This window comes from Protopterus annectens, chromosome 5.part0 (assembly GCF_019279795.1).
Source record: "Protopterus annectens isolate FY-2018-M chromosome 5.part0, PAN1.0, whole genome shotgun sequence".
Taxonomy (NCBI): Eukaryota; Metazoa; Chordata; order Ceratodontiformes; family Protopteridae; genus Protopterus; species Protopterus annectens.
Genome location: NC_056735.1, coordinates 670052223 through 670124311, shown reverse-complemented (window position 1 = coordinate 670124311; position 72089 = coordinate 670052223). Strand labels below are relative to the sequence as shown.

The window sequence follows — 72089 nt, the reverse complement described above, 5'->3', positions numbered from 1 at the left end:
CTAGATACAGGCTAATCCCATTCAATATAATCCTAGGAAAGGTGCAAACCACTGTATTATTGCCCGTTTTCCCCTCAGAAATAAATTACAGCTGTAAAATCTATCACAATGCTCTCTCTAGGAAGTAGGGCAGCTTACGTTAATTCCAAGTGGGTTGCACAGATACCATCACTGTTTCTAATACAATATAGCAACACAGGTAAGTAGAACAACCAGGCTGGTTTCTGTTTATATATACCTTATAGTTTATACATACTTTATCAAGCACAGGCTAGTCTAATAACATGTGTGATGACCGTGACCTGGCCCAATAATCGGGGAGCCTCAATCCTCACCACTAACACTAAGGAGGTCGTCTCCTAGAAGAGGAAAGGATAACTAATACACACAGTAAAGTACAATTTCACTTAAGTGCACACAGAGATCACAGTCAGTCTGAGGCTGGTTGCTCCCTTGCTCACCAGGTCCCCAATAAGACTCCCCACTAGCAGAGCTATAGGGTCCAGGTCTCAGCCTAACTGGGCAAGCTAAAATCTCCAGTACCCTTTCTGTCCAACCAGTGCTTCGTGCCCCTGCCAAGTAGCTGGTTGGACAGAGATGGTACTGGAGGTTTTAGCTTGCCCAGTTAGGCTGAGACCTGGACCCTACAGCTGTGCTAGTGGGAAGTCTTACTGGGGACCTAGTGAGCAAGGGAGCAACCAGCCCCAGACTGATTGTGATCTCTGTGTGCACTTAAGGGAAATTGTACTTTACTGTGTGTATTAGTTATCCTTTTCTCTTCTATGAGACGACTTCCCTGGTGTAAATGGTGAGGATAGAGGCTCCTTGATAGCTGGGCAAGGGCATGGTCGTCACAAGTGTTTGGCAGTGATGGGATCTACTTCACATACTAATTGGCTTGTAGTGGTGTGGGGTAGAGCGAATTCCTGTAGCTTATGTACAGTGATCTCTAAAAGTGTTTTGTACTCTAAAACACCCACTCAGTGTATACTCAGAGTTCAGATCACAATTATTTTATTTCTTTTGTTAGCTTCAGGGCCGGTGTTGGCATTTTGAGGGCCTCCAGCAGATGTCAAGTTGGGGGCCCCCTGGCGACTTCCAGTCTACATATCACCCTTTCACTGCCACTGCTCCTAAGCAACCTTTTAGTTCATGCTGCAAACTTTAAGGAGTAGTAAGCACAGACTCCCCTGTAGCTACAATGCTCTTAAATTACAACAGGCCTATTTACCACACTATGTTGGCCCATATCACAAAGGGACATTTACAGTTACTGGCATTTAGTTGCAAGAATGATACATTGTAGCAACTGTAGGTCTGGAGTTAGGTGAAATGGCGCCCTAGGCCTGCTGTTTTAGTCACCCCCCCAACACACACACACTCACACTCCAGTCTTCCCCCACCTTGGGCTCCCTATTCTCACAGTTTTCCTTACTCTTCAGCTTTTCAAGAAGGCGTAACTTTCTGTATTATGCTCTGAAGTACATTTTACCTTTTTTTTTCTTTTTACACAAACCTTTAATCCAATGATTAAGGAAATAAATGATGTTCCTGTTCAGCTTTAGTTTTCCTTGCATCCTTTCAACACACCTTTCCTGACCAAGTAAGCCCAGTAATAACCATTTAGGAAATAACTCAAATACGCCAGGGCCCAAGAAGCCACAGGGTTATAGATGTTCTGGGATGTATTTTAGAACATTTCCCAGCCTTTTAATCCAATGGTGACAAACAAAAAACATGAATAAGAAAAAAAAAATTGGTCTTATTTTCTTTCTTTCAAGGAAGACATAAGTTGTACCCAAAGCTTTATGTTCAAAGATGACACAATAATATCTCACAATAAACTAATAGCCAGTTGTCTGGAAACACAGGTCCTATCTGGGAACTGCCTGTCTTCCTAACTCCTTCCAAAAAAGACTGCCTATGCATCCCTCTGGTGTAAGACTGGGATGAAAGCAGAGGTTCAAATTGCTACAGTGATGTATTTCAAGTGACTGCTGACATACATATACATAGCATTCCTCCTTAGTCCTCTCTCCTAACCCTCAAAGGCAGCCACCTGTATATGTGTCTGATGTGTTTGTGAGGAAAGTGAAAAAAAAATAATGATTATAGTAATATAATCTTCTTTGTAGCTCCTAGATAGTACACTGCTCCTGTGCAAGCTATAGTAAGCTTCTTAGTACACCACTGAAGTCTGAGAAAAGTGAAAGAAACAATGACCACACTGTCCTCTGCCCAAACACAAGCTATAACAACCTCATGTGCACAGCTCTAAGATTTGACTGTGATGCAAATTAAAGAAGTAATAACCATACATCACCCCTTCACATAACTTACAGCAGCTTTCTGTACACAAACATCAGAGGAGGCTAAACGGTTGTAGATGAGAGCAGAAGCCATTATCAGCTTTATCCTAACAGGGTCATATCATGGCCCTTTTCAAGCTAAAGAGCGGAATCACAAAATAAACACATTTTTCCTTCTCATTTTTCCCCAACCAGCAACAGCTTTTGTGGGACCCCCACACAGTCAAGGATAATTAAGGGAGACCCAGTATCCAGTTATACAGTCTGGGGAGGTTGCCCCCCCAGAGTCTTAGAAGATTTAAGTGTCTGAATGTTCTGTGATATATTTTATGCATTACGTTTGAAATATAATTACTTGTTAGCTACATTTTTTACAGATACGCAGAGGAATAATGTATGTGTTGCGACATTTTGGGTGTGTGCACAGATAAAAGATGTGTTTTATACATACACACATGCCAAAGCAATACTAGTTTTGTACTTATTTCAGCAAATGGCAATACATTGTGCAACAGTGGTACTGGCATACATGATCAGTGTCTGCCGTTTAGCAATTATCAAACAGCAGCAGGGGTAAGTCACTTTTACCTCAATGAGGAGTAATACAAAGCTGTCATTGTTCCTGATTTCACAGACCTTCCTATTTTTTCTCATAATTTTGCACTGTCTTTTGTAAAAAGCTTGATTTGCTTGTAAATCATTCAGGATTACAGTCAATAAATCCAGACATCAGAATTTTATACTTATTTTCCAAAAAAATGTACGTTAATGCATAAGATATTATACTATTAAATTTTAATCGAATTAGAGTAATATGTAAAACGCATTCATGGTTTTGAGCCTTTATGCTGCTATCACTGGTATTTTTCTGAATTCTTCTTCAAAGAAGTTATGTTATAGTATCTGGTATTCTGCCAGTGTTTATAAAACTCCCTGAAAGAGAGAACCATCCCTGAAAATCAGAAGTAGAAGCTTTTAACCCTGAGATCAGTTACTAGGCTGCTGATCTCTATGTTTACCTTGCTTATGTTCAATATCAGCTTTATCCTAATACAGTCATATCACAGACCTGTTCAGGTTAAAGAGCATAATCAGGAAATTAATAAAATGTTTTCTCCTTATTTTTCCCAAACCAGCAACAGCTTTTGTGGGGCCCTCACACAGTCAAGGATGATTAAGGGAGCCCCCTTGCAGCCATGGGTATTGCAAATACCTAAAGCTAGCTATGTTGTTATTTTAGTGGAGTGAATATCCACTACCAAGGTTTAACTAAGCCAAGGGCACTATGTCAGTGGTAACATTTTTAATGGAATTTATTATAACCAGAGATATTTTTGAATTTTAAAGGAAATTGTAATACGAGTTATTATTCAGCTGATTTATTAAGTACATAATATTGCTGTGCTAGCTTTAGTTGGTTCGACAGATATGTTACAATATATCAAGGTAAGATAACTTGCTGTGGTTGGGGGCCCCCAAGAACAGGGGGCCCCCAGTGACCGCAGGGTTTGCTGGTGCCTAAAGCTGGCTATGGTTAGCTTAGTGTTAGTCAGGATGAGCAGGCAGAATGTCAGCAGAAGAGTATGGAAAGTTGACAAGGAGCCAGCTGGCTGAGATGTGCCAGGCTAGTGGACTGGTGCATGGAAACCTGACTAAAGCAGACCTGATTGCAGCCTTGGTTACAGCTGCATCAGAAAACAGCAGCCTGGAGGACAACCAGATTGACGGTGAAGATACAATATCCTCGGAGAATGGACAGCTCAACCTTTTTACAGTGGACTTAAAAATCCAGCTGGAGCTAAAGAGACTTGAGTTGGAGGCCAGGCATATGGAACTAGAAGCAGCCGAGAGAATGAGGAGCCTAGAAGCTGAAGAAAATGAACAGCAGAGGAGGCATGAGAAGGAAATGCTGACTCTTTGCCAGAGTCATGGGGGTAATGGGGAATGGAGTAACCGGACCCCAGAAGCACAAAAGGTCAGTACATTTCTTCCACGGTTTAAAGAGGGGGATAATTTTGATAGCTTCATTCATATGTTTGAGTGGGTATGTAAACAGTATGAAGTTGACCAAGGGCTCTGGGCATGGTTCCTGACCCCCTTACTCCATGGTAAAGCTGTAACTTCTTTAGCAAAAATGCATGACACTGACTGTTTTGATTATACTGCTGTAAAAAGACATTTGTTAGAATCTTTTAAGCTAACACCTGAAATGTATAGGAAAAAGTTTTGTGAGCATAGACACAAGGCAGATGAAAATATATGTGAATATCTTGTTGAACTGAGCACTTATTTTCATAGCTGGGTGAGTGGATGTCAGGTCACCACTTTTGAAGGGCTAGCAGACCTTTTGGTAAGGGAACAAGCCCTTAGCACTTTGCCTGAGGACATGAGGATCTGGTTAGCTGATAGACAGTGTGCTACTTCATAGGAGTTGGGGAAGAAGGGATACCTATACCTAGCAAGCAGGGCAGCCCTGCACAGGAAAGGGACCCCCCAGTACTGCTCTTGGGACTAAAGGAACCCATGGTGGGCAGCACAGACAGCCCCAACAGAATCTGCCAGTAGCAGGGGAAGCTACTAGTCCAGGTACATGTCCAGGAGCTAGGGTTAAATGTTCTGAATGCAACCAGTGGGGCCATGTGGCATACAGATGTCCACAGAGGCAAGGTGGGGAACCAAAGGTGAGGGAGCCAGTAAGTGGGAAAGTCAAAATGCCAACAGTGTGTTGTCTTGAGACAACAGAGGTATGGAACTACCATCCTGCAGATGTTCTGAGAGGGAAGGATTTGGATGAGGCAGTACCATGTACTTATGCAGTTAAAAGCAGTGAGGCTAAGAGACAAGCGTGTGGGTCTGGTAGCCTGGGGGGAGTCCGAGACAGACTGCATACTTGCAGCCAGGACTGCTGAGGCGGTTACTTCAGGGAGTGAGCTACACTGTAGCAGTGAGACTGAATGTGAGCCTCAGCTGCTTGTGGGTACTAATGTTCCCTTGGACAGGGTAACTGCAAAGGTAGAGGTGAGTAGTAGTACCCAGGCTGACAGTGAGGCAACGCTGTCAGAGGATGCCAGACTTCCAGTGGGAGGGAAGCTGGGAAGGGTTACAAGGAGAGACTTGAGACAGGCTCAGCCCTCAGACCGTACATTGCAAGGCCTGAGGCAGGAAGCTAAGGAGGCACCTGATTCTCAAGAGAAGGGGGAATCTGTATATTGGGATAAAGGGTTATTATACAGAGAGTGGACCCCTGAGGGAGGGCTAGAAGGAGAGAGAGTACAGCAGTTGGTAGTGCCTAGAGCTTACCTTCTGGCACTTCTAGCCATAGCCCATGATATTCCCTTTGCAGGTCATATGGGCATAAAACATACAAAGAGGCATACTATGCAAAACTTCTATTGGCCTGGAATTTCCAGAGATGTAACAGGGTACTGCAGGATCTGTGAACAGTGCCAAAAGGTAGGCATGGCAGGAGACAAGGTGAGTGTTCCTTTGATGCCTTTGCCTGTGATTATGGAGCCATTTCAGAGGGTAGCTATGGATATTGTGGATCCTCTGAGTACACTAAGTTCCAGAGGGAAAAAGTATATTCTAGTGGTTGTAGATTATGCCACACTATACCCTGAAGCAGTGGCTTTGTCCTCCATTGAGACCGAGAAGATGGCAAATGCTTTGCTAGAGATTTTCAGCAGGGTAGGTTTCCCAAAGGAAATACTGCCTGACAGCGGTGCCAATTTTATGTCAGACTTGCTGGTTTGTCTGTGAAAGTCCTGTGGGGCGAAGCACATGAAGACCACCCCCTACCATCCCCAGACTAATGTTCTTGTTGAGAGGTTAAACTCTACAATCAAGTCCATGCTACGGTTATTCGCAGATCAGTTTAAGAGGGAGTGGGACAAATGTTTGCCCCTTCTGTTGTTTGCTTACAGAGAGGTTCCCCAGGAATCCACAGGTTTTTCACCCTTTGAGTTGCTGTATGGGCATAGGGTGAGGGGACCTCTAGATTTAATTTGAGATGAGTGAGAAGGTGAGTGTGAGTCTCACAAGGAGTCTGTTGCAGCATATGTCCTGAACGTCAGGTTAAGGCTCAGGGAACTCATGGGCCTGGCCCAGGAGAACCTGGCAGAAGCCCAACAACAGAAAAAGGTGTGGTATGACAGGAATGCTCAAGCTAGAGAGTATGCTGTAGGGCAGCAGGTGATGGTTCTCATTCCTGTCAGACACAACAAGTTGCAAGCAGCTTGGGAGGGACCCTACAAGGTGGTAAGGAAGGTAAGTGATGTTAACTACATGGTGGAAGTGCTAGGCAGATGGCAGGAGCACAAACTGTACCATGTTAACATGATGAAACCTTACCATGATAGGGAGGCCCTTGTGCTGAGCATTGGCGGTGGATTGCAGGAGGAGTCTGAGGGAGATCTAGGGACTGATCTCAGTGAGGCTCAGGATGACACCTCGGTGGAAGGGGTAGCAATGTCCCAGCAGCTATCTCCTACCCAGGTTCAATAAATCCAAGCAGTGTTGCAGGAGTTTGGGGGCATGTTCACCGGGAAACCAGGGATCGCCCACCTGGTGCAGCACCAGGTGGATACAGGATCCCAATGGCCTATCAGGCAGGCCCCTTATAGGGTGTCTTGAGAGAGTCAAACAGACTCTGAAGGAAGAGGTATAGGAGATGCTGGAACTAGGGGTGATTCAAGAGTCCAACAGTCCCTGGGCCTCACCAGTGGTGTTGGTGCCAAAAAAGGATGGCAGCAACATGTTCTGTGTGGATTACAGGAAATTAAATAGTCATACAGAGTCGGATGCTTACCCCATGCCTAAGACAGATGAGGCCCTAGAGCAGCTGGGTGGGGCTAAGTATGTTTCAACCATTGATCTTACCAACGGTTACTGGCAGGTGCCCTTGACTCCCAGTGCTAGAGAGAAGTCAGCCTTTGTGACTCCTTTTTGCTCATATGAGTTCACAAAGATGCCCTTTGGGATGAAGAATGCCCCAGCGACTTTCCAGAGGCTGGTAGATCATATCTTCACAGGAGCAGGAGGGTTTGCTCTTGCTTACATGGATGATATTGCTATCTACAGCCATTCCTGGCAATAGCACCTTTAGCATATCAGGGAGGTGCTGGGCAGACTACAGTGGACAGATCTGACAATTAAGCCGAGCAAATGTCAGGTGGGAATGGCAGAGGTCTCCTACCTAGGACATAGAGTGGGGAGTGGTAAGATAAGGCCAGAACCTGCCAAAGTGGAAGCTATTCAGGCATGGCCTGCACCTGTTATCAAAAAGCAGGTGAGGGCATTCTTAGGGACAGCAGGGTACTACAGAAAGTTTGTTCACAATTATAGTACCATAGCTGCTCCCCTCACAAATCTGACAAGGAAGAGCAGGCCAGATAAGGTAGTGTGGACCCCAGCATGTGAGCAGGCATTTCAGAAGCTTAAGGAAGCTTTGGGAGGACCCCCTGTGTTAGCCAGTCCAGACTGCAGCACAGACTTTGTTGTGCAGATGGATGCCTCAAACTATGGGATGGGGGCTGTACTTAGCCAGATTTCTTCAGAGGAAGAAGAGCACCCAATGGTTTATCTCAGTCATAGGCTCCAAAACAGGGAGGAATGCTATGCAGTGGTAGAAAAGGAATGTCTAGCCATAATGTGGACACTACAAAAACTTCAGCCTTATCTGTATGGAAGAAAATTCACTGTGATGATGGGTCACAACTCTCTAACATAGTTAAGCAGAACCAGTAAGCAAAATGCCAAGTTGCTAAGATGGAGTCTGGGGTTGCAAGCATATATGTCAGTGCAGCACCATAGTGGGAGTAGCAATGCCAATGCAGATGGGCTATTAAGACAGGGAATGGGATGAGATACACCCAGATAGACCTGGCACTCTTAAGCGATGTTTCTCAAGGGGCACTTGAAAAACCTGCTTGAGTTCCCCAGGGGGAAGACATGTGATGATTGGGGAGAGATGGGCAAAGGCTGCCAGCCTCAGTCAAATAGAATTTGATATCTAATTCTGGCCTTTGTAAATAAATGCAAAATACAGGCATGTTTCTTGAGTGTAAAGAAAACACTGTAAAATGTGAACTTCAAGATTGTTGCAACATTGCCATCTGCTGTAAGGAAAACCAAGCCAAGCATTTCAAATGTTTTTGAAAGTACAATTATCTAAAAATTTGGTGCCAGACCAGCTAGCTGGACACATTCTTCCTATTGTCTTAACTTAAGGAATAATTGTTAGAGTGTACATGTGGAAGGTGCTTTATTGCTTTGGTTTCTGCTAGAGTGTATATGTGAAATGCCTTTTATTGTTGTATTCTCCTGTGCAGGTGTTAGCTTGCTAAATAATGTAAATGGACTTTCTATTAGTCTGGGAACTCAGAGCAGGTGTCAAGATGATGCAATATGAATACTGGGAAAACCTAAGTGTCAAAAATTATGCAATCTGGGGAGGACACAGAGACATGTTTGTTAGTGATGTTTTATAAACTGTGTCTCGGAGAGAGATAGTAAGCATTTTGATCTCGATATCCAACTTACCAGCACTGCTTATGCTCTTTAGGTATGTAAGTAGGATTATAGCACTGTGTTTTCTCTTAAGATTAGCTAAAGCTAGACAAGATTAGATTAAGTATTATTCTTTGAAATCAGATCTTTCCTACAATATTGTTTTAGGTTTCTGTGTGACCTCTGAACTTTAGTAACATTGTACTGTAGTAGTTTTGCCTTGTGTTTTAATTATTTATTATTAAACAATAATAAAAAATAATTATTTATTATTAAATATTTTAAAACCTTTACCTGTGGCTGGTTTATGTAGAGATAATTTAGCCTCTAAAGTACATAACATATTTGTAGAGTTTATTGTCTAAGTCACTCCAAATTAAGCCTTGAGGCTGTTTAGTCATACTACCACTGGATATTAATATTGCACAGTAATAATACTACCACTGGATATTAATATTGCACAGTAGTAATTGGACACCCTTCTAAGGGCCTTTTAGTAGCTGATATTAACTGGGTGGTGGCAGTAATTACTACCGTATAGTCTGGGTAAAGGGGCACAGATGAAGAATCTGTGTTAGCCTTTCCTAGGAGTGTCTGTGAAGTTGTATAAATATTTATCTCAAAGTGAGTGTGTGATGTGTCAGCTACTTGGCAGGGACACAAAGCACTGGTTGGACAGAGAAGGTACTGGAGGTTCTAGCTTGCCTAGTTAGGCTGAGACCTGGACCCTATAGCTGTGCCAGTGGGGAGTCTTACTGGGGTCTGGTGAGCAAGGGAGCAGCCAGCCCCAGACTGACTGTGATCCCTGTGTGCAATTAAGGGAAATTGTACTTTACTGTGTGTATTAGTTATCCTTTCCTCTTCTAGGAGACGACCTCCCTGGTGTTAGTGGTGGGGATTGAGGCTCATTGATTGCTGGGCCAAGGCAAGGTCATCACAACATTTACCAGCTAACATACCTTCATTAAGCCATTGAACAACAGCAGATCTACAGCTAGGTACTTACAGGGCTATAGACACTCGGGCCGGGAAAACACAGCAAACAGTGGGTCTTCAGTAATAAAGATGGTGCCTCGCAGGGCTGCCCTAATTTATGGATTTGGAAAGGCTGTCAGGTGGGAAGGGCAGGGAAGTGAAAGGAGTGGGCAGATAATACAAAGAGGGGCTAAAGCACTAGATAGGATAGCGAGAAATAGGGTGGGATATCTTAAGGAGGTATTCTGTGAAGGGAGAGAAAGAACAACTGAGCTGGGAAAGGACAGAGTATAGGACTAAAAGTGAGTAAGAAAGAAGGTAAATGGGGACAAAAGCAAGTTAAAGGGGAGTATATAGCATACTTAAGAGGCAAGTCATGTCAGAAATATCAGAAAGAACAGTCAGTGAGCTTCAGAGGTGCTTTTGGTAAGAAGGGTAAGTGTAGAGTGAAACAGTCAGTGGGAAAGATAGTATGAGAAGAAATTGGATAGAATTAAAGAGGGATTTAGTAGCATTGTATTACACAAGAGAGGGGATAGAAGTGTGTAAAAACAAGCCAAGTAGAGGGTGCCACCTAGTAGACAATAAATAAACTGCAGCAGACACTAGAGGTAGACGATAGTTAAACGAAATTAGGGTAGACTCTGATACACGTTAGCAGTGATTGTGCAAGGAGAGAAAAGGACTGTTTGTTAAAGGAGGTAGAGAAGGGTATGGCTGTTGGGTGTCCTGGATGGGTAGCGTGTTTAAGTGCACATAAAATTCACTAGGTAAAATATAAGCTTTACTACTAGGTTGTGCAACATGTACTTTCCAGTTTCCTTTGATACCAGGGTTCTGGGTTAGGATGGGTAGTTTATTTTGCTTTAGGAAGAGGTGACTGGTATAGCTTATGAGGGGTCCTTATTCACCAGGCACGTACTTTGTAAAGTATTAGTGCAGGTAGGCAGGTTAAAGAGCTAGAAACATTAGAGAGAGAGAAAAAAGTATAGTGAGTTACAGAAAAAAAAAAAACAATGTTTCAAAACACAGGGTAAAGGCACAAGCAATTCAGTCAATTAAAAACACAAAAACATTCAGCAGTAAATATTGCAAACTACCAGCATAGTAGTACTAAAGTAGCAGGAATATACAAGCTAAAAATAGGCTGGTCCACCCACTAATATGTCACAGATATAAGCTTAGCAGAGAGTGAGGCCTCAAGCTCCAAGCGGCTTATCACAATCTGGCTGGGTAAGCTAAACAGTTTAAAGCTTTATTCGTAAGTGTACAAATAGTGTAATAAAGGTGGTTCAGGAAAACTTAGGCTGTATCAGTAAATAAAACCAGAGAAGAACAATACACCATAAGGTATAACTTTCCATTCTAGTGCATCATATGTTAACACAACAATGCAGGACTAGGCTATCAGGCATTAAATCACATCTGACACTTTCACATAGCATAAAGGCAATCATACAACATCAACACAGTAATTTAAGTCACAGCTCAATTGCAAAAACTAGAGACGGCTAGATGTATAGCTGGCACACAGAGAAATAGGCTGTAAGTTGCTCTACCAGATCGATGTAATCCATGCCATTTTTAAAGTTCGATAATGTGAGGCTAAGGGATGATTCAGCCCACTGACAGTATTTAAGTTACAGGATTTCTCAGTCCTTGTGCGCTTTATACTATTTGCATTGCCACTATTCTGATAGCTAAGTAATTGATAAAGCCTAAGAGTTATTCTGCCCACTCACAGTATTTATGTTAATAGTACTACACAGACCCGAGAACAGTGAGGTATAGCATTTAATCCACGCAACTGATAATGTTCTAAAAGCACTAGGAGCATTAGTTCTTACAAACATGTCTGTTATACCTTAACTAGAATAGCGGAGATCCCCTCAGGCTAAAAACCACGTTTCAGTATGCCTTCATGTCATACGTGACTAAAATCCCTAGACAGACCCTCTAACAATCCTGACTAGCATTAGTTTTACACTGTACAGTTTTAAGAGAAGATGATTAGTGCAGGTAGGCAGGTTAAAGCGTTTCCAGTCTCTTTTGATACCAGGGTTCTGGGTTAGGATATGTAGTTTTTTTTTGCTTTAAGAAGAGGTGACTGGTATAGCTTATGAGGGGTCCTTATTCACCAAGCACATACTTTGTAAGGTATTAGTGCAGGTTGGAAGGTTAAAGAGTTTCCAGTTTCCTTTGATACCAGGGTTCTGGGTTATGATGGGTAGTTTATTTTGCTTTAGGAAGAGGTGACTGGTCTAGCTTATCAGGGGTCCTTATTCACCAAGCACGTACTTTGTAAAGTATTAGTGCAGGTAGGCAGGTTAAAGAGAGGGCTATTGATGCTCGGGCCGGGAACACACAGCAGCCAGTGGGTCTTTACTCAAATGGTAAATGCTTTCGTATGATGGACATCACCAGACTTCATCAGACAAATCAATGAACACATCCAGGTATTTTATATGTCAGACTCTACCTGAAATCAATTAAAACCAGCTAATAAGACATGACAATAAAATTTGTTGAAAAAGCTATTAAATGTTAACTCTTATAAAAAATAATATATATATATATATATATATATATATATATATATATATATTTAAATGACAGTGTCTAAGGTATATGATAGATGAGATTTTCCTTTTTGTCACTGCATTGACTTTAGAAGTAAATTGTCACAGCATGCAATTTATGTGTTTTTACATTTATTTTTATATTTTATTATGTTCATACTTTAATGATATGTAGGTTGTGTTTTGATTCAAATGTTGATGTTAGAGTACATATTTACATATATATTGTTAGAGATTATGAATACAAGGCTGAAATTAATTATGTTGTAAATATGCTGAAAGAAAGCATAGAATAAAATGTTTTAATATATGTATAGAGTTTAGCAATGTAAAATGTGCATTCATACTATATGTATAACAGGCTTCTCTTCACAGCATCAGAAAAAAGCCTAACAAAGCAATATTGGAAAGCAAGTGTTACATGATTTTCTCATGTTTGCAGAACAAATATCTATTAACAGACATCATTGTTTATAAACTCAGCAATACGTGATGTTTTTTCAATAACAACAGACCAGATGTTTCCTATTCTGATTGTGTGCATTTGTGCATTTTCACATCAGCAGAACTGCTGACAGGACAATAGAAAAGTCTAAAAACAGACATTATGTGACTTCCCACAGAAGGCCAAAAAAGATACCAAGAGGAAATAAAATCTATGTGCGTGACTAGCACTCTATATAACAACTGTAAGTATTTCAGTTATGTGAGAGAGGGACAGAGAGAGGTATTTTGTAGAAGTCATTATTCATATCTGCAATGAAGGAAAACTTTGTAAATATATGCTACAAACTGACAAGAGTATGTGTCGTTTTTTATAAAAATAAGTTATCTGTAACTATGCTTATAATGAAATACCTGCAAAATATATTTCTTTATCAGTGTGCAATTTGAAAGGCTTGGTGCTTTAAACAGACAACAGATGGAGTCATGCAAAGTGCTGTGTCTCTGGTTCAGCAGTAAACAGCCAGCAAGACTGTGTGTCTCAAGAAGACTTTGGATCCAGCACAGCATAGAAGCAGAGCACAAATTAAAATACATTTTTCATATATAGATATATTATATATTATTTTTTATAAGTGTTAACATTTAATAGCTTTTTCAACAAATTTTGTTTCATTGATTGTCTGATGAAGTCTGCTGATGTCTACCAGACGAAAGTGCTTACCATTTCATTGATTTGTCTTATGAAGTCTGGTGATGTCCACCAGATGAAAGCGCTTACCATTTGTGTCATTTGGAATAAAAATTCTGCATTTTATTTGTGGATTCCAGCTTGTGTGATTCAGTTTTTGGTACCTATCTGATTATCTACAATCTGCCAAATGGATCTCTGATACCACCCTATTCCTCTTCATTCAAAGTGGGTTCCCCAAGGATCTATCCTGGGGTCTCTCTTATTCAATATCTTACCAATAACTTCTACCAGTCCTGGCCACACTCCTCACTGATACAATATACTGACGACGCAAGTATCATCTCCACATCTGATAATCTACCTCACCTACTCACCCTAACTCAAGAATCTCTGCACTCTGTTGAAAAATGTCTTACTACCAGTCATATAAGAACTTGTTTTTAGTTAGACAGGTAAGCGACTTAACCCTATCAAAAGTAAACTCCTACTCTTTCTTCCTAAATCTCTCCAACACCTCAAACACTCCTTCTCCATATATTCCCTGAATAATACTACTATCAAAGTCAAATCTCACACTAAACCCCTTGGGGTTTAGATAGATGATGAACTCAAATTTGACATCCACATCAATAACATCATTAAAAAGACACATCAAAAACTTGGTCTTCTGTATAGGAACAAAAAATATCTAACTCCAGAATCTAAATTGTCCCTAGCTCAAGCTTATCTACCCTCCACCCTGTTATACGCCACCCCAAATAACCTGTCTACCAAACTTGAACTCACATACAATAAAATAGCCATGTGAGAGCTATAAAACCCAACAAGGGTGGGGGGCTCACCCTATTTGACAACAATGATTATATTGACAGGGTTTTGTCTTTATTAGACAAAGACACCTACCATAGGGTGAGTCAAAATGAAGTAAACATAGCTTATAGTCGCATTAAATCTTACTTTAGTGACCTGTTTATAGAAGGTTATATTGATATTGATATGTATAATTACATTAAGATTGAGTGGCCAAAAATACCTATTTTGTTTGCTACACTAAAGTTCATAAAAATTATCTAATCCACCATTCAGACCACTCATCGATGGGCGGAATTCCATTACATACGCAAGTGCTAAACTTGTTGACAATATACTAAAAAAATATTTAACATCAGAATTACAAGTGTGTAAGGATTCATGGGCATTCCTCAAGAGAATTGATGAACTTGAATACAGTGAAGAGTGTAACTTCCTTACTATTGATGTAATGGATTTATATACATCAATCCCACACGATGAGGGACTTGAATGGGTGAACATTTTTTTGGTTAAAAAAGGAGCACCTAGTAATGAAGTATATCTAGTTACATCTTTGTTAGATATAATCTTGACTAACAACTTTTTTCTATTTAACAAAGAACTATATTTACAAAAATGTGGAGTTGCCATGGGATCCCCAGTAGGGGCTAGTTTCGCGAATATGGTTATGGCCTACTGGGAGGGATGTTTTTTACTCAACAAAGAAGAATATATACCTAATATTAAATTCTATACACGCTTCTTGGATGATATCTTCATCCTGTTCCATGGCAACAAAGATACAGCAAGTAAATTGATGAATTACTTGAATAACACCACTAATTTCCTTAAATTTACTTTTGACTTTCAAGAGACTTGTATTAACTACTTAGATATTTGCTTAGTTAAAGACAAAAATAGTAAACAGTTTCTTGCAAAAATATACAGAAAAAGTACCTTTTGTAATTCTTACTTGCATTATACTAGTCTACATCCACACTCACAGAAAAAAGCTATAGTAAAGGGTCAAGTTATTAGAGCAGCACGTATGGTTACCCGAGATAGCGATTTCTTCAGTGAATGTAAACTATTGGAAGATATGTTCAAGTTTAGAGGTTACCCTAAGAAGTTTTTAACTACTATATTTGATGAAATCTATAGGAAAAGAAATAGTGGGGTTATTACACCCATTTTGAGAGATAGAACTTGTTTTGCCACCACTGAAGTTGATGAGTTAGATATGGTTGAACTCTATCTTCCAGACACTAGTTGTAACAACAGGTCACCTAATATGAACGTGCTAGTTCACAATACTGATGACTCAATTGGTTATAGTAATTCTGCTTCTAATAACAGCTTTTGCAGTAGTTACATTATGACATTTAGTCTTGAAAGTCACATCATAAGGGAAATCTTGTATAAGAATTGGTCTATTCTAAGTTTGGATAAAAAATGTGCTTATATGTTCTGTGATAGACCTAAAATTATTTATAGAAAAGGGAAAAACCTAAAGACATTACTTGAAAATAAAACCATCAAAGACAAAGGTAAAGAAAAGGGCACTTTCAAGTGTGGAAACTGTAACATGTGTAAATATATCAAAAGCGGCAATAAACATATTAATAAAACATTATACAAACTCAATCATAGACTGAATTGTAACACTAAACTTGTTGTTTATGCTGCATTATGTACTGATTGTTCATGTTTCTACATAGGAAAAACGGAAAGACATTTTCGAGAGAGAATTTACGAACATGTGAATGCTATTTCCAAACTGAAAACTGAAAATTCTCTGGCTAGGCATGTCACACTCTTTCCTAACCACCAGTTTAAATTCATTGGACTAGACCAAATAGAATTAGACACTAGAAGAGGCCCGTTCAATTTATTGTTGGAGGAAAGTGAACTTTCATGGCAGTTTAGAACTAATGCCTTTATAGAACCAGGGTTAAATGAGCATTGCAATATAGCATGCCTTTTAAAACTTAAAAGTTTGATTAGATAAAAATTGAATTTTTATTAGCCTTTATTTAGGCTGGATGTTGCTTTTAGACAGGTTATTAGATAAACTATGTAGTGACTATTGTGTTTTTTGCCATATGTTCTATGAGTATCTTTTTGGCTTTAAATACAGGATTTTATAGTTCTACATGAGTAAAATGGAATGTAGATAATAAATTTAAACACAAAAGTCTTTTTAATATGTTTTTTTACAAGTATTTTAAAGTGAACTGTATAGTTATATGTAGTATTTTAAGATATCTCACCATTTGATATCAAATAATAATACTTTTAGGTTTATTAATAGTATTTACATGTTTATTTTAGTTAAGTAGTGAGTTACTCCTTTATTTAATGGATTATTTAATGGATTCATTAACTTAATTGGTTATTTAATTGTTTAATTAATGAGAGTGATGTGTATATATATATATATACTGTGATTCATTTACTATGGTTTGTCTGAAGAAGTCATTCAACTGTGAATGACGAAAAGCCCTTCACAATAAAACTTTTTCGTTTTTTGTATCCTGGTTGCCTTGAAGGATTTGTTTGCTTCGTTGGTTTTCACTAGTTGCTTGTTGGTGTATGAAAATAGCCAGATTTGCCTGTAATCTCCTTTACTGATCGCATCACTGTCTCTCCTTAAAAAAAACGTCACTGGCTCGAACTTCAACATCAACTCCTTCTGCCATAGCTCCACCTGGCCCACTCTTATCCTTCACCACCCCCTAGCTTGTCCAGCTCTAGCTAACATTATCTCCCCCAATATTCTTAATCATGACCTACAGAGCTCTGAGCAGCACTTGCTGCAAATTTTCAAACCCAATAAATCCATTGGAAAAATGCTTTATAGCTACTCAATCTCCTCTGCCTAGAACAAATGCCCTCTCCACGTATGCTCTATTAATAACATAACCAGTTTTAGAAAAACTTTAAAAGAATTTCTGCTTAACTCCAGGATCTGTTCCTGTAAAGACCTCACCTGAAAGTCATCACCTCTAACTTTACCCATTTCTCCCTCTACCTATGTGGTCCCTTCTTCCAAGTCCCCTATTCTTCTGTGTAACAATACCTTTTGCCCACTCAGTTTCCTTTACCACTTATTGTCCCCCAGTATATCACACCTGATCTCATAACACTGCTACTCCTCTAGAACTGAAGTCTTCTTTTCTAGATTAATTACAGTTAGGACTGCTGTGCTGACATGGATATGTTGTTTTTCTTTTTCAGTTTTTGCTATGCATAATAACAAAGCATTCATTCCTCTAAATTTTAATTTTCATTGTATTTTTTAACTTTATGTAATGTGGAGCTTTTCTCCTCGGGTATCTGCTGAAAAAGGGCATGCTGCCCAGCTAGACTAACCTGGTCAACAAATGTGAAATTAATTAATTAAATAATTAATTAATTAATTAATTAATTAATTAATAAAAATAAGTCATTGATTTGTTGGGAGACATGCTGCTTGATTAGAAGCATAACTCTGCCACCACATCTAAAGTCATACAAGATGTTATAGTTGTCTTGGATGTAAGTAAAATAGCAGACAGAATCTTTGTCAGTTCTTATATTATGGCTTTCTGTTGTGAGCCATCATGCTTCCAAAGAGGCCCACTAGCTGTTTATACTACAGAAATTTATGTATGTAATTTGTACTTTTCTGACAGTATTATAGGAGTTTGGTTAGTTTAAGGGATAGTGAATGTTACTGAAAATTGTAGGATTTACTAGTTCATAGTTCATACTAGGCTATCTGCCCTAGGGCATTTATAAGCCTAACCAGAATGTGTTTGGCTTTCGCCACCCATTTTAAATTTATTTTGCTATGCCCTTTTTCGAGGTTAGTATACTGTGCCTCTGTGTGACACAGAAGTGATACCCGGGGTAAACCTACGATCTCCCATCCACTCAAGATTCCTCTTGAAGAGAGTCAATGAGGCACTCTGCCTAACCTGGACTGGGATTTTATTCCAGAGTGAAGGGAGCCTCTGGGTTATGAATCTGTCCCTCCAGCATGTCCTATTTATTTCAGTGCTGAGTTTCAAGTCTCTCGACCGCGTAGCTCGATGGGATTTGGATTTTCTGAGGTGCAGCATGTCCATTAATTCCGAGTTGGACATGGCTTTATACGTCAGGCACAGATCGCCTCTGAACAGGCAACAGTTGGTGAAGAGGTCCAGGATTAGTTCAGATATCTCGGGTTTTCAGTAGTTTCAGCTGAAACTTGAGAAATATATCATAGTGGTATTTCTTAAAACATGAGTGAATTTAGTTTGCATAAGTAGATGTCTTTGTATAAGAACTTGTTTTGGTTAGACAAGTAAGCAACTTATATATGACCAGAGTAAGAAAATAATTTGTATGGGAATGTGATCTGAGTTATGTGACAGAGGTTGACAATTACAGTCGGAGTTTGTGGGAAGGCTGTCATTAGAAGGAAAGAGAGAGGAAGACAGAAGGAGAAGCCTTACAGTCAGGCAGAAGGAGGAGAAAAGTGAGATAGATGGATAGTTAAATCTTTAGTAAACACGTAGAAATTGAAAAAGGTGGTAAGGTGGTGGAAAGAATGGAAGGTGAAGAATATAGCAGTCTGTTGAAAACCTGAAAGAAATTGAGAGCAAGTTAGGAAGAAGAGGGTGAAAACAACCACAATGATCAACTTGACAGCTCCTTTGTATAAGAGGAAGGAGGTGAAACTGGAAGCAGAGTGAGTAAGAGTTAGACAGAGAAGGTAACAAATAGAGGAAGAAGCCTAACCAGCAATAATGCTGAAAGGAGAGACTAGAGATTAACTAAAAAAAACTTTAACTTTGTCCCAATGTTTTGGAAGCAGGGGGTGTGATGGAAGGCAGAAGAAGTGGCCTGTACAGGGAAGCTTTATTACCTGTTTTTTGCATTGTACATTATCTGCACTTAAAGTTACATTTGGTCGAAAGTTTGTTGTTAAATTTAACTGTTGAGGCTACCCACTAAAGTGAGCTAGCCTATGTAAGTGATTTATTACTGTTTTTTCCTGCATTTCTGTGTACTTTTTAACTTAGAAAACAAAAAAAAAAAAAAAAATAGCCTTGTTTTCCCGCCTTTCTCGACTAGTTTAGACCAGTATACAGGCTTTGCTGTATTCTGGACTCTGGTGTAGTTCCTGTGTTGTCCATTGCCTTATTTGGATAGAAGGAAGTTTCTTTGCTCACCAGTGGGAGTGGGGAGCCTTGAGCATCCTATCTGTCCCTGAAGGAGTGACCTCAGCACAAGAGCTTGTAGTAATTGGTCGTTTTGGACCATTTCCAGCTCTTTTGAAGCTCCCTGTTTAAAATCCGCCCCTGAGCATTTTTTCTGGCTATACTACTCAGAAACAGCTCCTTGTGGTACTGTGGAGTGGTGCTAGCAGCAGAGAACTGAGAAAAGTGACTACTTTCCTGATCTAAGTATTTTTTTTTCTGTTTTTACCTGAGAGACCTTTCTTTTCTTACTTTGAACAAGTTTATACTGCTTTATTACCTGTTTTTTGCATTGTACATTATCTGCACTTAAAGTTACATTTGGTTGAAAGTTTGTTGTTAAATTTAACTGTTGAGGCTACCCACTAAAGTGAGCTAGCCTGTGTAAGTGATTTATTACTGTTTTTCCTGCATTTCTGTGTACTTTTTAACTTAAAAAAAAAAAAAAATATCCTTGTTTTCCCGCCTTTCTTGACTAGTTTAGACCAGTATACAGGCTTTGCTGTATTCTGGACTGTGGTGTAGTTCCTGTGTTGTCCATTGCCTTACTTGGATAGAAGGAAGTTTCTTTGCTCACCAGTGGGACTGGGGAACCTTGAGCAGCCTATCTGTCCCTGAAGGAGTGACCTCAGCACAAGAGTTTGTAGTAATTGGTCGTTTTGGACCATTTCCAGCTCTTTTGAAGTTCCCTGTATAAAATCCGCGTTTGCGCGGCTTTGCGCGATTGTGTGCATAGCGCAGCGCTGGTTAAACAGGCTTAAACTATTCCTGGCTCCGCCAAGTCTGCACTTCAATTTTTCCCTTAAGAAAGCTCTACTTTCAACAAAATCAGTCTATTCGCTTTATCATAAGCCTAGCACTTGTTCCTAAAACCTTTCTTTTAAGTGAAGCACCCTTAAATTAACATAAGCACTACATCCACCTACAACCCATGCTAATACCCACTTCCCTTCAAAGTCCTCTCTCTGACCCAGTTACACATCACCCCCTTATACTATTCTGGCATGTCGAGTGGTATATTACTGACGTCCTCTCCAGTTCAGCTGGTTAATCTGGGAATTCTGAGACAATGTTACAATTGTCTCATGTACACAGACAACCCTCTCCTCCTCCCAACAAACACAAACACATGTGAGAGATGCAACTATATAGCCAAACTGGAGGCTCAACTCTCTCAACACAGGACTAGCAAGACCAGACAGGAGGAGAAGGTAACCACACACACAACAAACCCAGTCTCACATAAACAAACCACAACTGCAAACCAAACACATAGTAACACAAAGACATACTCGGAGGCTCTAATAAAAAACTTACCGAAACAGAGGCTCCCAAAGCAGACATCTAAGAAAACACCACCACAAAACTCTGCACAAGCAACACATAGTACACAAAGTCAGTGTGCCAAACAATCACAGCCCTTAAGGCGAAATACCATGCCTGATACACTAGTAATAGGTGACTCTATAGTCAGACACAATGACGTCCCGCTTACCAGGCTGAAAAAAGAGAGGGTAACAGTGAGCTGCCTGTTGGGAGCTAGGATCCGCCACATAACACAAGCACTCAGGTCACTCCAAAGCAAGTACAAATATGACTCCGTCATTGTACATGCCGGCGTGAATGACCTGAGACGTCAAACCAATAACCGAAACAACCAAATATTCCACAGGAAGAAAAAAGGCACAGCGTCACAGTACGAGTGGTTGAAGATGAAAAAGCCACAATAATACGGTATCTCTAAGTAGGTCACAAATCCAAGGCCAATAAACGCTCCAAATATATTTTATTTGTGAATGAAGAACACACAACCTGCGTCGACCTAGGTTTCGTCAGTAACCACTGACTTCATCAGAACACAAGTTAAACCATACACAGAAGCCGCTTAAATACTACCCACAATTATTTAATTATCTAATACAACAATAATAATTAAAAATTAAAAACCTAAATTGCATAACTGATATAACAATAAGTTAACCTTTCCATCCTATTTGTGTAAATAATTTAAATAAATAAATTAGTAAATATATGTACACAATTAAAGTGACCTACAAAAATATAAATGTATAAATGTGAAATATGCGTCAAACTGGCTACATCATTTACATATCAACCAATGTAATTTGATGTAATGTACGTATAAAAATAAGACAATATTAGTAACTAAATATTGTGTGTAAATGTAAATATAATTATAATAAAATAATACAATGTTAAAACTACCTTCTATTAAGCTACCTGCTGTTTAGTATATTGGGATTGTATATAAAGGTGTGTAAACCTTAATCATATATAATTGAAAAAGGAATAGCATAATCATAACAATCATAAACACATGGACACGTGTCTACTGCTAAAATTTAATACAATGTAGTACATATAATTAATAATGTAATTAATATTTACCAATTTTACTTGCCTTTTATGTTATGCATTCTTAAAACAGGCTTTATGCTTACAAATTCATTCAACCCAGGATGCTGATGTGCATTTAACAAAATTTGCATCCTGAGTTCCAATGTGTCCAAATTGTATTTAGTGATCCTTCCTTGTGGATCTTGCATTAAATGGGACACACCAAAAAACTTAAATTGATGATTTGGGTGTTTCACTATATGCCTGGTTAATGCATTAGTAAGCTTAAGATTCTTGATATCCCCCAAATGTTCCTGTATTCGTTTCCTCACTTGTCTACACGTTTTGCCGACATAAAAGGCCTCACATTGCTGACAGACCGCAATGTATATAACGTTAGCAGTATAACAGTTAATGTGTTCATGAATCCTAACAGTATGTCCATTAACCATCATGGTTGGACCCGTATTCAACATGTGTGTGCAAGTAGAGCACCTACCACATTTGAAATTGCCTGGTGTTTTGTTAGAATACTTATCTACATTAAAATTTATACTCTCAAAAATGTCTTTTAGTGACATGTCCTTCCTGTAAATATACGTAATGTCACCATTAAACAAAGTACCCAAACCACTATCTAACTTAATCAATTTCCAGTTTTTCTTTATAATGGTTTTGATGTTATCCGATGTACCATTAAAAGTAGTAATAAAAAAAGGTATTGTATTAAAATTGTACCATTCAGCGTGAGAATTAGTGTCCTCTACATTAATATAATGTTTGCCATTCAATATGGCTTTATACATGCCACTATGCCTTTTATTTACAACCTCCCTCGAGATGTTACTACAAAATTCTTCTGGGTATCCTCTGTTTGTAAATAGGGATGTAATAAATCGTATCTCATTTATAAAATCCACCTCATCACTGACCATTCTAGCCGCCCTCACCATCTGGCCTTTAACCACCGCCTTTTTCTGATGGTGAGGGTGCCAGCTGTAAAAACTGTAAATAAGAATTAGAAAAAGTGGACTTTCTATAAATGTTGGATTTTATCACATTATTAACTTTATCATGTGTTAGCCTTATGTCCAAATAGGTGATACTCTCCATACTAATCTCGTGTGTAAAATTTAAAAACCAAACATTGTTATTCATGTATTCCAAAAAGGCATTTAGTTCTGGTAAATCCCCATTCCATATAATAAATAGGTCGTCCAGAAACCGACCATAAAATTTAACGTGTGTAAAAAATTGTGTATTAAATAAATAATTTAATTCCCAGTATGTCATTATGAAGTTTGCAAACATGGGGGCACATGCCGCCCCCATGGCCACTCCACTCACTTGACGATAATAAGCACCTTCAAAATACAAAAAATTATTCTTCAACACTGTATCCATTAATTTTGTTAAAACGTTAATCTTGTTTTGATCATATAAGTTGGTATAGAACAACTGTTCTTCCAACCACTCTAGCCCCTTGTCGTGTGGAATAACCGTAAAAAGGTTGCAGACGTCCATTGTGACAAACATGTCACCCTGGTTAAACTTAATGGTACTTATCTTGTCTAAAAAGTCCCAAGAATCTTTCAGAATGTGTGTGAATATATTTATACCCTTCTTAAAATGGTAATCCAAAAATTGGCTAATAAAATGGGTTTTACTCCGCTTACCATCTACAATAGGTCTGAATTGTAAATTACTTAATCCTTTGTGAATTTTTGGTATACCAAAAATTCCACTGATGACAGGGTATTCGTTCTGCAAAAATAACCATTCCGATTCATCCACTTCACCTTGATGTAACATATCATTGAGTAATATATCAATTTTCTTATGTGATAAATTTATTTCATTTCTGCTAACCTCCACATATGCATCCCCCAATAACATTGCATTCATGTATGAAATATAATCATTATAATCGACTATAACCACACCATTTCCCTTATCGGGCTTCATAATTCTAATATTCTTAATGGACATAATGTTTTTTAATATTAATTCTTCATTTTCTGTCATGTTTTTATAAAAATTGTTATTGTATTTAGAAAATAAATCCCTTATGTCATTCTCAGTAACTTTTTCAAATACCGCTACTTTTTCATTCATTGGTGGATTATATATACTGGGTTTAGACAATCTCCCTTTTGTTGTATCAATGCTAATTTCACTGGGGTTATTGTGAAATAATATTTTTAAATTTAATTTTCGCGTAAACAATTTCAAATCTAAAATGGTGTTTACCATATTCCCTTTCCTGCACGGCACAAAACTAAAACCCTTAGAAAATAAGTTAACGTGTTCATTATCAAAAACATAATGTGTGTAGTTATATAATTTAAAATCATTCCTATCATTTGTAACAACAGTGGGCTCATTAAATAAATAGCAGTCATTGTTCATGTCCATAGACCTACATTCAAGTTGCTCAGATGTTTGTGAACCAACCGCAGAAATACAATTGGTTTCAAATACTATTAATGAATCTATACACTGTTCAACCTCCATTCTGTTGTTTCCATTAGCGACTTCCGTCAGACCCTCGTAACTATACACAGTCAAATCACATAAAGAGATACTACTGTCCATATTGTTTGTCCGTACTGATGGATCGTAATAATCTGTGAATACCTGGTTATTATCATGATCTATAATAGTTCCGATACCATCAGAAGCTAAAATTGACTCATTTTTGTCGTTTTACAACTATTACAAACCATGTCCATATCACTTGAATTAAATGAAAAACTCTCCTTACAATCTGTCGTTTGAATTGGAATGACTTCCAAAAATGTCCGTTGTGCATCATGACCCGTAACGTTTTCAATATCACCAGATAATCTTGCTGTGTCCCTTGTACTCAAGCTATATAAATTTTCCTGCATATTAGCTTGAATAGAACTGGTTGAAAGCCTATCCTTAGTAGTTAACATGTCAATAACCATATCAGTCATATCAATCGTATTTAAATGATGTTTACCTGGTGTTTTTGTAACAGTCAATTGACCCGATACCTCATGTAGCAGGACGCCATCGGCTACTTGCGCGTCCTCCATCCGTTTTTTGAAAAGTTAACTTTCTTGCTCTCAAAATCCCGCCTAGGGCGTGCACCTGTCCGTTCGTATTCATTCCCTTCATCAAAATTGCTCTGCCCTCTTAAACGCTTGGATCTCCTCGGGTTATCTTCATCAATGGGACTACCATGGTCATGTTGCCTAACTCCCTCGGTTGGTAAAGGGGAAGTGATGTCATCAAGTTCGTCAAGGGAACCTCTCACGTTCTTTGTCCGGATGTTCCCATGGTTACGAGTGGTACACTTAGATTTGGGATATACAAACCCCGTTTCGTAAATCTTGACGTCTCTATGAATCTTGCTGCCTTTCTTCTCATATATAACGTTACAGCTATACTCAACGTCTTTAATTATGTTAACATAATTTGTGTAATATTGATCAAACAGCAAATCACCACTGATGTTCCCGTTTAAAGTATCTAACTCGAGCAATAATGTTTCTATTTTTTTATTATTGTAGGTAATCATTATATCCATCAAAGCCAACCCAGTTTTGTTGAACAGTTCATGTAAGTCATTTAACATGTTTGGTTCACTGTCACATCCATTTGGATACCTCCACAACCTAAGTCCTTTAGGGACTATTCCTAACTCAATATTTCTTTGGAGGTATCCGTTCTCCATTTGCGTACGCTTTAACCTAAACAGTTTATGCTCAAATTGTTTCAACATTTCCTTCATGTTGAGTGACACTCTCGTGTCATTCGATTCTACTGGAGTTTTATCGCTATGAAATGAATATTGATGTTGTTTCCACGTATCGGAACTATAAACTGTGTGGGTATCTTAATGTCTCACAGCATTAGCAAAGTTCAAATCAGCAGTTGCATTACCCGCAATGACTGTTGGTTGGGGTGTTAATTGAGTTAGCGGCAGCCCCAAGCTCCCCGTAGATTCCGTACTTTGAGTGGCCGATACCATAAGCTTGTTGATAAGTAAAGTGTGTAACTTTAATTGTTCGTTCATTTCCTTCAACAAACCACTCACATCGACAACGCCGCCTTCACCTTCCATATTGTACACTGCAAACCAATAACCGAAACAACCAAATATTCCACAGGAAGAAAAAAGGCACAGCGTCACAGTACGAGTGGTTGAAGATGAAAAAGCCACAATAATACGATATCTCTAAGTAGGTCACAAATCCAAGGCCAATAAACGCTCCAAATATATTTTATTTGTGAATGAAGAACACACAACCTGCGTCGACCTAGGTTTCGTCAGTAACCACTGACTTCATCAGAACACAAGTTAAACCATACACAGAAGCCGCTTAAATACTACCCACAATTATTTAATTGTCTAATACAACAATAATAATTAAAAATTAAAAACCTAAATTGCATAATTGATATAACAATAAGTTAACCTTTCCATCCTATTTGTGTAAATAATTTAAATAAATAAATTAGTAAATATATGTACACAATTAAACTGACCTACAAAAATATAAATGTATAAATGTGAAATATGCGTCAAACTGGCTACATCATTTACATATTTCAAATGTAGTAGGTGCTCTACTTGCACACACATGTTGAATACGGGTCCAACCATGATGGTTAATGGACATACTGTTAGGATTCATGAACACATTAACTGTTATACTGCTAACGTTATATACATTGCGGTCTGTCAGCAATGTGAGGCCTTTTATGTCGGCAAAACGTGTAGACAAGTGAGGAAACGAATACAGGAACATTTGGGGGATATCAAGAATCTTAAGCTTACTAATGCATTAACCAGGCATATAGTGAAACACCCAAATCATCAATTTAAGTTTTTTGGTGTGTCCCATTTAATGCAAGATCCACAAGGAAGGATCACTAAATACAATTTGGACACAATGGAACTCAGGATGCAAATTTTGTTAAATGCACATCAGCATCCTGGGTTGAATGAATTTGTAAGCATAAAGCCTGTTTTAAGAATGCATAACATAAAAGGCAAGTAAAATTGGTAAATATTAATTACATTATTAATTATATGTACTACATTGTATTAAATTTTAGCAGTAGACACGTGTCCATGTGTTTATGATTGTTATGATTATGCTATTCCTTTTTCAATTATATATGATTAAGGTTTACACACCTTTATATACAATCCCAATATACTAAACAGCAGGTAGCTTAATAGAAGGTAGTTTTAACATTGTATTATTTTATTATAATTATATTTACATTTACACACAATATTTAGTTACTAATATTGTCTTATTTTTATACGTACATTACATCAAATTACATTGGTTGATATGTAAATGATGTAGCCAGTTTGACGCATATTTCACATTTATACATTTATATTTTTGTAGGTCAGTTTAATTGTGTACATATATTTACTAATTTATTTATTTAAATTATTTACACAAATAGGATGGAAAGGTTAACTTATTGTTATATCAATTATGCAATTTAGGTTTTTAATTTTTAATTATTATTGTTGTATTAGATAATTAAATAATTGTGGGTAGTATTTAAGCGGCTTCTGTGTATGGTTTAACTTGTGTTCTGATGAAGTCAGTGGTTACTGACGAAACCTAGGTCGACGCAGGTTGTGTGTTCTTCATTCACAAATAAAATATATTTGGAGCGTTTATTGGCCTTGGATTTGTGACCTACTTAAAGATATCGTATTATTGTGGCTTTTTCATCTTCAACCACTCGTACTGTGACGCTGTGCCTTTTTTCTTCCTGTGGAATAAATGACCTGAGACGTACCTCCTTGGACTACATGAAAAGAGATATAGAGGAGCTCTCTGATTATGTATCCCAGGCCGGTATGACTCTGACCCTGAGCAGCATCTTGCCCTCACCAAGAATGATGCCACAATACAAAGACAAGATGATCAGCTTTAATAATTGGCTCAATTATTGGTGTCATTCTAGGGGGATCCAATGTCTGCCTGCTTGGGATGACATGCTGGACAAGCCACGCTGCTTCGCAAGGGGCGGCTTGCACCTGTCACCACTGGGCTTCCAGATATTGGCTAAGGCTCTTGCCACCCCCATAGTGTCTTTTTTAGGCAAGGCTCAAAAGACAAACCCACCACCTTAGAAAACAATAAAGGAAAAAAACTAAGGGTAATGCTGCTCAATGCCAGAAGTCTAAATCTCAAAATGCAGGCTCTCGAAGCACTCCTCAGTATGGAGAGCATCGATGTATGTGCAGTAACTGAAACCTGGTTCAAGGCTCCTGAGAGCACCCTAGCCCTACAAGGTTATATCTCGTATCATGCATTTCGGCCCCAAAACCTGGGCCGAACCACAAAAGGAGGGGGAATGTCCATATTCATTAAAGACACCCACACCTCCAGGTTAGTGGCAATGCACGAAGCATCGGAGACCATCCATGTGCAACTAACCGTAGGCAAAACTGCTATACAACTAGTAGCATGCTACAGACCACCCTCGCAATCTCAGGAACTCCAGTCAGCCTTCCTGAAGACACTGGAGGATATGAATGTCTCACCAAATACCATCATATTGGGAGACTTCAACTACCCAAACATAGACTGGGTGAATTACTCAAGACCCAACACCCTAGCCCATAGGTTCCTGGAATTCATCAACTCAAATGCGATGGAACAACTAGTCACCTCCCCCACAAGGGGAAATAATATACTTGACCTGATCATCACAAACATGGGGACAAAATGCTCAACACCAGAAGTATACCCCTCACTAGTGAGATCAGAACATAAACTAATAACCCTAGATATTCATACCCCACCTCCACCCCCAGCACAAAAGACCACAGTGAGAAACTTCTCAAAAGCCGACTTTACACTCCTTAGGACTGAAATGGTATCCTTCAAGCCCCCTGGGCCAGTGGAAACCACATCCCACACTGCTGAATCCTTCACAAATGCTTTCTACGGGCATCTCCAAGAATGCATGGATCATGCAATCCCAAATAAAACCAAGACCCTTTCCACCAAAGGCAGGCATCCTTTCTGGTGGACCCCAGCCATAAACAAACTTTATAACAAGAGAAGGAAGCTACTGCAAAACAGAGCAAAATCCCATAAAGGGAAGGCATCCCTGATCAGCACTAGCAAAAAACTACGTTCGCTAATAAAATCATCAAAGGCCAACTTCGAGAGAAAAATCACTAAGGACAATCACAAGGCCTTCTTCAGTTATGTTAGAAACCTGGGCGGAAACCTTCAGATATGCGCAGAGTTAGTTCATAACGGCAAAAAATACACTGAACCCACAGATATTGCCAACATACTGGCAGACAGGTTCAGTGCAAATGTCTCCCCTCCCTCTCCCCCAAAAGACAAAATAAATATCTCAGCTGAATGCAACCTCCCTGAAATCTCAGATGTCCAGGTGAGAGCTGCCCTCAGCAAAGCTAAAAATACAGCATCCATGGGACCGGACGGTGTCCCGGGTTGCGTGCTACGTGAACTCCTAGAGGAGCTAAACCCGCACATAAGAACGCTGTTTAATCTTAGCCTTGCTACAGGATACGTCCCTGAACACTGGCGTACAGCTACAGTGGTCCCACTCCACAAAGGTGGCACCTCTACAGACCCTGGAAACTACCACCCCATAAGTTTGACCAGCCTGGTCTGCAAAGCTATGGAAAGGATCATTATGGAACTCATAAACAAAGACATCGGGGACCTACAGACAATTGACCCTACCCAGTTCGGCTTTGTAAAAGGCAGATCCTGTCTTTTAAACCTGGTGGACTTTTTTGAAACAGTCACTAGAGCCATCGATAAAGGCAAAGCAATTCATACAGCCTACCTGGATCTGGCAAAAGCCTTCGACACAATACCCCACTCAGGCATCATAGACAAGCTCAACAGCTTAAATGTAAACCCGTTTTTCACAAGATGGGTTGCAAACTGGCTAAAGGACAGAACCCACAAAGTCAGAATAGCTGGAGCTATGTCAGACTCTAAGCCAGTCACAAGTGGAGTCCCCCAGGGCTCTGTCTTGGGACCCCTCTTATTCGGCATTTATTTCTCAGATGTGCAGGGAAACATATGGGGGTTGTGGCTGACAAAGTTTGCAGACAACTGCAAACTAGGCGCCATAGTCGACACACCAGCTGACATATGCATCCTCCAGAATGGCCTCACAGAAACAGATGACTTGTGCCAGAGCCATGGCCTTAAACTAAATGCCAAAAAATGTATAGTCATCCCCTTTGGAAAAAACAAAGTACCCACAAATTACCACATAGGTGGTAATCCATTAAGTACGGAAAAAGTAATCAGAGACCTGGGGACCCAAGTTGACAGTGACCTCTCTTTTGACACCCACGTTGCCAAAGTGGTTAGAAAGACCTTCTACCTTTCCCACCTTATCATGAAGGGATTCACATCCAGATCAAAGGATGTCATTGTACCCTTATATTCCTCCCTTATCAGGCCTATGATTGAGTACAATGCCCCATTTGGTATGTACCTCTCCCAGCACCTGCAGCAGCTGGATAGACCCCAAAAGTACCTTACCAAGAGGATCAAGGGTCTCCAGCATATGTCATATGCTGCCAGACTGAAAAAGCTCCAGCTCTATTCAGTAGCATACCGCCTGCTCAGAGGTGATCTGTGCCTTACGTACAAGGCCATGTCCAATTCAGAATTAATGGACATGCTCCACCTCAAAAAATCCAAATCCATCAGCGTCACGAGAGCTAAAGATCTAAACCTCAGCACAAATATGAATAGGACATGCTGGAGGGACAGATTCATAACCCAGAGGCTTCCCGCACTCTGGAACAGGTTACCTGTCCATGTTAGGCAGAGCCCCTCACTGACTCTCTTCAAGAGAAATCTGGACGAATGGATGGGTGATCGTAGATTTACCCCGGGGGTCATCTCTGTGTCATTGCTAGATAGAGGCACAGTAAACTAAATTTAATTTAAATTGTACACTTTTATATCATTACATGGGGTGGCAAAAGCCACATACAATTTGGCTAGGCTTATAAATGCCCTACAGCAGATAGCCTAGTACTATACTATGAAACTATAAACTATGAAGGAGCAGCCTGTCACTTGGGGTGAAAGGATAGAAAGAAGAAAAGGGAAAACAATGTAGCCTATCTGTCGCTTAGACTGTAAGTTGCATAAGGAAAAAAAAAGGCTACTGCTGCCTAACTACTACTTCGGTTAAAAGGAAAAAATAGTAGCTAAGGGAAAGGGCTACAGAAGCCTAAATGACATAGTAGAATAATTCCCCTGATATCCTCAATGGATTTCTTAATTTCATTATAAATATCTCTTTGAGCCAAAGAAAAGAGTTCTCTCGGACAGAGCTGACCAGCATGGGAGTGGATAGGGTATATTAATAAAAAAGCACAGACAGCTGAGCCCTCAGGATGCGCTTAGGATATACAACCAGTCTCCAGCAAAACTGGAGTACGTCTGGGGTATAGGGTGATTGGCTGGTAAGCCTGGTGTGGATGTGGTCACTGGGAACTAAGCTGGAAGGATGAGGCCTGAGGGGACCAAAAAAATTCCCCTGATATCCTCAATGGATTTCTTAATTTCATTATATATGATTTCACATTTATGAAGATAATAGTTTTCAAAAAAGGAGTGTGGTGTTTGTAGGTTAACATTTCAATGTCAGACCATACTATAAAATAAATTTAATGAAAAACAAATTTGAGTTAAATGCATTTATTTTTCTGAATAAGCACAATAGAATCTGCATTTGCATGTTATGGGCACTGAGCATAGCAAGGATAGCATATAAAATGTGCAGAATGGAAACAAACACATGCCACAGGAGTATGTATTGAATACTTAATATTTTTTTAATGTATTTGATTAAATGTAAATCACTAAATATTTATTGTTATCTTCATAGTTTCATAGTATAGTACTAGGCTATCTGCCCTGGGGCATTTGTAAACCTAGCCATAGTGATGTGGCTTTTGCCACCCCATGAAATGGTACAAAAAATGTACAGAATAAATTTAGAATACTGTGCCTCTGTCTAGTAGTGACACAATGAAGGTTCCCTTCTTGCACATTGAATAATTTTACAGAGATGCGCGTTTGTCTGAGAAGCTTATTAATCATTTGTCCAAACATTTCACAGATTAAAATGACTAGGAGTACAGGCATGCTTCCATTTCATATGCTAACATGACTCCATTTTATTTTGGTTAAAAAATAATAAACTGCTTCTAAGAATGTGATATAACAGATTTTGTATGCAATTGTTCTAGTACAAAAGAAGAAATATATACTAAAACCTCATGAAGGGGAAGGAAATGAACGTACTGAATTTACCCTTCAGCACAGGTGTGGCATGAAATTCAAACTTGTCTTACAGGATCTGATTGAAATTTGCCTTAGCAATGCAATAGCCCTGTAACGGGTCATTGCCTAACAATTTATCTATAAATGCCTGAATGAAAACAGCAAAACAACTTAGTCACAGAAGTGGCAGCGCAACAGAATGATTTTCTTCATTATTTTCCTGGCTGTTCTACTTCTCATCTTTAGCAGACATTTTTTGTTTGGAATATTCCGGCAACAAGGTCCCAATGAACCCCCTCTGGACAAAGGACCACTGCCTTGGCTTGGCCATGCTCTGGAGTTTAAAAAAGACATTCCAAAGTTCCTCCTGCGCATGCAAAGGAAACATGGAGACATTTTTACTGTGCAGTTAGGGGGGTACTATTTTACCTACTTAATGGACCCTTTTTCATTTGGAGGAGTAGTGAAGGAAAGCAAGACAAAACTGGACTTTGAGACATTTGCCAAAGACCTAATACTGAAGGTATTTGGCTATCAATCCATAGAAAATGAGCACAAACTTTTAATGGCTGCAAGCAACAAACATCTAATGGGGAAAGGATTGGAAGTGACTACCCAAGCAACAATGGAAAACCTCCAGTATCTGATGCTTCCTAGTGATGGAAACTGGGATAATGGATGGAAACATGATGGTCTTTTTAACTATAGCTTTAACATTACCCTTAGAGCTGGGTATCTGGCATTATTTGGCAGCCAGTTTCAGAAAACAATGACTAAAATGGAAAAAAAGAAAGAGTTTGATCATGCCTACTCAGAAAATATTTATTGCATTTTTAGGAAGTTTGATAAAATGTTTCCAGAGCTTGTCTATGGTGTCTTGTCTCCAGCACGTAAAAAAGAAGCTGACAGGCTTAAGAATTTATTGTGCAAGTCGGTTTCTTTTTCAGAAATATCAAAACATGAGAATGCCAGTTTCTGGATAACAGAACAAATGATCGAGAAAGCAAGTCTTGGAATACCAGAATGCATGCTGGACAAAAACCTTCTAATGCTTCTGTGGGTTTCTCAAGGTAACACAGGACCTACTGCCTTTTGGTTACTCTTGTTCCTCATGAAATATCCTGATGCCATGAAAGCAGTGAGGGAGGAAGTGTTTAAAATTTTGAAAGAAACTGGCCAAGAGGTGAAACCAGGTGGACCACTGGTGAACCTGACAAAGGAAATGCTGTCCAATACCCCAGTCCTTGACAGCGCAGTAAATGAAACCCTTCGTATGACAGCAGCACCTATCCTGACAAGAGCTGTGATGGAGAATATGACTCTAAAAATGTCTGATGGGCGGGAATACTTTATTCACAAAGGGGACCGGTTAGCCCTTTTTCCATACCTTGCTGTACAGATGGACTCAGATGTATACCCTGATCCTTACATTTTTAAATTTCACCGATTCTTGAATGCTGATGGAACAAAAAAGACTGAATTTTACAAGAACAACAAAAGGTTAAAGTATTTCAATATGCCCTGGGGTGCAGGAGTCTCAATATGTCCTGGAAGATTTTTTGCCATTAATGAATTAAAACAGTTTGCATTTTTGATGTTGGCTTACTTTGAATGTGAACTAGTGAACCCAGAACAGGAAATTCCGCCAATCAGTTCCACTCGATGGGGATTAGGCTCCACACAACCAATTAATGATGTACAATTTAAGTACAGACTAAGATGTTAAATGAAAGTATGCCAAACTGTCCTGAAAACTGCACATCTGGAACATTTAAGAAAAAGGCTATCTTAAGAGATAGGCATAGTATACAATAACACACTTTAAAAAGTTGATGCATTGCTAATATGATACAGAGCAATTTTTTTCTTTATTTCTATGATAACCAGTTGGCATTTTTACTTTATAATGTTAATGTAAAATAAATAGCTTATTTGCACAAGTTATTCTATATAGTATATTCAGACTTTATTTTCTAAGTTTGAAAGTCTGTACATTATGTGTATAATTTCCAAAAAACAATAAAGTTCGAGTTTGGGTTTATAATAAATGTCACAATAAGTAAAAAAAACAGCAGTTTTTATATTTCACTTTGTACTTTAATTAAATGCTGTCGATACTCACTCATGAATGAATGTGAACAAATGAGAAAACTGACAACTTTTCTTTTTGCTGTGAGGAAATTTTTCAAATAGTGGGCAAAAAATACAGAAACAAAGCCTTGGGCAAAATATGAAAAATACCTAAAATATATCACACAAAAAGAATTACTAAAGCAAACATCTATAGCTTATATATTTGAAAATGTTTAAAAGGGAAATAGCAAAGATCCAAGATCAATGTTACAGTGAAAGCATCTAAATTAAAGCTACATCTTCAGAAAGGGTTAGTAAATGTCTGATTTACAAATTTGGTTCCAAACTTTACCGAGATGTACACACTCTTCCTGTGTGTTCCTGCTCACTGTCACCTCTGTTTTGAGGTAAGTCTTTTATATTGTTTCACTTTCAATCATGCAGCAAGTGGTTTGCAGAGGTACAACCAACTTTTTTTTCATATTCTTTTCTCAGCATTTTATAGCTTGTGAAATCTTTATCAGCTTAAATCTTTTTTGTTTATGTACTGCAAAGGGATATTCTTCTATATAAAGTTCTAAGGAAGACAATGGAAGGCAAATGTGAATGAGAAGGAGTGGACTTCTAAATCATTGGCATAATGATTAAGGTTTTCACTTTATAGACACAAGGAGCAGCATTTGACACGTACATGGGGTAATTGGCTAGGCTTAAAATGGCCCACAAGGGCAGTTAGCCTAGTATTGATCTATGAATTAATGGCAAAGTGGAGCATTTCTTTTAGCCTCTTAAGAAATTATTCTGAACTCATCAAAACAATCAGTTTTAAAAGCTGTTCTCATTATAAGACAGATTCTAACATAGGTGCAATTTACATACACAAACTCCAAGTCATACAACCTAAGGGAAAGTAACTTCCAGAAAAACATCATTTGGATGAGTTGCACCCACAATAACAGAGGGTACAATAAGTCATTAATGTTGCCTTTTATTTATTTATGTATATATGTATGTATTTATTTGTTTGTTTATTTTAAACAAGAAACATCTTTATTAAGTTACCACTTATGACATAGGCAATCATACATTCATATAAATGAAAACAAACCATATTGACATAATCTGAGTTGCAAGCATTATACATCATAAACCACATTGATATAATTTGTGTTGCAAACATTATATACATCACTTATAATCTACCCAATCATTGTCAGTCAAACATTACATAGCTCATTTAAATCCTGCCTTCTTTTAAACCTTATTGCTCCCCTGTATATTGTTCCAACAGTTCCATTTTTTGTATGTACTTTGCTCCTACCCTTTTCTAAAGATTGCAATTCCAGTTGTTTTATCTCTGTTACTATCTAAAGCTGTTAAATAATGGGGCACAAATGTATAAATAATGGAACAAGGATGTAAAAAAAAGAACAGAAAGACAAAAATGGAGAGCTAAACAGACATTTACTGTCCTGAGAATTATAGCCCAAAACAGAGCAATGAAAGCTCAAGAACAGATAACTCAGAAGTTCAGTTCTAGATATATAAAGGTCACTATATACGTATTCATGCTGGAAAAAAAAGGAAAAAGTATTATTGCAGTAACATTACAGAAGACATGATGACAGGACCATGTGATGAATCCAAGAATTACCCTAATCAGTGCTATTTATCTTTCTAAACATAAGCTTTTAGTCAAGACTACTAAAAAGACCCAACCAAGCTAGAGTCTTCACAGTGTAATACCTTAAACCTCCTGTTGGGGCAGCCTATGGATATATGCAAATGACCCCTTTAGGACTATAGCTTTGCTGTGAAATCCTTTTACCCTTTGTGATTGGATCCAATCATAAGTTTAATATCAGAAAGAAGCAAGATCTCAGGAAGGAATACGGTAATGCTGCATTGTAGGCATAGTTTCCTCTAACCCAGTGATCAGTTTGCGGAAGTTGTACTTAAGATATTTGTTCACAAGTAAAGGACAGTATACTAGAAGTTTGTTTTGTGACCTTTGGACAAGAAAGATCTAAAATATGGGGATTTCAGAACAGGTATAATACATTAAAAGCTGCTGTAAAGACAATTTAAACTGAAATCATATTTGTTTTTCTTTTTTTTGTGATTGTATGTGTAAAGTGCAAATGATGAACACCAGTATTTGACTTACTTTGTCTTGGAATATAAACGTAAAAGTGGAGCTGAGTAAAAGAACTATCCTGTCTTCCTCTGCTCAAACTACCATTTAGTAAATCAAAAAAAGATAGCTATACTTGGAAAAATGATTCACTTTTCAAAAGAATTTATGAAGTAGGGTTGCTTTTTCTTGCATTCTATATTATTGTATTTAGTATGCTTAACTTGAAAATAAAGTGTATATATTTCCAGTAACTATACAAAAATATTTTGGATAAATAAGATTTCACTCATTTAATCTGCTTTTGTAACATTCTCAGTCTCAAAATGTCCAAAGCTACAGCCCAGAGAAAATAAGATGCTAAGCAAATAATTAACCAAGAACATTAAAACCTAGTAAACAGAGAATGTGATAAGGGCATCACCTCCTCAGCACACAGTTCATCTAGCACAACACCCACCTGTCTCTACAAGTACTAGACAATATAATGCTCATACGCTACACCAACTCTCATTACCCTTAGAACCAAATTCCACAGCACTGCACATGCTGTGTCACACCATCTCTTATTGCCCCTAGAACCAAACTCCACAGCACTGCAAATGCTCTGTCACACCATCTCTCATTACCCTAAGAACCAAACTTCATAGCACTGCACATGCTCTGTCACACCATCTCTCATTATCCTTAGAACCAAACTCCAGAGCACTACACATGCTCTGTCACACCCTCTCTCATTACCCTTAGAACCAAACTCCACAGCACTGCACATGCTCTGTCACACCATCTCTCATTACCCTTAGAACCAAATTCCACAGCACTGCACATGCTGTGTCACACCATCTCTTATTGCCCCTAGAACCAAACTCCACAGCACTGCAAATGCTCTGTCACACCATCTCTCATTACCCTAAGAACCAAACTTCATAGCACTGCACATGCTCTGTCACACCATCTCTCATTATCCTTAGAACCAAACTCCAGAGCACTGCACATGCTCTGTCACACCATCTCTCATTACCCTTAGAACCAAACTCCACAGCACTGCACATGCTCTGTCACACCATCCCTCATTACCCCTAGAATCAAACTCAACAGGTCAACAACTCAACAGCTGGAAAGACCACATAAGTACCTCACCAATAGGATCACTGGCCTCAAACAGATGCCCTATGCAGCTCGACTGAAGAAACTCCAGCTGTACTCAGTTGCATGCTGTCTACTCAGAGGTGATCTCTGCCTGGCATACAAGGTCATGTCCAAACCAGAATAGATGGACATGCTCCACCTAAAGAAAACCTTATCCCCTCAAGCCACACGCTCTAGGGATCTAAACCTCACCACAACAATAAATAGGATGTGCTGGAGGGATAGATTCCTGTCCCAGAGACTTCCCATGCTTTGTAACAAGATTCCAATCTACATTAGGCAGAGCTCCTCGCTAACACTCTTCAAGAGAAACCTTGATGAGTGGATGGGAAACAGAAAGTTTACCCCGGGGATCACTTCAGTGGCTCTGCTGGACAGAGGCACAGGGAACTAATCTAAGGGGGGTGGCGAAAGCCAACACATTCTGGCTAGGCTTATAAATGCCTTCAGGCAGATAGCTTAGTACCTACCTATGAACCTATGAACAGCACTGCATATTCTTTCTCCTCTCAGGCACCTAGTATTTGGGAAGGTGTCCCCACTGATGTTAAGGAAATCAACACTTATTCCACATTTAGAATGCAACTCAAAATACACTTCTTCATTCAAGCCAAATGCTCCTGCTTCATCACAGGACATATAACCTAACTTATCTCTCTTCTCTTCTCTTCTCTCAAGATTCACTGAAGATTGACCCACTTAAGAAAATAATGTATATGTAATGTATATATTGTACATTATACCCTGCTTGATTATACATTAGACAGTGCTTATTCACTAGAAAGTATATACACATTTATTCTATGTACTTAATCTAAACTATTCTTTTATTACTTACATTTCTGTCTTTTTTTTTTTTTTTTTTGTGAAATGTTTTAGTTTCCCAGGCTGAGCCTAAAATTGGTCAGTATTGTTCAGTGCACTACCCCCCGTAAACAAACAAATAAAATAAATAAATAAATGCATAATAAAGGCAATGTTTCACCTCAGCTACACAGACAACAAACATGGACTTATTTATTTATTGATTGATTGATTGATTGACTGATATTTGTTAACCGGGTTGGTCCAACTGGGCTTGTGGCCCATTTTCACTGGAGACCCAAGGTGAAAAGCTCCATTAATAGACTTTAATAGTACATTACAATGCTATTTTGAGTTAATACAGATATGAGAGATAGAAAAGATTTACATAAGTTGTTATACAGGAAAGGTCTACATACAAAGTAGAAAGCATACATAAAGTGAAATCACACATAATATTTTATTTGGAGAGTATATTTAAGTACAAAGTAAAAATGTTTCTTTCATAGTCTTTAATTTACTGAAATCAGTATATGGCAATTTACATGGAGTTGCTCACAGTGGTGGAGTAAAATTCATGTGAAAGGAGTGTAAAGAGGCTAAGTAGGGTCTTGTCAGGGGCAAGTCTTGGAGTTGAGTAGATGAGTTTTTAGTTAATTTTTAAAGTGAGAGGAATGGCTAATGGAACTTATGTCAATGGTAAGTTTGTTCCTGGCATGGGCAACAGAGTATTTATATAGTATTCTGCCTACAGATTTTTTTTGGATGGTAGATGTCCAGTAGCTGCTGGTTTGAAGTACGGAGGGTCAGAGATGGAGTATAGGTAGAGATTAAGGAAGAAAGAGATGGACAGAATGAGGGTTTGTAAAGAACAGAGTGTAGCATATAAAATTGAGATAACAGCTGTTGTTGGGGGAGTTCAAGACAATGGAGAGAGTTTAATGCAATACAGTGGTGTGAATTATATGGGGAGTTAGTAATGAATCTAGCTATTTTGTGGTAAGTTTGTTGGAGTTTAGTCAGAGTAGTGGCCTGAATGTTGGTGAGAACTGGAGTGGCATAAAGGAGGGAGGGTAGGAAGAGTACCTGTCCTAGGGTGAGTCTAGCATCAGGGGTTAGACATTTTTTGTTCTGATACAGTAGGCCTAGTTTCTGGTATTTTTTTTTATACACTGGAGTATGTGCAGGTTGAATTTTAGTCCTTCATCAGATCAGCTATGACCCCTGGGAGTTTTGTGTGGGTATCAGGTTGGATATTTGTGTTGTTAGAAGATTTTATTGTGGTTTTATGGTGAGTAAGAGACTGGGGAAGGAAGAGTAGGAGTTTAGTCTTTTTGGGGTTTAGGATCAGTAGGTTGTCTGATAGCCATTGTTCAGTGGATAGAAATGCATGCTGGGTTAGTGTATGGAGCTCGGAGATGTTGTTTAAGATAGGGATAAGTGTAGAATTTTCAGCATATTGAATGAGGGAAGATTCTTTGCAGGAAGTAAAAAGATCACTGGTAAAGACATTAAACAGAAGGGGACCTAAGATGGAGCCTTGAGGAACACCTGTTGGGATGGGAAGGAAAGGTGAGGAGGATGAGAGCCATTTGACAGATTGTTTCCTACTAGATGGGTAACTAGTGAACCAAGCAAGGGCAGAGGAAGATAAGTGGAGATTGTCAAGTTTGGATAGTAGTAGAGGATGAGAGACAGTATCAAAAGCTTTGGGCAAGTCAAGGAAGAGACAAGAAACAAGTTTATTGTTGTCTAGGGCCTCAGCGATGGTGTGAATGAAGGAGAGGAGGGCAGTGGTAGTGCTATGGTTGGGACGAAATTCGTGTTGGGTGAGGGTAAGTAGGTTGTGCTGGAGGAGGTGGTTAAGAAGCTGTGTGTGAATACATTTTTCTAGTATCTTAGAGAGGGGGACAGAATGGCAATGGGTCAGTAGTTGACAGGGTTAGTGGAGTTTCCACCTTTATGTATAGGGATAGTGAAGAAAGCTTTCCACAGGGTGGGAATGGTTGATTCAAGAATTGATATATTTATTAGAATAGATATAGGATAGGCAATAGAATCAGCAGCTAGTTTGAGGAAGGTAGGAGGTAGATTGTCAGTGGGAGAGCAGGGGTTGAGCTTAAGAATTAGAGATTTGATGTAAGTAATAGGAACTGGCTGAAAGGACAACAGAGTTGTGTTTGGAGGGTTGGGAGGGGTGGGTGTCAAAGTAGAGTTTGGGTTAGAGGGTATGAGAGTCTGGATGGTATCAATAAAGTATTTATTTAGGAGGGTAGCGGTTTCCTTGGAAAGCCATGGAGCATGATTTGATTTTATTCTGATCTTCCTAGAGGGAGTTAGGGAGTCCAAAGTATTCAGGAAGATGTTACTGAACATACTTATAGTGTCATTGAGGGGGATTTGTCTAAGGATGAACCAGTCTATACTGGAGAGAATAGAGTTAAATTGGGAGATATCAAAAGTAGATAGTTTCTGACAATCTCTAATAAGGTGGGGTTTGGGAGTTGGGGAGTAATATCATAAGACAGAGGTAGGGAGATGGTCACTAAGGGAATCAGGTAGTGTGGTGGGACTGTGGTAGTGGTGAGGGGTGTTGGTGAGAATCCATTCAATTGTAGAGCTGGAAGATGAATTTTTGTGAAAGCGGGTGGGGGATGAGATCAGTTGGTGGAAGCCATGTAGGTGGATACTGAGTTGAGGAGAGTCAGTAGAATGTTTGGACCAGTCTATGTTGACATCACCTAGGATAATGGTTTTATATGGTATGGTGAGAGTGAACCAGGATAGAATGTTTTATAGGATGGGCAGATTGTTACCAGCAGGGAAATAGAGGGAAGCAACAGCAAATTATTTTTATGAGGAATCAAACGGCAGAGGATGATAATTTCAGCTGGGTAGAAGTCAGGAATAGGGGAGGGGTGAAGTGAGATGTTAAGGATATTGGAGTAGAGGATGGCTATGGCACCCTGTTTTTTTAGCAACTCTGTCAGAGCGACAGATGTTATAACCAGGTGAGAGTATTTCACTGTTAGAGATTTGTGACTTAAGCCAGGTTTCTGATAAGGAAAGAACGTGAGGGGGAGTATGAGCTATCCATGTGTAGCTCAGTGATTTTTGTTTGTTAGGCTCTGAATATTTAGTGAGTATATAGTCAAGTATTTAGATGGGGATGAGTTTTGTGTCTGAGGTTGGAAATGGTGAGAGGTGTGTGAGGATGGCAGGGAGGGGTTGTTTTGAGGGGTCTGAGGGAGAGGGAAGAGGAAGAGGGGCCTGGGTTGGGATGGATGATGGATGTCACCAGAGCAGAGTAAAAAATTTCTAAGAAAAGAGAGTGTAGCAAAAGGTAGATGGAGTTTGTATAGCTTTGGCTTATGTTTGTAGGTAGGTTTAAGGACTTAGAGTATGGAGAGTCTATGTAGACATGTGGTGGTGAAGTTGAATAGAGTTGGGGAGATAGTAAATGAGGAAGTAGTTGGAAAGATGTGTAAGAGGTAGGAGACTAAAAGAGAGGGTTGGAAGTGATAAGAGGTGATGGTAGAGAGAATCAGGAGGAGTGTAGTAGGAATAAGAAGGTATAGCATGTTAAGAGTGTTTTTAGAGGGGTAGACAAGTAGGTAGAACAGTGAAGAGTAGGAAGTGATGTAGAAAAGATTGACAGAGTATTAAGGTGAGAGTGGCTATCGTCAGGAAGTTGTGTGTGAGAGGATAGTGAGACAGGAAGGAGAGGAAGAGGTTGGTATAAAGGAAACTGTAATGTAGTGGGTGGGCATGGGGGTAGGGTAGGGGTGTGAAGTGAATGGAGCGGGGCTACACCTATGAATAAAAGGCTCAGAAAACAAACAATCAGAGAAACAGGTAAGTAGGACAGATATGTGAGCAAGAGAGGCAGGGGATTTCAGCTAAAAATCTGAGGTAGCTGGGCTGAAATGAGGTCAGTAGGATTTGAAGTTAAGGCACAGTAATATAGCAGCTGGAGAAATAGCCAGGAAGGGTATGGAGGAGTGGTAAAGTATACAGCGGGTAGGGGAGGCAAACAATAAAAAGGGGGGGGGGTTTAACAGACAGAAGGTACAATTCAGACAGGAGTAGAATAGTTAGAGGGAGGTAGGAAGAGAGGGAGAGCAGGACAAATCTAGAAAACAGAAAACAACATGGAGGGGTCTGCAGGTGAGCTAGAGAGTAGGCGCCACAGGAATAACCAAAGAATATTGGTAGCAGCTATCCTATACAGATAAAGTAGACATACTTAAATAGTTTCACACTAGAAAGGGATGCACCCTTGGATGGGCTTGATTGCAAGTACTTCCAGCCAGAGTGGGCCAGTGGAAATTGAAGATGCAGAGGTAGCTTGATTAACCTAAAAAAAGAAGAAAAAAAGTAAGTTGAAAGGGTACGGGAGGGAGAAGAATCTTTATATAGGAGGTATATTTAGGTAGGTAATAGGGAGAGAAGGGAGGGTTATAGTCTGTATAGTGAATATAGGGTATGGGAGATGTGGTTGTGTGAGAGTTAGAGGACCAAAAATGTAAGAGGAGACCTCTGAGTGGTTTGAGTGAGGGGAGAGAGTACAGGTTTGATTTAGGGGTTGGATATGGTGAGTGTTGATATGAGTGGGGGGTATAGGAATTACAGAGAATATGGGAGTGGTAACTAGAAACAGTGCAGATAAAACAAAAGCTCAGATGGTGTAGTGGTACATTGCTATGATTGTAGTGCACAGTATCCTGCGTTCAAGACTTGGCAGGGCTGATTATTCCGACTCCAAATCCAGCTCCAGACAAGTGACAAGTGGTGTACCGCAGGATTCTGTCCTGGGACCACTCTTGTTTTGCATCTACATCTCTGAAGTACAGGCCAACACTAAGGGACTCTGGCTTACAAAGTTCACAGATGACTGCAAGCTGGGCGCCATTATTGAATCCCCAAATTATGTGGATATACTACAAAAGGGCCTTACCAAAACAGATGCCTGGTGCCAGAGCCATGGGCTCAAGCTAAATGCCCAAAAATGTATAGTTGCTCCCTTTGGGAAAAAACACATACTTGTGAACTACCACATTGGTGGCAGTACACTAAACACTGAAAGTGTGATAAGAGACCTAGGGACACAGGTGGACAGTGGTCTCACCTTTGATAACCACATAGCTACAACAGTTAGAAAATCCTTCTACATGGCACACCTCTTCACTAAGGGCTTTTCATCCAGAAAAAAGGAGGTCATTGTCCCTCTGTACTCATCCATTATTAGACCCATTATAGAATACAATAACCCATTTGGTATGTACCTCACAAGACATCTGCAACAACTGGAAAGGCCGCAGAAATACCTCACAAAAAAAATCACAGGCCTAAAGCAGATACCTTCTGCTGACCATTTAAAGAAACTCCAGCTATACTCTGTCACATATCGCCTACTCAGAGGCGATCTCTGCCTAACATACAAGGTCATGTCAAACCCAGAGTTGTTGTACATGCTACACTTAAAGAAATCCCAATCCCTCTGAGCCACATGCTGCAGGGATCTTAACCTTGTCATCACAATGAATAGAACATGCTGTAGGATAGCTTCCTGACCCAGACACTCCCTATACTCTGGAATAGGCTGCCCATACATGTCAGGCAGAGCACCTCAATGTTCCTCTTCCAGAGGAACCTTGACGATTGGATGGGAGATAGGAAATTCACCCTGGGGATCACATCAGTAACCCTGCTAGACAGGGGTCCAGGAAAGTAAATATTTGTGGGAAGCAATAGCCAGGGAATTATTATGGCTAGGCTTGTATAGACCCTAGGGCTGATAGCCTAGTACCTACCTATGAACCTATGAACTTATGCAGTACAGTAAGGCAGTTAGTAAAGCTTAAATAGCTGAAAAAAACAGGAGATAAAAATAAATTGTGTGCATTGAAAATCAACATTCGCCTGATAGAATAACAGTGCACTAATCAAAGCGTGTATAAATACATTTCATTTAAACAAAGCCAAACCCAACAGGTTTAGTCAGCAAATAACAGTTAGAAATAATGGACCAAGTTATTGTATAGTAGTTAGCTTCAAGATGAAACAGTCAAAAACGTTACAAATAAATTAGATTATTACATTCAGGTGCATTTTGGACAAAAATCTGAGAAAGTCAGTTTTTAAATCAGTGGTTGTAATTGGTTAGTCAGAGCAAAGATGCTATAAAAGCATTTGTTTGGCTATTTGGTGAAGTAATACAAGGAAGAAATACAAAAATGCTAGAAGTGATGCAAAAAACAATAACTGAATGCAAATATTGATGGTTGCTAACTAAAGCAGGGTGAATAGTGCACACCAGGAGCATAAAATTGTGTATTTAGGGATATACAACTTAGTAGAGGCATAGGAATACAAAACCGCTAGAAGTAAACTGAAACAGCAGTAAACAAGGCCTGAGGATATCCCTATACCCTTAATGTTCTGATGCAATACTGTCTGTATGCTTTAGTTGTGATAGCCTGAGACACAAGGGGATGCTGTTGTCATGCAAAAGAAAATATTGCTAAAATAGTAGATCAAATTACTCCTAACACTATGCCTCCATTTTTTTTTTTTTTTTTTTTTTTTGCAGAACATATAATTAAATGTTTTCTAAATTCTAGCTGCTGGTATTCTACAATTAAGAAGTTGGCATATGTATATTACTGCTGACAGGTAAACCCTAAGTGCCTTTCAAGATGTGTTTTAATAATTTATTTCCTATATTTCTGTACCTGCTTACTATCACAACTTATAGTTTAATTACAGTACTAGAATGCCAGAGCTGTTTGTCTAAGAAATTTAAGATGTTGCTGGAGAACAGGACTATTATATCAGCAGAGATGTAGAACAGTGTCCCCAACAGGTGGTGCAGGAACTACAATACAGGAGATTAGTTTAACTGAAGTAACGTATCCTACAATGTTAAAACAACCTCGGTTTTCACTGTTGATTTAAGATATATCAGAGGAATAATGGGCCCGATTCCAAAAGACCTCTTTTCAGGCTTGTTGGCTGTTGGTGAAGCACCCACCAAGAGGAGAAAACGCTGAGAGAAGAAGGGAGCCACTTTTGAGATTTTAAGTATTTTTTCTCTGTTTATTTGCTAAGTTTTTCTGCATAGCTGCCTAGTTTGAGCATTTTCTGGCTTTTTAAACTTGATTTCTGCATTAGTAGCTGTATTTAGAGCACAATCAAAAGTTGTTTACTTAATTTCCAGTTTGCACTTAATTTTAAATCGTTTTTTTCTCAAAACTTGCATATTTTCTGTCCTTGACCATTTACTGCACTGTTATAACTTGATATTACCTGTGAACCTCTGCTATCTCTGAAAAAACAAACAAAAAAAATCTTGCTTTTTTCCCACTTTTCTGAGATTTAAAAAAGTTCACTTACAGGCTTGCTGTTTCCTGAACTGTTTGTTAGTTTCTGTGAGGCCATTTTTGCTTGGGCTAAAGGAAAGTCTCTCTGTTGATCAGTGGCAGTGAATAACATTGAGCAGCCTTCCCTGCCCCCGTAGGAGTGGTTACTGACTTGAAACTGTAGTTTTATTGGCCAACAGGGGTCATTTCAAAACTCCTTCATCTTCCTCTCTTAAAACCTAGTTGCCTCGTGGTTTTGGCATCTTTTCAGGCTTGTTGGCTGTTGGTGAAGCACCCACCAAGAGGAGAAAACGCTGAGAGAAGAAGGGAGCCACTTTTGAGATTTTAAGTATTTTTTCTCTGTTTATTTGCTAAGTTTTTCTGCATAGCTGCCTAGTTTGAGCATTTTCTGGCTTGTTAAACTTGATTTCTGCATTAGTAGCTGTATTTAGAGCACAACCAAAAGTTGTTTACTGAATTTCCTGTTTGCACTTAATTTTAAATCGTTTTTTTCTCAAAACGTGCATATTTTCTGTCCTTGACCTAGCACTCGTGTGGGGTCATTTACTGCACTGTTATAACTTGATATTACCTGTGAACCTCTGCTATCTCTCAAAAAACAAAAAAAAAATCTTGCTTTTTTCCCACTTTTCTGAGATTTAAAAAAGTTCAGTTACAGGCTTGCTGTTTCCTGAACTGTTTGTAAGTTTCTGTGAGGCCATTTTTGCTTGGGCTAAAGGAAAGTCTCTTTGTTGATCAGTGGCAGTGAATAACATTGAGCAGCCTTCCCTGCCCCCCGTAGGAGTGGTTACTGACTTGAAACTGTAGTTTTATTGTCCGTTTTGGGTCTATTCCTGCTTCTTTCCAGCCCCTGCTATCAAGCACGCCTTAACGTGCTTTAGTGCGATTTAGCACGGAGTTGCCACTAGAGCAGCATCGGGCAGCGCCGGTTTAACAAGGTTAAACTTTTTCTGGCTCCATAACGTCTGTTCTTCAATTTTCCCTTAGAACTGCTCTGTTAGGAACCTAAACAGTTTACACCTTCACTAAAAAGCACAGCACTTGTTCCTAATTGCCTTTTCTTCTCAAAAAGCTCAGCACTTGTCTTAAAAGCATATCCCTTGTCTTATAAGCATTTTCTTTGCAGGTCAAGCACTCCTATATTATACAAATCCCTCACTTGCAAAACCCCCCAGGAGTGCCCACTTCCCTGCTAAGCCCTCTACTTTTCTGTCTCATACCAACTCATAAATTCTTTCTAGCATGTCGAAGGGTCAGATGCTGGCGTACTCTCCTGCCCAGTTGGTGAATCTGGGAATTCTGAGGCAATGTTACAATTGCCTCATGTACACAGACAACCCTCTCCTCCTCCCACATAACACTAATACTTGCGAGAGATGCAGCTATTTAGCCAAACTAGAGGCTGAGCTCTCTCAACTCAGGACTGGCAAGACCAGGCAGGAGGAGAAGGCAACTACACACACCACAATACAAGTCTCACATAACTCAACCACACCACTGAATCAAACACATAAACACACTAAGACATACTCGGAGGCTCTGAGTAAAAATTTACCTAAACAGCAAAGACCTCCAAAGCAGACACCCAAGCAACTGCAAACTCAAGACACCACACAAACAACACATAAAAAACAAAATCAGTGTACAAAGCAGTCACTGCCCTTAAGGCCAAATACAACACCAAACATACTTGTCATAGGTGACTCCATAGTCAGACACACTGACGTCCCACTCACCAGGCTGAACAAGGAGAAGGTCACGGTAAGCTGCCTCTCGGGTGCTAGAATCCGCCACATAACACAAGCACTCAGGTCACTCCACGGCAAGTACAAGTATGACACAGTCATTGTCCATGCTGGTGTGAACGACCCGAGACGTACCTCCCTGGACTACATGAAAAGAGACATAGAGGAGCTCTCTGATTATGTAGCCCAGGCAGGTATGACCCTGAGCAGTATCCTTCCTTCACCACGAATGATGCCACAATATAGTGACAAGATGATTAGCTTTAACAATTGGCTTAATTTCTGGTGTCATTCAAAGGGGATCCAGTGTCTGTCTGCTTGGGATGACATGCTTGACAAGCCATGCTGCTTCGCAAGGGATGGCTTGCACCTGTCACCCCTGGGATTCCGGATATTGGCTAAGGCTCTTGCCACCCCCATAGTGCCTTTTTTAGGCAAGGCTTAAATTCTAAACCTACCACCCTAGAAAACAAAAACGGGAAGAAACTAAGGGTAATGCTGCTCAATGCCAGAAGTCTAAATCTCAAAATGCACGCACTCGAGGCCCTTCTCAGTATGGAGAACATCGATGTCTGTGCTGTGACTGAAACCTGGTTCAAGGCTCCTGAGAGCACCCCGGCACTATCAGGTTTTACCTCATATCATGCGTTCCGGCCCCAAAACCTGGACCATACCACAAAAGGAGGGGATGTATCCATATTCATCAAGGATACCCACACCTCCAGGTTGGTGGCTATGCACGAAGCATTGGAAACCATCCAGGTGCAATTAACCATAGGCAAAACTGCTCTACAATTTATAGCATGCTACAGGCCACCCTCTCAAACTCAGGAAACCCACACAGCCTTCCTGAAGACACTGGAGGGTATAAATGTATCACCAAACACCATCATATTGGGTGACTTCAACTACCCAAATATAGACTGGGAACATTACTCAAGCCCCAACTTTCTAGCCCAAAGGTTCCTGGAGTTCATAAATTCAAATGCCATGGAACAACTAGTCACCGTCCCCACAAGAGGAGAAAATATACTAGATCTCATCATCACAAACATGGGGACAAAATGCTCCACCCCGGAAGTATATCCCTCTTTGGTGAGATCAGATCATAAACTAATCTCACTAGAAATCCACATCCCGCCCCCACCCCAAACAAAAAAGACCACAGTGAAGAACTTCTCTAAAGCAAACTTCACACTACTCAAGACAGGTGCGGTATCCTTCAAGGCCCCCGAGCCAATGGAAACCACAACCCAATCTGCGGAAGCCCTTACAAATGGCTTCTATGAACACCTTCAGGACTGCATGGATCAGGCAATCCCAAATAAAACCAAGACTCTTTCCACCAAGGGCAAACGTCCAGTCTGGTGGACCCCAGCCATAAACAAACTTTACAATAAGAGGAGAAAGCTATTACATGATAGAGCAAAATCCCAAAAAGGGAAGCATCTTTGAACAGTACTAGCAAGAAACTACGATCCCTCATAAAATCATCCAAGGCAAACTTTGAGAAAAAAATTGCCATAGATTCAAAAGACAATCATAAGGCCTTCTTCAGCTATGTCAGAAACCTGGGTGGAAACTCCCAGATATGCTCAGAATTTGTCCAAAATTATACAAAAATCACTGAACCCACAGACATTGCCAACATACTGGCAGACAGGTTCAGCGCAAACTTCACCCCCCTCTCCCCCCCAAAATGAGAGATAACTATCCCAACAGAGTGTAGCCTCCGAGACATCTCAAATGCGCAGGTGAAAGCTGCTCTCTCTAAAGCTAAAAACACAGCATCAATGGGACCGGATGGTGTCCCCGGCTGTGTGCTACATGAACTCAATGAAGAACTAAACCCACACATAAGGCAGCTGTTTAATCTTAGCCTTACCACAGGACATGTGCCCAAGGAGTGGCATACGGCAACTGTGGTCCCACTCCACAGAGGCGGTGCCTCTACGGACCCTGGTAATTACCACGCCATAAGCTTAACAAGCTTGGTCTGCAAAGCTATGGAGAGGATCATAATGGAACTCATAAACAAGGACATAGGGGACTTGCAGACCTTGGACCCAACCCAGTTTGGCTTTGTCAAGGGCAGATCTTGCCTTTTGAACTTGGTCGACTTCTTCGAAACAGTTACCAAGGCCATTGATGAGGGAAAGGCAGTCCATACAGCCTACCTTGACCTTGCAAAAGCTTTCGACACAATACCTCACTCGGGTATCATAGAGAAACTTACCAGCTTAAATGTAAACCCATATGTCACAAGATGGGTTGCAAGCTGGCTAAAGGACAGAACCCACAGGGTTAGAGTTGCTGGAGCCATGTCAGACTCCAAGCCGGTTACAAGTGGTGTCCCACAGGGCTCAGTCCTTGGCCCCCTATTGTTCGGCATCTACTTCTCAGAAGTACAGGCAAACATAGGAGGACTATGGCTGACAAAGTTTGCGGATGACTGCAAACTGGGTGCCATAGTGGATAGTACATCGGACACAGACATCCTTCAGAGGGGTCTCACGGAAACTGATAGCTGGTGCCAGAGCCATGGCCTGAAGTTAAACGCAAAAAAGTGTATAGTCATACCCTTCAGGAAAAACAAGGTAACCCCAAGCTACCATATAGATGGCAACCCACTAAGCACAGAAGAGGTTATCAGGGACCTGGGTACCCAGGTTGACAGTGGCCTCTCGTTTGACACTCACGTTGCTAAAGTGGTTCAAAAGACCTTCTACATTGCCCATCTGATCATGAAGGGATTCACATCCAGGTCATTGTTCCCCTGTACTCTTCACTTATCAGACCAATGATCGAGTACAATGCCCCATTCGGGATGTATCTCACCCGACACCTGCAGCAACTGGAGAGACCCCAAAAGTTCCTCACCAAAAGGATAAAGGGACTCCAAAACCTGTCATATACTGCCAGACTGAAGAAACTCCAACTCTATTCAGTTGCATACCGTCTGCTCAGAGGTGACCTGTGCCTGACATACAAGGCCATGACCAACCCGGAATTAATGGACATGCTCCACCTCAAAAAATCCAAATCCACCAGAACCACTACAGCAAGTGACTTAAACCTTAGCACGGATATAAATAGGACGTGCTGGAGGGATAGATTTATCACCCAGAGACTCCCCATGCTGTGGAATAAAATCCCAGTCCATGTGAGGCAGAGCACCTCGTTGGCTCTGTTCAAGAGAAATCTTGACCGGTGGATGGGAGATCGTAGGTTTACCCCGGGAATCATCTCTGTGTCACTGCTGGACAGAGGCACAACAAACTAATGGGCACATTATTTCTAACATAAGGGGTGGCGTAAGCCACATAACTTTGGGCTAGGCTTATAAATGCCTTAGGGCAGATAGCCTAGTATAAACCTATGAACCTATGAACCTATGAACCAGTGTAAATGGTCAAAAGACTTGCTGTCAGTGTAAGTGACCACTTACACTAACAGCAATTCTTTTGGAATTTCAATCCCAGTATAAACCTGTTTATACGTCAGCCTTACACCAAAGTAATTAATTTACACTGACAGCAAATCATTCAAAATCAGGGCAGACTTACTCAGAGTAACTATTTTGGAATCTGGCTAAACCTCTTACAATTTATAACCTAATAGGTACAAAACTTAATTTGCTTGTAGCCCAATAATAATGACCTCCAAGAATCTATCTTATATTGACAATTTCCTCTTCTTACATTATACTTAGAATATTTTTGAGAGAGGTTAATGAATGCCATTTATTGATTGGAAGTGGGAGCTTATTCTGTAAACTTTTTTAAGGTATTATATATTGCATCTGTCATTTTTTGTATTAATGATATTTGTATTCAGTATCAGATTCTCTCATCTGGTGTTAGCAGGCATAGCCATTCATATAGAACTGGTCCAAACACTGCATCACAGACCAAGCAGAGGTCACCTGTTATTAACCTGCAATAGTTCAAATTTACTAGCCTTATGTTGTTTCTAGTTAGAAAACATACATTTTCAAGTACTTTCATTTAGTGTGTTCAAAGGCAAAAAAATGCTACGGTGAGGTGAATCAATGAGGTATAAAATAGCACTATGATCACCTTCAAATGACTAAACATGCTGTTTAGAATTAGGATTTTTTTTACTTTTGCAAATATACATTGCTCTACGTTTAAATTATTCAAAACTGTTCCTAAGTTTAAGTCATTTGCATTGCTCCTTGATCTTTAAAGATGGTGTCAGTTTTATTTTCTCTTATAATCTGACCATATTTTGTATTTATAATTTATTTACTTTTTGCCAGGTCTCATTTGATGTTACATTCACATACATTAAAGGTAAGATCATTATTACTGTTCTAGCTAGATTTTTGTAGACCATCTCAGAGAACTTCAGTATATTTTATTGGTTATTATTTTACCCATTTCCATTCATCAATATATTTGTTTATCATGGCTATTTTGCTCCTGACATGTTCATAGTTAAGTACTACGCTAACTGTCCTGAAGGACCATTTTGAGCCTAGCCAATAAACCTAGCTCAGAGCCAAGCCCCTTATGTTGGGCCTATGAGGTGAATATCTTAACAATTATGTCTAACCCTCCCCCTATCTTGTTGCTTAACCATTGTTTTTTGCACTGAATTATGCACACATTGACATTTAATACTTTTAAATTGTCATTTGTTTCATTACATGGTATAAAGTCGAAAGTCTTAGCAGTGTTTTAGCTTTGTGCCCTAAATAACATGAGTTTATTTAATAGCTTGGGCAATGGAAGCTATCAGTAAGGAATTAAGGTATTTGCTCATCTATCCTGGGTGGGGGGAAAGGTGGTTCAGTGGTATATGTGAAGGCATACCGAATTTCTTAATATCCACATAGTTAAATGGTTAGAGTTATGGCTACACAGAAGGGAAAGTATGTATTTAATTTTGATATACATATTATGCAGACCATTTTAAAATATGACCCAGCAGCACTCTGCTCAACTGTGCTTAGACCTGCTAAGCACTGCACAAACATGATAATGGCTGCCGATGTTTATGCACTGCTCGGCTCTGCTTGGCTGGTTTGTGTGCTGCTAAACTCCACCAAGACTATGGTTCTGTAAGTTTTCTTGCTTCTCAGCTCAGCTGCATTGGTTTGCATGCTGCTAAGTGACACAGCACTTTTTTGAATGTTGCCCAATAATGTGTAAGGGTGGGAAAACAGCCTATATTAAGCCCAATAAGCAGGAATACAGAAGAATTCATTGTAGGTCTGTCAACTGACAGTATACTATGGCTGGTGGTGTTAGTGAAGGTGCATGCTTTCGGGTGCAGTGTTGGGTCATTCTGGAGTCCAGGGTTATGGTTAGGCTCCTAGTGAAAAAACATGATGACAGGCTGCTGCAGGGCAGTTTCCATGGCTCAGAGTGTAAGGTGGAGGCCTGAGACCAACTGGCCAGAGAACTCAACAGTGTTACTGGTATCCCCCACACAGGTGAGCAGTGTCATCATCACAAGAAAGTTTACCTCTGTTTTACCAATATGTAATCTGAATGTCTGCAAAACTAATATGCATAATGGTATGTTTCTCTCCCAACAGCTGAAGCTTAGATGGCTTGCAATGTCGAGTCGCATGCTGGGTGCTTGGCCAGGTTGCAATGTGAGTGTGGTGAGTAGGGATGTATTATGCTAACTGTAGGGAAATAAGCAAGAAGAGTAAAGTATTAACTGCAATAAAGTATATACATTAAAGACTGTAGTGCACAAAATGTGTAATTAGAGCTGTAGTGCAATAAATGAATAATGCCAACTGTAGTTCAATAAAAACATGAAACAATGCCAATAACACCAAGGAAAATGATGTATATCAGGATTGTTCATAGGTTAATAGGTTCGTACTAGGCTATCTGCCCTAGGGCATTTATAAGCCTAGCCAGAGTGTGTGTGGCTTTCGCCACCCCTTGGGATGAGAATACTACGCCCATTTAGGGTTTAGTTTACTGTGCCTCTGTCTAGTAGTGACACAGAGATGACCCCTGGGGTAAACCTACGATCTCCCATCCACTCGTCAAGATTTCTCTTGAAGAGAGCTAGTGAAGGGCTTTGCCTAACGTGGACTGGGATTCTGTTCCAGAGTGTAGGGAGCCTCTGGGTTATGAATCTGTCCCTCCAGCATGTCCTATTTATTTCTGTGTTGAGGTTCAAATCTCTTGCTCTCGTGGCTCTGATGGATTTGGATTTTCTGAGGTGGAGCATGTCCATTAATTCTGGATTGGACATGGCCTTGTACGTCAGGCATAGATCACCTCTGAGTAGGCGGTATGCGACTGAATAGAGCTGGAGTTTCTTCAGCCGGGCAGCATATGGCATATGTTTGAGACTCTTTATCCTCTTGGTGAGGAACTTTTGGGGTCTTTCCAACTGCTGCAGGTGTCGGGTAAGATACATCCCAAATGGGGCATTGTACTCAATCATGGGCCTGATAAGAGAAGAGTACAGGGGCACAATGACCTCTCTTGATCTGGATGTGAATCCCTTCATGATAAGGTGGGCAATATAGAAGGTCTTCCTAACCACCTTGGCAATGTGAGTGTCAAATGAGAGGTTACTGTCAACTTGGGTCCCTAGGTCCCTGATTACCTCTTCCGTACTTAATGGATTACCACCTATGTGGTAATTTGTGGGTACCTTGTTTTTCCCAAAGGGTATGACTATACATTTTTTGGCGTTCAGTTTAAGGCCATGGCTCTGGCACCAATTATCCATTTCTATGAGGCCTCTCTGAAGGATGCTTGTGTCCGCTGGTGTATCAATTATGGCACCCAGTTTGCAGTCATCTGCGAACTTTGCCAGCCACAATCCTCTTATGTTTGCTTGCACCTCGGAAAAATAAATGTCGAATAAGATGGGTCCCAGGACTGAGTCCTGTGGGACACCGCTTGTGACTGGCTTAGAGTCTGACATGGCTCCAGCAATTCTGACCTTGTGGGTTCTGTCCTTGAGCCAGTTTGCAACCCATCTTGTGACATATGGGTTTACATTTAAGCAGGTGAGTTTGTCTATGATGCCCGAGTGGGGTATTGTGTCGAAGGCTTTTGCAATGTCAAGGTAGGCTGTGTGAACTGCCTTACCCTCATCAATGGCCTTAGTGACGGTTTCAAAAAAGTCGACCAAGTTCAAAAGGCAGGATCTGCCCTTGACAAAGCCAAATTGGGTAGGATCCAATGTCTGTAGGTCCTCAAGGTCTTTGTTTATGAGTTCCATAATGATCCTTTCCATAGCTTTGCAGACCAAGCTCGTCAAGCTTATGGGGTGGTAATTTCCAGGGTCCGTAGAAGCACCGCCTTTGTGGAGTGGGACCACTGTTGCTGTACGTCACTCTTTGGGTACGTATCCTGTAGTAAGGCTAAGATTAAACAGCAGCCTTATGTGCGGATTTAGTTCCTCTTGGAGTTCATGTAGCATGCAGCCCGGGACACCGTCCGGTCCCATTGATGCTGTGTTTTTAGCTTTGGAGAGGGCGGCTCTCACCTGGGCATCTGAGATGTTAGGGAGGCTACACTCTGCTGGGATAGATATTTCTCCTTTTGGGGGGGGGGCGGAGAAATTTGCACTGAACCTGTCTGCCAGAATGTTGGCAATGTCTGTGGGTTCAGTGTATTTTGTGTCATTTTGGACTAACTCTGAGCATATCTGGGAGTTTCCACCCAGGTTTCTAACATAGCTAAAGAAGGCCTTGTGATTGTCTTTTGTGCCTTTTGCGATCTTTCTCTCAAAGTTGGCCTTGGATGATTTTATGAGTGATCATAGTTTTTTGCTAGTACTGATCAGGGATGCCTTCCCTTTTAGGGATTTTGCTCTGTCATGTAGTAGCTTCCTCCTCCTGTTGTAAAGTTTGTTAATGGCTGGGGTCCACCAGACAGGGCGCCTGCCTTTGGGGGAATGGGTCTTGGTTTTATTAGGGATTGCATGATCCATGCATTCTTGAAGGTGCCAGTAGAAGGCATTTATAAAGGATTCAGCGGTGTGGGTTGTTGTTTCCACTGGCCCAGGGGCCTTGAAGGATACCACTTCAGTCTTAAGAAGTGTGTAGTCGGCTTTTGAGAAGTTCTTCACTGTGGTCTTTTGTGCAGGGGGTGGGGGCGGGATGTGGATTTCCAGTGAGATTAATTTATGGTCTGATCTCACCAATGAGGGGTATACTTCCGGTGTGGAGCATTTTGTCCCCATGTTTGTGATGATCAGGTCTAGTATATTATCTCCTCTTGTGGGAGTGATGACTAGTTGTTCCATCGCATTTGAATTTATGAATTCTAGGAACCTTTGGGCTAGGATGTTAGGGCTTGAGTAATGTTCCCAGTCTATGTTTGGGTAGTTGAAGTCTCCCAATAGGATTGTATTTGGTGAGACATTCATACTCTCCAGTGTCTTCAGGAAGGCTGAGTGGGGTTCCTGAGTTTGAGAGGGTGGTCTGTAGCATGCTACAACCTGTAGGGCAGTTTTGCCTATGGTTAGTTGCACCTGGATGGTCTCCGATGCTTCGTGCGTTGCCACTAACCTGGAGGTGTGGGTATCTTTGATGAATATGGATACTCCCCCTCCTTTTGTGGTTCGGTTCAAGTTTTGGGGCCGGAAAGCATGATATGAGGTAAAAACCTGGTAGTGCTGGGGTGCTCTCAGGAGCCTTGAACTAGGTTTCAGTCACTGCACAGACATCGATATTCTATCCAACAAATCACTGAAGCCTCCACGATGGATTAGCAGCAACAAATTTTTATTGTAAAAACAAAACAAGCGCTTTCACGCACCTAACAAGTGCGCTTCATCAGGTTACAATGTTTAGGAATAAGTATTGCTCTTATATAGTTGTGGCACACGCCCTAATTAACAGCATTTTGGCGGCTAAAAACAATCTATCAATTTTAGAAAATCACTCAATTTCATTAATGCATAATGCCGCAGTTCATAAAAATGTTTAGTATAAAATCTACATGCAATTTGCAACATCTTTCCACTAATACAACTAACAGGACAATATAAAAAAATACTAAAATATAATAAAAGTATAGACAATAAGGTTTCCTTCCATTCATCAATATCTATGCATGAATACAATCTAATATATTCATATTATATATTATATACATATTTATGATTCCTATTATTCCTATCTAAGAAAAAATATCTTTAATAAGACATAATGTATTGCATTTGTGGATTCAAAAATTCTAAATAACGGTTCATGCTAAGATTGTTTAGGAACTGCCAGTATATAAAAAAACAAGTAATGACAGGGAAAAGAAAAGAAAACGAAATAACGTGAAAGATGAAAGTGAATCAGGAATATGGGGGATAAAAAGGTGAAGGTGAAAAGAAGGGAAGAAAAATAGGAATATAAGAAAAAGACAAACAAGACAACAACAAGGAAAGGAAGGAGTAATGGAAAAAGGGGAGGGAATGGGGAGGGGAGGGAAGGAAGGAGGGGGATGGGAAGGGAGGGTGTGTGTATGAGGGAAAGGGAGAAGGGAGGGGGGGGAAGGGGGGGGTGGCAGGGGAAGGGGGGAAAGGGGGAAGGAAAATGAAGGAGAAAAAGGAAAGGCGAAGAAGATGTATAGAAATATAGTGACTATTATATACATACAATAAAATGGATTGATAATTTATAAAAATATCTAAAAATGTATATACTTTCCAAAACCCCTCACTAATATGAATCATTAGTTTTTTCTAACATGGTTCTATAATTAAAATCAAACCTAAATAACATAATATAGTCTTTCATAACAGCGCTGGTCTGATACTAAGGGCTGTATTTAATCCTGGCTCTATATGCGCCCTGAGTGTTAATATCCATTTCAATTCATATAGCTCTAAAGTGCCTAATGTGTTACCTTCTCTCCTGTTAGGGTATAATATCTGCAAGACCCTGAATTTAAACATGTGGGATGGAAAAGATTGACAATGCCTAGCTAAAACGTTTATATTCATTTTCCGTATGTCATATATATGGTTGTAGGCTCGATCTCTGAGCCTACGTGTTGTCATACCCACATAATATGCTTCACAGTCCTCACATGTGGCCAAATAAATTATATTTGTAGTGTCACATGTGGCATAAAAATTCGGCGTGAAGCTAATACCAAGTTCTGTATTTTTATATGGCTGCTCATCAGTAATATACTTGCAGACACAACATTTCTTACAGGGGAAGGTTCCTTGCCTAAATTTGGTCCTAATATCTAATGGTGTGTGGAGTACTTTTTCTTTACATAGTAATCTTTTCAAATTTAAACAATTACTATATCTGAAGCTAGGGTATTCACCCACCACATTCTTCAGTTCTTTGTTCATATTCATAGACATCGATATTCTCCATACTGAGGAGGGCTTCAAGAGTGTGCATCTTGAGGTTTAGACTTCTGGCATTGAGCAGCATTGCCCTTAGTTTTTTTTTACTTGCGTTTTCTATGGAGGTGGGTTTGTCTTTTGAGCCTTGCCTTGTCATAACTATTGCAGTAGACCTGTACGAATTGAGGTTGTAAGGTAAGGTGCATCAGTCAGGTATAACACTGTAATAGCTGTAGAATGCAAATCTAATGTCTGCAAATTGTGTTGGTTAACTCATATAGTACTGTTCAAGGCTATCTCTAGGTCAATATTGGTCACATAATGATCTGTCATCCACAGGCATCAAGTAATAAAGGTATATGGGTGAGGTAGCCCACACTATGAGCTGATACCATTTGTTGACTTCATAGATATAACACTGTAATAGCTGTAGAATGCAAATCTAATGTCTGCAAATTGTGTTGGTTAACTCATATAGTACTGTTCAAGGCTATCTCTAGGTCAATATTGGTCACATAATGATCTGTCATCCACAGGCATCAAGTAATAAAGGTATATGGGTGAGGTAGCCCACACTATGAGCTGATACCATTTGTTGACTTCATAGATATAACACTGTAATAGCTGTAGAATGCAAATCTAATGTCTGCAAATTGTGTTGGTTAACTCATATAGTACTGTTCAAGGCTATCTCTAGGTCAATATTGGTCACATAATGATCTGTCATCCACAGGCATCAAGTAATAAAGGTATATGGGTGAGGTAGCCCACACTATGAGCTGATACCATTTGTTGACTTCATAGATATGACACTGAAATATAGCTCACCTACTATCAGCATTATGCTTGCAGTTCATGCATATGCATTCTACTGTCACTGCAGTCTAGTATAACACTGTAGTAGTACTACCAGTCATGGTTCCAGGTGAGTTCTAGGCAAATATCAGTCAGTCAGTAATCAGCAGTGACTCAGTATCTCAGTTTGTTAAATGCTTTGTATATAGTACATTTTGCCACACACAGTCCAGGGTTCAAATCCAGTGCTATGTAGCAGTAAATATAATAGTAGCAGTCACATAATGCTCACAATTTGGAGCCTTTGGAGTGATTAAGTATCAGTTTTCTGTACTTTCTTACTGGCCTCAAACATATGTCCTATGCAGCCCGACTGAAAAACCTCCGGCTGTACACAGTGGCATATTGCTTACTGAAAGGTGATCTCTGCCTGACTTACAAAGCCATGTCCAACTCAGAAATGATGGACATGCTCTATCTAAAGAAATCCAAGTCACTGCAAGCCACGTGCTCTAGTGAGTTAAACCTCACCACAACAATAAATAGAACATGCTGGACGGATAGATTCCTGTCACAGAGACTCCCCATGCTTTGCAACAAAATTCCAAATTACATCAGGCAGAGGCCCTCACTAACACTCTTTAGGAGAAACCTTGACAAGTGGATGTGTAACAGAAAATACACCCCTGGGATCACTTCATTGGCTCTGCTTGACAGAGGATCAGTTAATTAATCAATGGGGCAGCGAAAGATGACACACTCTGGCTAGGCTTATAAATGCCCTCGGGCAGATAGCCTAGTACCTATCTATGAACCTAATTTCTCTCTCTACAGGAAATACATGCAAATGGGTGAGGTAGACCATATTATGAGTAGATAACTGTGTGTATGAATGTCACAGACCATTAAAATTGTTATCAAGAATGTGTTCATCAGCAATGTTCAGTCAGAAATAAAATGTGCAGTCCCAGTATGGCTGTATGTCTTCTGTGTCTGTTAAAAGTTGCTGCAGTCAATTAATACATTCTATGCAGATATCCCCTGTAGTCACTGCTATTGGGTTCTATTCCCATGCCTGCCAACCAAAGCATGACAGATGTTTAGTGTCTGTACTGTACACATACATATCTCTCAAGTGTCACGATTTCACGTTATGTAATTAACAATGCGTAATCTGTCTGTCACAGGATTACCATGGAAATAATTATCTAGATTCTAAATATCACCAAATCAGCCCACAGAACACCTTGTTAGTTATGTAGGTCCACCTGATGTGCAAGTGTTCTCTGTAGTTGTGTACCCGCAGTTGTTACTGTTTGGCCCATAGTGTCCCATGTAAATAGCTTGAGAGGTATGTACATGCTACATCAGCTATAGGAGACTTGTAGCGACTGTACACATAAAGAAAATACAGACCTGTAGAGTAGATAGTAGTACCGATGTCAAGGAAATAACCTACAATGTTACTAATGGACTGTTTCTCTCTTTCCCCACCCCTTATCTTCATTTGTTTCACATTGTTATTCATTGGTTATGGTTTACTATTACATATGCTGTTATATTAACTGTATTTTGGGACACGTTTTATTATTGTGATGTATTATAATGGTTGCATATTAACATATCTTGTTAAATTACCTATTTTATTGGCTTTATTCTGTAACTGTTAATGGCATGCTGTTAACACACTGACTGTTCTGTTATTTATTGTTGTGTTTCACATAATATGCATTGATATGAAATTGGTTTATTTTCACTGTTCTAGCATGCTATTACCAACAATGATTTGTTTACAACTAACCTATACTTATTGCTATACCTCCTTTACCACAGCACATCAGGGTAGGCCAGTTCCGCCTGATCCACCTACCTTGCCTCAAATGGCCATGGCCTGGGACCTGGCATGTCTAGGACCTAGATCAGTGGTGATCCCTCCACTGCCCCTGCAACACCTGCAGCATCAAGTGAGACCTCCCCACAGGACAGGACCCGGCCTTCTCCTGGGAGAGGTAGCAGAGGGGCCATTGTCACCCAGGATCAACTGCCATCATGGTGTGCATGATTGTTCACAGCAGCTATGAACGCTGCCTACACCAGATTAACAGCACGCTGGCCAACCTGGTTGGGCAGCATCTCCCTGGTGCCTAGCCACCAGCACAGCTACCCTCACGGCAGTGAAAGAGCAGTGCCAACAGTCCCATGGGTGGGAATGTCAGTCATGCTGCTGCCATCCGGAGGCATGTGCAACTTGGATTCCACAACACCCTCCCCATCCAAAGTGTTCACCCCCCCCTCAGGTGTCACACACCACCCCTGTCTGCTGTCTTGCCTGTCATGCTGGTCTTGTCTGTGAATGCATTCTCTCCTACCCAACTTATCTCCACACACATACCTATGTCCTTTCCCCAACATTCCACTCCCACCTTAATAAAAGAAAAAAAGGGACACTTGTCCCCAAAAAATATTGCCCCATACATAGCTTTCCATTTCACACGTGTCCACTGGACACATGTAATTTGATCTAATTGGCTTGACAATGCATTTATGTTTTCCTCACCCCTCTCTCTGGAGTTTGAGAGTCCAAATTCATCTACAAAATTTGTCAAAGTGCAAAGCTTGTTGCTGTACAAGAAATGGATAGCTATGGTTCTTTCCTACATTCTTCCTGCACATCCCTACCTGCCTTTCACTATGTTTTACTCCCTCCTTGCCTCTATTTCATCACTTTCCTATCACCCCCTTTTTCTTTTCTTTATATTTTTTTATCTCACATTTTTGCAGAGCTGCGAGGAGTGGTGCAGAGTGCAGCATCACTTCACTTAGCTGAGCTTAAATGGAGCTTTAATTATTAAATGTGTTTATTACATTGTCAGATACATGTACAAAATAAACACCACTGCCATGTTTTGGACCTGAGCCCCTCACACCTACAGCACTCTGCATTAACCTGCCACACCACATGTCTTAATCAAAGCAGATGTTTTCAGCAAAACATAGTGACTGCCACTTACAGTCATTGAGCATGTCTCAGCAGACCTGTGCACCATGCTGCACCGCTCAAACTGGAATAAAATTTAATGGTAAAAATGGGAGTGTATCTTGGACTCTGGTGTGGATGTAAGTGAGGCCTGTGATAGCAGGTAAATATGACCTTTTATCAGCAACATGTTGAAACACACCTGCTAAGGCATCAATGGCAACGTACATGTTCAAATGGGACCCTGGTGCAGAAATAGAGACATAAAAAGCAATGCACATACTGATGGATACAGACAATGTGTGTCACAGCCTGTATGTCTGCACATATACCTTGCAAATACACCTGCTGCAACAGTGACTCAGTAGCTCAGTCTATTAATGCCTTGCATGCAGTACATTTTGACACACACAGTCTTGGATTCAATTCCAGTTTTGTGTTGCAGTTCAATTACATTATTGTGAAGACAGCAAGTTCATAGATTCATAGGTTCATAGTTAGGTACTAGGCTATTGGCCCTGTGACCTATACAAGCCCAGCCAAAAAGGTACCCTGGCTTTTGCCACCCAAGAAAATTATTTTCCTGTGCCACTGTCAAGCAGAGCCACAGAGGTGACCCCCAGGGTGAATTCCCTATTTCCCATCCAATCATCAAGATTTTTCTTGAAGAGTGCTAATGAGGAGCTTTGTTTGATATAGATAGGTAGTTTATTCCAGAGTATGGGAAGTCTCTGGGACAGGAATCTATCCCTCCGGCATGTTCTGTTTATTTTGGTGACAAGGTTTAGATCCCTAGAGCGTGTAGCTCGGAGGGATTGGGATTTCTTTAAGTGGAGCATGTCCATCAGCTCTGGGTTTGACATAGTTTTGTATGTTAGGCAGAGATCACCTCTGAGTAGGCGATATGTGATGGAGTAAAGCTGGAGTTTTTTAGACGGTCTGCGTAGGGCATCTGTTTGAGGCTGGTAATCCTCTTTGTGAGGTATTAATGCAGCCTTTCCAGTTCTTGTAGATATTTTGTGAGGTACATACCAAAAGGGGCATTGTACTCTATAATGGGTCTAATGAGTGATGAGTAGAGGGGAACAATGACCTCTTTTTTTCTGGATGCGAAACCTTTTGTGATGAGGTGTGCCATGTAGAAGGATTTCCTGACTACTGTGGCGATATGATTATCAAATGAGAGACTGCTGTCCACCTGTGTCCCAAGGTCTCTTATCACACTTTCGGTGTTAAGTATACTACCACCTATGTTGCAGTTCATGGGTACAGAGTTTTTACCAAAGGGGATGACAATGCACTTTTTGGCATTGAGCTTGAGGCCATGGCTTTGACACCAGGCATCTGTCTCAGTGAGGCCGTTTTGTAGGATGTCCACATCGTTAGGAGTTTCGATTATGGCTCCTACTTTGCAGTCATCTGCGAACTTCTTTAGCCAAAGACCTTCTGTGTTAGCCTGTACTTCAGAGAAGTAGATACCAAGCAGGAGAGGACCCAGGACTGAACCCTGTGGTACTCCACTTGTCACTGGTCTGAAGTCGGATTTGGAGTCTGCTACTTTCACAAAGTGGGTTCTGTCAGTGAGCCAGTTGGCAACCCATCTTGTGCCATAGGGATTTATACCTAGTTTTGTGAGTTTATCTATAATTCCAGAGTGGGAGATGGTGTTGAAAGTTTTGGAAAGATCTAGATGGGCTGTGTGAACCACCTTACCCTTGTCTACGGCTTTGGTGACTGCTTCAAAGAAGTCTATCAGGTTTAGGAGACATGATCTGCCTTTTACAAACCCAAACTGGGTGGGGTCCAGAGTTTGGAGATTACCAATGCCTTTGTTTATAAGTTCCATGATGATACGTTCCATGGCCTTGCAGATCAGGCTCATCAGGCTAATGGGGTGGTAGTTCCCAGGGTCAGTGTTGGCTCCCCCCTTGTGGAGTGGGATAACCATCTCTGTGTGCCATTCAGCAGGCACAAAGCCTGAGGTGAGGCTATGATTGAACATGGTACTTAGGTGGGGTGCCAGTTCATTCTGTAGTTCATATAGAATGCAGCCTGGGATTTTGTCTGGTCCCATGGATGCTGTGTTCTTGGCTTTGGAGAGTGTGTTTTTACCTGTGGAGCCATGATTACAGGATCTTCGCATTCTTCCGGTATAGAAATGAGCTCTTTAGGGAGTGAGAGGGGGGGTAAAGTTAGCACTGAACCTATCTGCCAGGATATTGGCAATATCAGCTGGGTCTGTATATTTAGTGCCATTGTGCTGTAACTCAGAGCAGATCTGAGTGTTGCCATTGAGATTCTTGACATAGCTATAGAATGTTTTGTGGTTGTCTTTAGAATTAGTGGCAATTTTGTTTTCGTAACTAGCTTTGGAGGAATTTATCAGGGATCGCAGCTTCTTACTGAGGCTGACCAGGGAGCTCTTCCACTCATGGGATTTTACTCTCTTTTGCAACAGTTTCTTCCTTCTGTTGTACAGTTTGTTTATGGCAGGGGACCACCAGATTAGCTTCTTTTTTTTGGAGGATAGCGTCTTGGTTCTGTTTGCGATAGCATGATCCATGCACTCATGTTGCACTCATGTAATTGCTTATAAAGTGCAATTGTGTAGGATTCAGTAGTCGTAACTGTATTGTCCATCTGCATGGGTGTCATGAAATTCGTCACTTCTGTCTTAAGAAGCATGAAGTTGGCTTTGGAGAAATTTTTTACCATGGTTTCCTTAATAAGGGGTGGGGGCAGGATGTTGATATCTAGGGTAATTAGCTTATGGTCGGATCGGACCAATGAGGTGTTGACTTCATGTGTGGAACACCAGTCACTCGTGTTGGTAATGACTAGATCTAGGATATTGTTGCCCCTGGTGGGGGTGTGGATAAGTTGATCCAGGGCATTGGAGTTTATGAATTCCAGAAAGCGTTGAGCGGTACATGAGTAGTTTTCCCAGTTAATGGTGGGGTAGTTGAAATCACCCATTATTAGGGTGTTTGGTTGAACCCTAATATTTTCCAGTACATCAAGAAAAGACAAGTGGGAAACCTGGGGCATGGTGGGTGATCTGTAGCAAGCTACAATTTGGATTGCAGTTTTATCCAGAGTTAGTTGCACTGGGATAACCTCAGCTGCATTATGCTGTGCAACTAGCCTGGAGGTGTGGATATCCTTAATGAATATGGACACACCTCTGCCTTTGGTGTTCCGGTCCAGGTTACATGGCAGAAAAGTGTGGTACGAGTTATAGCCTGGTAGAGCAGGGGTGCTTTTTGGAGCCTTGATCCAGGTCTCAGTCACTGCACAGATATTGATGTTCTCCCTTTTAAGGAGTGCCTCGAGTGAGTGCATTTTGAGATTTAGACTTCTAGCATTGAGTAGCATCACCTTCAGTTTTTGCTTGCCTGTTCCTGTTATGGTGGTGAATTTGTTATTTGAACCTTGCCTAAAAAAGGCACTATAGGGGTGGCAAGAACCTTAGCCAGTATCTGGTATTGCAGGGTGACAGGTGCAGGCCATCTCTGGCAAAGCATCGTGGTCTGTCGACCATGTCATCCCAGGCAGACAGATACTGGATCCCTTTAGAATGGCACCAGAAGCTTAGCCAACTGTTGAAGTCAATCATTTTGTCTTTGTACTGCAGCATCATTCTGGGTGATGGCAGAATGCTACTCAGGGCTAGGGTCATACCTGCTTGGGCTACAAGATTGGAGAGCTCTTCCAGGTCTCTTTTCATGTCGTCCAGCGATGTACATCTCAGGTTGTTCACACCAACATGGACAATGAAAGAGTAATATTTGTACTTGTTGTGGAGTGACCTGAGTGTGTGGGTTATGTGGCAGATCCTGGCACCCGACAGGCAGCTGACAGTAACCTTCTCCTTGTTTAGCCTGGTGAGTGGGACATCAGTGTGCCTGACTATAGAATCGCCTATGACTAGTGTGTTGGGTACGTTGGTTTTCCTTATTGCCCGTGGTTGAGTGGCATACTGAGTCTGTGGGCTATGTGTCATTTGGGTTGTGTTGGGGGATGGAGGTTGCTTGCGTTTCTGCTTTGGAGGTCTCTGCTGCTTAGACAGTTTATTACTGAGAGCCTCCGCTAATGTTTTTCTGTTACTATGTGTGGATTTTGATGGTGTAGATTTAGTGAGACTATGTGATGAGTGTGGTGTGGTGCAAGTGTTTACCTTCTCTTCTTGACTGTCAAGTTCAGTCTTGATTGGAGAGAGCTTTACCTCCAGTTTGGCTAGATAAGTGCATCTCTTACAGGTTGTAGTGTTGGATGGTAGGAGGAGAGGGTTGTCTGTGTACATCAGGCAATTTCTACATTGCCCCATGATGCTCAGATTCATCAGATAGACAGGAGAGAACACTTGGACATGCCTGAATAAAAAAGTATTTTCCTCTAGATAAGTGAGGAAAGTGAGTACAAGAGCTGTTTTTCTCTAAGCAAGTGAGGAAAGTAAGTACTAAAACTGTTTTCCTCTAGTTAATGAGGAAGGTTGAGTGCTGTAGTAATTACTAGGTTATTTAGGGCTTATAAAAGTTCTAAACAAGTGCTGATTACAAATAGGCAAATTCAAGTGCAAAAACTAAGAATCTATATCTGGACTAAACTAGTTACATGAAAGGGGGGAAAAGTGCAAATGCGGGCTTTTAAATCAGAAAGTTAATAGAGCTGGAAAAACTACCCAAATGGCCAGTAACTACAATTTCTGGTCCAGAACCACTCCTTACGTGGTAGATAGGTTACCTAGTGCTTAACACTCCCACTGATAAGCTAGAAGGCTTCCCTCCAACAAAGAAAGCTTGGGGGGGGGGGCTGAGAAGCTTACATACAGTCTTGGATACAGCAAATCTAAATTTAGACTGCACTTGTTAGAGGAAAGGTATTATATATATATATATATATATATATATATATGTATACAGAAAAATAGCTAAAACAGCAGTAAAAACAATTCAAATGCAGTGCTAGCTAGCACACTTAAATATGTAGCAATGTTAGACCAAACAGTTTAAAAAATGCAATTAAATTAAAAATGACTAAAAACAAGTGCAGAAGGAGTCTAGTAGGTAGAATGAGGTAAAGAGATGGGACTGGGGGAGTGTCCCACATCAAATCTACAGTGGGGGTGGGAAACTGCAAAAGCCTCCAAATTTAATCAACAAGACAGGAATAGGGAGGATGGGTATGGGAAAAACAACACCTTCAGCAGAGATCTGAAAAACTATACAGTGAAGCAAAAATAACAGTGCACAACTCTGACATCAGCCAGAAATTATATAAAATTAGTCAAACAACAATTACCAGTACAAAACTCAGAAGTGCCAGAAAAATATACTCAGCTCTGTATATCTCCAGATAGTTTGACGAGCACTCTGTCAGGACACAGGAAGGATACAGCAATGATATGCAGGTTGTTACTAAGAGGGCCTAATTTTATGCAAGTAATCCTTGAGATAGTCAGATAACACACAGGATGTAAAACCAGTTATACCAACTTAAGACACAGAAAAATAGGGGAAGGAGGGGGAAACACCTTTACCAGAGATCTGAAAAACTATACAGTGAAGCAAAAATAACAGTGCACAACTCTGACGTCAGTCAGCAATGATATAAAATTAGTCAAACAACAATTACCAGTACACAACTCTGAAGTGCCAGAAAAATATACTCAGCTCTGTATATCTCCAGATAGTTTGAAGAACACTCTGTCAGGACACAGACATGCAGGTTGTTACTAAGAGGGTCTAATTTTATGCAAGTAATCCTTGAGATAGTCAGATAACACACAGGATGTAAAACCAGTTATACCAACTTAAGACACAGAAAAAATAGGGGAAGGAGGGGGAAACACCTTCAGCAGAGATATGAAAAACTATACAGTTAAGGAAAAATAATAGTGCACAACTCTTACATCAGCCAGCAATGATATAAAATTAGTCAAACAATTACCAGTACACAACACTGAGGTGCCAGAAAAATATTCTCAGCTCTGTATATCACCAGATAGTTTGAGGAGCACTCTGACAGGACACGGGAAGGCTCCAGCAATGATTTGCAGGTGGTTACTAAGAGGGACTAATTTTATGCAAGTAATCCTTGAGATAGATAACACACAGAATGTAAAACCTGTTTTAACAACTTAAGACACAGAGAAATAGGGGGAGGGGGAAAACACCTTCAGCAGAGATCTGAAAAGCTATTCAGTAAAGCAAAAATAACAGTGCACAACTGTGAAGACAGCCAGCAATGATATAAAATTAGTCAAACAACAATTTCCAGTACACAACACTGAGGTGCCAGGAAAATATACTCAGCTCTGCACATCTTCAGATAGTTTCAAGAGCATTCTGTCTTCACACAGGAAGGCTCCAGCAATGATATGCAGGTTCTTACTAAGAGGGTCTAATTTTATGCATGTAATCCTTGAGATAGTCAGATGACACACAGGATGTAAAACCAGTTATACCAACTTAAGACACAGAGAAATAGGGGGAGGGGGAAAAGACACCTTCAGCAGATATCTGAAAAACTATACATGAAGCAAAAATAGCAGTGCACAAGTCTGAAGTCAGCCAGCAATGATGTAAAAATTAGTCAAGCAACAGTTACCAGTACACAACTCTGAAATGCCAGAAAAATATACTCAGCTCTGTATATCACCAGATAGTTTGAAGAGCACTCTCCCAGGACACAGGAAGGCTCCAGCAATGATATGCAGGTTCTTTCTAAGAGTGTCTAATTTTATGCAAGCAATCCTGGAGATAGTCAGATAACACAGGATATAAAACCAGTTATACCACCTTAAGACAGAGAGAAATAAAGGGAGGGGAACACACCTTCAGCAGAGATCTGAAAAACTATACAGTGAAGCAAAAATAACAGAGCACAACTCTAAAGTCATCCAGCAATGATATAAAAATTAGTCAAAAAACAATTACCATTACACAACTCTGAAGTGCCAGAAAAATATACTCGGCTCTGTATATCTCCAGATTGTTTGAAGAGCACTCTGTCAGGACACAGGAAGGCTCCAGCAATGATATGCAGGTTGTTACTAAGATGGTCTAATTTTATGCAAGTAATCCTTGAGATAGTCAGATAACACATTGGATGTAAAACTAGTTATACCAACTTAAGACACAGAGAAATAGGGGGATGGGAGAAAACACCTTCACCAAAGATATGAAAAACTATACAGTGAAGCAAAAATAACAATGTACAACTTTGAAGTCGGCCAGCAATGATATAAAATTAGTCAAAGAACAATTACCAGTACACCACTCTGAATTGCCAGAAAAATATACACAGCTCTCCAGATAGTTTGAAGAGCACTCTGTCAGGACATAGGAAGGCTCCAGCAATGATATGCAGATTTTTACTAAGAGGGACTAGTTTTATGCAAGTAATCATTGAGATAGATAACACACAGGATGTAAAACCAATTATACCAACTTAAGACACAGAGAAATAGGGGGAAGTGGAAAAACACCTTCAGCAGAGATCTGAAAAGCTATACAGTGAAGCAGAAAAAAACAGTGCACAACTCTGAAGTCAGCCAGCAATGATAAAAAATTAGTCAAACAACAAATTACCAGTACACAACTCTGAAGTGCCAGAAAAATACACTCAGCTCTGTATATCTCCAGTTAGTTTGAAGAGCACACTGTCAGGACACAGGAAAACTCCAGCAATGATATGCAGGTTGTTACTAAGTGTGTCAAATTTTATGCAAGTAATCTTTGAGATAGATAACACACAGGATGTGAAACCAGTTATACCAACTTAAGACACAGAGAAATAGGGGGAGGAGGAAAAAAATACCTTCAACAGAGATCTGAAAAACTATACATGAAAGAAAAACAACAGTGCACAACTCTGAAGTCAGCCAGCAATGATATAAAAATTAGTCAAACAATTACCAGTACACAACTCTGAAGTACAAGAAAAATATACTCAGCTCTGTATATCTCCAGATAGTTTGAAGAGAACTCTGTCATGACACAGGAAGGTTTCAGCAATGATATCCAGGTTGTTACTATTGTTACTAAGAGGGTCTAATTTTATGCAAGTAATCTTTGAGATAGTCAGCTAACACACAGGATGTAAAACCAGTTGTACCAACTTAAATCACAGAGAAATAGGGGTAGGGGGGAAACACCTTCAGCAGCAATCTGAAAAACTATACAGTGCAGCAAAAATAACAGTGCACAACTCTGAAGTCAGACAGCAATGGTATAAAATTAGTTAAAGAACTATTACCAGTATACCACTCTGAAGTGTCAGAAAAATATACTCAGCTCTGTATATCTCCAGATAGTTTGAAGAGCACTCTGCCAGGACACAGGAAGGCTCCAGCAATGATATGCAGGTTGTTACTAAGAGAGTCTAATTTTAGGCAAGTAATCCTTGAGATAGACAAGATAACACACAGGATGTAAAACAAGTTATACCAACTTAAGACACAGAGAAATAGGGGGACGCAGAAAAACACCTTCAGCAGAGATCTGAAAAGCTATACAGTGAAGCAAAAATAACAGTGCACAACTCTGAAATCAGCCAACAATGATATATAATTAGTCAAACAACAATTACCAGTACACAACTCTGAAGCACTAGAAAATATACTCAGCTCTGTATATCTCCGGATACCTTGAAGAGCACTCTGTCAGGACTAAGGAAGGCTCCAACAATGATATGCAGGTTGTTACTAAGAGGGTCTAATTTTATGCAAGTAATCCTTGAGATGGTCAGATAACACACAGGATGTAAAACCAGTTATACCAACTTACGACACAGAGAAATAGGGGGGAGGGAACACCTTCAACAGAGATCTGAAAAATTATACACGAGGCAAAAATAACAGTGCACAACTCTGAAGTCAGCCAGCAATTATATAAAATTAGTCAAACAACATTTACCAGTACACAACTCTGACATGCCAGAATAATATACTCAGCTCTGTATATCTCCAGATAGTTTAAAGAGCACTCTCCCAGGACACAGGAAGGCTCCAACAAGGATATGCAGGTTGCTACTAAGAGGGTCTAATTTTATGCAAGTAATCCTTGAGTTAGTAAGATAACACAAGATTTAAAACCAGTTATACCAACTTAAGACACAGAGAAAAAGGGGGAGGGGGAAAACACCTTCAGCAGAAATCTGAAAAATTATACAGTGAAGCAAAAATAACAGTGCACAACTCTGAAGTTAGCCAGCAATGATAAAAAATAGTCAAACAACAATTACCAGTACACAACTCTGAAGTGCCAGAAAAATATACTCAGCTCTGTATATCTCCAGCTAGTTTGAAGAGCACTCTGTCAGGACACAGGAAGGTTCCAGCAGTGATATGCAGGTTGTTACTAAGAGGGTCTAATTTTATGCAAGTAATCTTTGAGATAGATAACACACAGGATGTGAAACCAGTTATACCAACTAAAGGCACAGAGAGATAGGGGTAGGGGGGAAAACACCTTCAGCAGCGATCTGAAAAACTATACAGTGCAGCAAAAATAACAGTGCACAACTCTGAAGTCGGGCAGCAATGATATAAAATTTGTCAAACAACAATTAACAGTACACAACTCTGAAGTGCCATAAAAATATACTCAGCTCAGTATAACTCCAGATAGTTTGAAGAGCACTCTCTGTTAGGACACAGGAAGGCCCCAGCGATGATATGCAGGTTGTTACTAAGAGGGTCTAATTTTAGGCAAGTAATCCTTGAGATAGTCAGATAACACACAGAATGTAAAACAAGTATACCAAGTTAAGACACAGAGAAATAGGGGGAAGGGCGGGGAAACAACTTCAGCAGAAATATGAAAAACTACACAGTGCAGCAAATAGGGGGAAGGGCGGGGAAACAACTTCAGCAGAAATATGAAAAACTATACAGTGAAGCAAAAATAAAAGTGCACAACTCTGAAGTCAGCCAGCAATGATATAAAGTTAGTCAAACAACAATTACCAGTACACAACTCTGAAACGCCAGAAAAATATACTCAGCTCTGTATATCTCCAGATACTTTGAAGAGCACTCTGTCAGGACTAAGGAAGGCTCCAACAATGATATGCAGTTTGTTAATAAGACGGTCTAATTTTATGCAAGTAATCCTTCAGATAGTCAGATAACACAGGATATAAAACCAGTAATACCAACTTAAGACACAGAGAAATATGGGGAGGGGAGAAAACACCTTCAGCAGAGATCTGAAAAACTATACAGTGAAGCAAAAATAACAGAGCACAACTCTGACGTCAGCCAGCAATCACATAACAATTAGTCAAAAAACAATTACCAGTACACAACTCTGAAGTGCCAGAAAGATATACTCAGCTTGGTATATCTCCAGATAGTTTGAGGAGCACTCTGTCAGGACACAGGAAGGCTCCAGCAATGATATGCAGGTTGTTACTAGGAGGGTCTAATTTTATGCAAGTAATCCTTGAGATAGATAACACACAAGATGTAAAACCAGTTATAACAAATAAAGACACAGAGAAATAGGGGGAGG

At 40.0% G+C, this 72089-nt stretch overlaps 1 protein-coding gene across 1 annotated transcript; it reads left to right on the top strand.

The window, feature by feature from the left end:
• The first annotated feature begins 32391 nt into the window (after window positions 1–32391).
• Window positions 32392–34036, top strand: LOC122802033 (5-beta-cholestane-3-alpha,7-alpha-diol 12-alpha-hydroxylase-like). Its single transcript, XM_044071766.1, has one exon. It carries the CDS (start codon window positions 32399–32401, stop codon window positions 33923–33925), a length of 1527 nt encoding a protein of 508 aa, XP_043927701.1. The 5' UTR covers window positions 32392–32398; the 3' UTR covers window positions 33926–34036.
• The last annotated feature ends 38053 nt before the right edge of the window (window positions 34037–72089 follow it).

What these genes read in the sequence shown, in the direction of transcription:
- LOC122802033 (XM_044071766.1), top strand. Translation starts at nt 32,399, where the DNA reads ATGATTTTCTTCATTATTTTCCTGGCTGTTCTACTTCTCATCTTTAGC.